At 52.2% G+C, this 66,386-nt stretch overlaps 7 protein-coding genes across 8 annotated transcripts; 3 read left to right on the forward strand and 4 right to left on the reverse strand.

Annotated features, from left to right (window-relative positions):
- The first annotated feature begins 271 nt into the window (after positions 1-271).
- TNFAIP1 (TNF alpha induced protein 1) lies at positions 272-8,368 on the forward strand. Its single transcript, XM_065896925.1, has 7 exons — positions 272-395; positions 3,411-3,728; positions 4,352-4,521; positions 4,953-5,042; positions 5,125-5,177; positions 5,990-6,185; positions 7,330-8,368. The coding sequence occupies exons 2-7, from the start codon at positions 3,524-3,526 to the stop codon at positions 7,564-7,566; spliced, it is 951 nt and encodes a 316-aa protein (XP_065752997.1). The 5' UTR covers positions 272-395; positions 3,411-3,523; the 3' UTR covers positions 7,567-8,368.
- Positions 8,369-10,226: 1,858 nt separating this feature from the next.
- POLDIP2 (DNA polymerase delta interacting protein 2) lies at positions 10,227-18,897 on the reverse strand. 2 transcript variants are annotated; one of them, XM_065896800.1, is made up of 11 exons: positions 18,658-18,897; positions 17,246-17,327; positions 15,980-16,077; positions 15,217-15,313; positions 14,973-15,048; positions 14,623-14,730; positions 14,034-14,170; positions 13,192-13,218; positions 12,857-12,982; positions 11,802-11,881; positions 10,227-11,275 (listed from the first exon to the last, which is right to left on the reverse strand). In XM_065896800.1, the coding sequence occupies exons 1-11, from the start codon at positions 18,816-18,818 to the stop codon at positions 11,161-11,163; spliced, it is 1,107 nt and encodes a 368-aa protein (XP_065752872.1). In that variant the 5' UTR covers positions 18,819-18,897; the 3' UTR covers positions 10,227-11,160. The 2 variants fall into 2 exon arrangements, with proteins under 2 accessions (XP_065752872.1, XP_065752873.1); XM_065896801.1 differs by having other exon boundaries at positions 15,980-16,023; positions 18,658-18,818.
- A 119-nt stretch (positions 18,898-19,016) lies between these two features.
- On the forward strand, positions 19,017-24,060 carry TMEM199 (transmembrane protein 199). Its single transcript, XM_065896820.1, has 6 exons — positions 19,017-19,235; positions 21,007-21,080; positions 21,404-21,493; positions 22,006-22,048; positions 22,261-22,373; positions 22,672-24,060. Exons 1-6 carry the CDS (start codon positions 19,025-19,027, stop codon positions 22,765-22,767), a joined length of 627 nt encoding a protein of 208 aa, XP_065752892.1. The 5' UTR covers positions 19,017-19,024; the 3' UTR covers positions 22,768-24,060.
- Positions 24,061-29,461: 5,401 nt separating this feature from the next.
- On the reverse strand, positions 29,462-30,369 carry SEBOX (SEBOX homeobox). Its single transcript, XM_065898031.1, has 3 exons — positions 30,339-30,369; positions 30,015-30,175; positions 29,462-29,842 (listed from the first exon to the last, which is right to left on the reverse strand). The coding sequence occupies exons 1-3, from the start codon at positions 30,367-30,369 to the stop codon at positions 29,462-29,464; spliced, it is 573 nt and encodes a 190-aa protein (XP_065754103.1).
- Positions 30,370-31,646: 1,277 nt separating this feature from the next.
- Positions 31,647-34,587, reverse strand: VTN (vitronectin). Its single transcript, XM_065896982.1, has 8 exons — positions 34,425-34,587; positions 34,212-34,331; positions 33,788-34,135; positions 33,571-33,710; positions 33,155-33,311; positions 32,836-32,988; positions 32,073-32,423; positions 31,647-31,841 (listed from the first exon to the last, which is right to left on the reverse strand). Exons 1-8 carry the CDS (start codon positions 34,486-34,488, stop codon positions 31,729-31,731), a joined length of 1,446 nt encoding a protein of 481 aa, XP_065753054.1. The 5' UTR covers positions 34,489-34,587; the 3' UTR covers positions 31,647-31,728.
- A 1,664-nt stretch (positions 34,588-36,251) lies between these two features.
- On the forward strand, positions 36,252-52,461 carry SARM1 (sterile alpha and TIR motif containing 1). The gene is made up of 9 exons (XM_065898032.1): positions 36,252-36,721; positions 41,108-41,723; positions 44,136-44,348; positions 44,655-44,746; positions 44,864-45,099; positions 47,008-47,110; positions 47,187-47,376; positions 52,121-52,242; positions 52,332-52,461. The coding sequence occupies exons 1-9, from the start codon at positions 36,252-36,254 to the stop codon at positions 52,459-52,461; spliced, it is 2,172 nt and encodes a 723-aa protein (XP_065754104.1).
- Positions 52,462-56,535: 4,074 nt separating this feature from the next.
- SLC46A1 (solute carrier family 46 member 1) lies at positions 56,536-63,115 on the reverse strand. The gene is made up of 5 exons (XM_065897560.1): positions 62,888-63,115; positions 60,636-61,488; positions 59,435-59,518; positions 57,128-57,284; positions 56,536-56,593 (listed from the first exon to the last, which is right to left on the reverse strand). The coding sequence occupies exons 1-5, from the start codon at positions 63,113-63,115 to the stop codon at positions 56,536-56,538; spliced, it is 1,380 nt and encodes a 459-aa protein (XP_065753632.1).
- Between the last annotated feature and the right edge of the window lie 3,271 nt (positions 63,116-66,386).

Below are 66,386 nucleotides of genomic sequence, written 5' to 3' on the forward strand. Positions count from 1 at the left end.
CAGCCTCAGCAGCGGCCACGGCTACAGGACCTGTTTACGCCTAACATCACTTCCCGACATCGTAAGCCCGTGCACCCGCAAAGCCTGCTGGGAAACAGAGGCCTGAGAGGAGAGATGGCTGCCTACAAGACCCAGAGGCCTTTGCGCCGGAAAGGCTGCCGGAAGTAGCTGTGCGCTCACCGCGGGATTCTCTCAGGGGCTCCTCCCTCCGCCCTGATTGGGTACTGGGCCTGCCCCGCCTTATAGTCTCAGGCTCCCGCTGGCTTGGGGCGGAGTCCGCGGGTAGAGGACGGGAGTTTAAGGCCCGGGATTGCTGGAGGGCAGGCGGCCACAGTCTAGGGGCGGCACGGTGTCGACTTGCAGCCCAGCTGAGAGGAGAGGCGCCACCTGGGAGGGTGAGAGCCGAGCCGGCCCATGCCCTAGGGGAAGGGATGGACGGGTCCTGGGCTGAGCAAAGAGAGTCCCTCCCAGTCCTGGGGAAAAGGCGTGGGACGGCGAAGGGAGGTGGAGAGCTGAAATCCTGCCCTGGGGGTGGGTGTCAGAACCGGTCTCGGTTTCTCGATAGTAGGGAGGGGTACGGGCTGGGGAAGACTCTACAAAGGCCACGGAGAGGTTGGGTCTCGATGAATTTCCCCAGACCCTTCGGATAAAGCATATGATTTACACCTTGGGTTTCTGCTAGATCCGCCCTTTCTAACCAAGATCGGCTCCTCCCCTCGCCATCCCCAGTATGACGAATTTCTGGGACCTTCTTTCCTTAGGACCCCACCTTGTAACACCGCCGTGGTTGTTTGTCCTTTATTCGTCTTGGGTTGCCATTCGCTTCACCGAGTGTGACACGGATACGCCCCTAGCATCCCCAAATATCCACACACAAAGTCCGGAAGGAAGAGCATTGAGGCTCTCAGTGGAAACTTCATTCTCACCGGAGTTACTTTCTGGGGCGTCACCTGCCACAGGATTCCTGGAACCCATTGGCCTGGGCGGAATCTGAGCCGGTGGAATCTGAGCTGACGTCATCCACGGGCTCAAAGCAATTGCTTTGTTGGAAAAGAATAGATTAGCTTGGATTTGTCTTCCTCTGTTGGCAGCTGCCTAGCCTTTAGTGAGCTCCTTTTCTCTGATCCTGGGGAAATTGGGCTAGACACAAAATACATAGGGAATTTGTTAAAACCTGTTAAGGAGTGGACTTATTCCTTTGGGGTGGGCAGAGGAAGGTTAGGTGACCTCACACTATTCAAGTTTACTTACTGATTGAGCAATCTGCCGGTGGGGGCTCATCTCATCCGTACATGACAAGCCACCAAAGGAATTCAATATTTCATACAGCACCTGCCCTGGGCCTTCCTCGGACATTCCTCCCAGGGACCTACCTAAATCTTTTCGGGGACAATTTCAGTCTAACAAACTGACAAATACTTTTAAATGTGCATAGCACTGTGCTAAACACTGTTTGGAGAGTGGGGCAGTAAACGTGGGAAAACCAGTGCACTTCTGGGTTACACTTAAAAGAGATAATGAGGTAAACTTCTGCAAGCTCTGATGATGAAATGAGGTCATTTCACTTTTTTTTTTATTTCATTACCAGCACTGCAGTCCAAGCCTTTATCATCTCTTACCTAGACTACTGCTTCCTCCAGTCTTCCCACTTGGTCTCTTGCACCCTTGCGGTCCATTCTCTACACAGTAGCCAGAGTGATCTCAGATCATATCACTCCCCTGCTCTAAACCCTACAATCGATTCCCATTGCAATTAGTATAAAGTCCAAACTCTTCAATGTGATCCGGCCCCTGCCTTCCCTGAGTTTACATCCAGCCAACTTGCGCCTTCTTTCTATGCACCAGCCATCTTGGCCTTATTTCTGTTCCTAAAATTTGTGTCTGACTGAGGAACTTTGCACTTACTCTTCCATCTGTCTGGAATGCTCTTAGAGCTCAGCTGGAAAGTCACCTTCCCAAAGAGGCTTCCCCTGGCTCCCCATCTAAAATAGTACCTCTTCCTAGTCACTCTCTGTTTTGTTATCTTTATTATTACATTTCTCACCTTCTGGAATTGCCTGCTTATTTATTCATTTTCTTGTTTGTTGTCTTCCCACTAGAATGTAAGCTCCACGAGGCTGACTTGTTTGTTCTCTTCTGTATCCCCAGTACCTGGCACAAAGCAGGGGCATGATAAATGCTAACGCTTATTGTTTTTTTTCTTGTTAACTGACATTATCATGCTTCTTTGAACTCCTTGAAGTCAAGGACAATATCTTTTCATCTCTTTATCCCTCCTGCTTAACTTGGTAGGTACTCAATATTGTTTTATTGCCAAATGAATTAAATGAGCTGATATATATTAAATGCCTAGAATAGTACCTGGAACACAATAAACATGCAAAGAATGTTTGCTTTTTGTTTTCGTTCAGTGAATGAATTTTAGTGATTCTTTAGAAGGCCAAAACACATACAGAATTAGATCATAAGGGGTGATCTGGCTTTGCCCTCCTCTGCTTTGCTTGCTTCTCCCTCCTGTGAACTCCCGTCAGTGTTTCAGTTTCCAAATCACCTAATTGTTTTTAAATTTATCATCTGGTCTTTTTTGGCCCTTTCTCCCCATTCTTGTTGGGCAGGAAGAGAGAAGGAGATAAGGCTGGACCTGTTCTCAGGAAAAAGAAGCAAAAATAGCCATCCTGTAGTTGTTCTATCCTGAAAAATGGTGACAATTTCAGGAACTTGGGACAGGGCTGATGCCAAAAAAGGTGAAGGTCAGGAAACCTTGGCTGGAGCTAGGGTAACCTCTGCCAGGAATACTGGCTGGCCTACTCCAGCCTGGCTCGATCCATGTTCTCCTGAAGCTGCTGTTACTTGCCTTTCTGAAACCAGACTCTGGGTGGTGCTCAAAGGAAGCACTGGTGCAGGCTGCTCCTGAGCCTAGAATCGTTAGAAAGGAAGTGCATCCTGTCCCTCAGACTCCTGGGAAACTCCTAGGCTGGCTGGATTCCCAGTAGGTTTGGCCGGAAATCTTGGATCCTGGGAACACTGAGAAGAAAACAACTGGAATCTGACTGGTGGATCCCCAGGGTGAGGACTTCTGCTCTGCCCAGTCTGTTCCTGGAGCTGTCTTTGATTAGCTCCAAGAGTTTACTTGGCCTCCTTGCCACCCAGAGCTGGGCCAAGTCTCAGGGAGACTGATGAGGTGACCAGCATCGGGTTCTGGGAGACTGTGCTCCCAGACCTGGTTCCTGGTACCATGAAGAACAGCAGGAATGTCTTTTTTGCCATTGCCTAGGGCTTTAGCCTCGCCAGGGAGACTTGGGCTCATAAGGAGAGAATGACTGGATGGTCAGTGTTTCTCTTCCTGTTGCCTCCTGGCTGAGGGCTCTCCTCTGCTGACTCCTGTCTTCTCTCCCATCTCCTGCTCACAGTGCTGAGAGTATGAGGCTCTGGCCTCCCCTGGCCACTCACTCGTGACCCTTCCACCACGGCGGGGCCTTCCAAGCCAACCTCCTGCCGTGTGGTGATCTACCTGCAGCGGGAGATGTCGGGGGATACCTGTCTGTGCCCAGCGTCAGGGGCCAAGCCCAAGCTAAGCAGCTTCAAGGGAGGAGGCTTGGGCAACAAATACGTCCAGCTCAATGTGGGTGGTTCCCTGTACTACACCACCGTGCGGGCGCTAACCCGGCATGACACCATGCTCAAGGCCATGTTCAGTGGGCGCATGGAGGTGCTGACCGACAAAGAAGGTGAGGTGCTGGGGCTTGTTGGGTGGGGTGGGGAAGGAAGGAGAAGTTCCTGAGGAAGTGATTTCAGGGCTTGGCTCAAGCCTGGCAGACCTGGAATCTAGATTCATTTTTCCTGTTCACCTAGTGCAGGACTCCTTCACCTGGAGTTCTTAGTAGAGCTTCAGAATTCTTTGAAGTTATACATAGAATGTTGTGTATTTACATATTTTCCAGGGAGAAGATCCATACTTTTAAAAATATTCACATAGGACTAGATTCTCAAAAGAGCCATTGCCATAGTGCCTGGGCAGCGGGCCAAAGGCAAGCAGGGCCAGGTGTTTCTGTGTTGCCGGGAGGTGGGCCCGAGCACTCCTGAGCTTAGACAAACTCTGTGGGCCTCCGCAGAGCCTGGAGGGCCTGTGTCTCCCACGGTATGTGCCAGTTCTTGGCTTCAGGGAGGAGGGGTGAAAAGCAACCATGGACTTAACAGCTGGAGGTTCTGTTCCCACTCCCGTTACCCAGTGCTGTGGGCTCTGTGCCCCTTATCAGCTGCCACCAGGCTCGTCAGGTGGCCTTTGCCTGCTACCTGCTCTGAGGTACCTGGAGGCAAACAGTAACCCTCTGGGGCCTGTCTGAATCCCTAGGCTGGATCCTCATAGACCGATGTGGAAAGCACTTTGGCACCATTTTGAATTACCTCCGAGATGACACCATCATCCTCCCTCAAAACCGTCAAGAAATCAAGGAACTGATGGCTGAAGCAAAATATTACCTTATTCAGGGGCTGGTGAACATGTGCCAGACTGCCCTGCAGGTACGGAGGCAGAGTCGGCCGGGTTGATGAGGTCGGGATGGGCCCCCTCCTTCAGGGAGGTAGAGTCCAGTTCCTGGAAGGCCACGTGTCAGTACGATTGATGAGTCCAAACCTAGTTAGACACACCAGCTGTTGCCCAGGCCAAGCAAGCTGGCAGCCGGTCGTTTTTTAAGGTGACGGACTCGGGCGGTGTGAGTAGACCGTGCTTCTAGTTTATCTGCCTGGATATCTGGATTTTAGGCTTCTGGGAATGGGGGTCTGCTTGCCAGCTGGCAGTTCTATTGCCAGGGGCCTCCTGTCTCTATCTGATGCCTCCTCAACAAGTAGGGGGTGGCCATGGCAGAGGGGCTCTGACGGCTCCTGGGGAAAGCCTGGCTAAGCCTGGCAAACAGAAGATCTCAAAAAAAGATTCTTGGCTGTGTGTCACCCAGGACAAGAAGGACTCCTACCAGCCTGTGTGCAACGTCCCCGTCATCACATCCCTGAAGGAAGAGGAGAGGCTCATCGAATCCTCCACCAAGGTACTGGGACCTCCGAGGGATCGCCAAGGGCCGCGGGCTGGGGGTGTCGGGCCGTTGGCCTTCATGCTCTCTTCCCTCACAGCCCGTGGTGAAGCTGCTATACAACAGAAGCAACAACAAGTATTCCTACACCAGGTAGGGGGGGCACCTGATGGGGGGGGGGTGCACTGCCCAGGGAAGGGCCACAGAAGCAGCGGGGAGGGCCGAGCAGACAGAAATCGGGCAGCAGACCCAAGGGAGGCCACCTGCACGCCTGGCACAGTTGGCATGAGTCTGGGTCTCGGGAAGAGAACATAGTAGGAGGGAAATCAGAGCCAAGGCATTTGGAACTCAATGCGGGGCCCTGGCTGGGATGTAGATGGGACTGAACATGTAACAGCCTCTTAATGTGTGTCATGTCAGGCAGCGGGCCAGGTGTTTTCCCTGCATTCTCTATGGGCTGGAGGAAGGCTGGGAAGCCAAGGGGCTGGGACTCCTCCTCAGGCAGCCCTCGCTCTTCATAGCTGGGCCAGTGTCCCCCTTGTCCCCCAGTGGCCTCTCAACAGGCCATAGTTAAGTATATGCAGGAGGCTGCAGGCTCGGAGACCCAAACCCTCTCAGGGACTCCCCGTGGGCAGACATATTGCCAGCGTCACACCCCACAGCCAGGGAAGGGGTCCTCCTGCTGAGATGGCAGCGAGCCTCCTTCCTTCCAGCCTGGTAAGAGGAGACCTCCCTCCCTCAGTCCTCTCTGCTTTAACTTAAAACCAACTCACCTCCTTTTCCTCACAGGCCCCCAAACCCGAAGGGGGCCCCATGACCCTTTCTCTCGCTGTCCCTCTGGCATCTTGACTCTTCCTCCTTTCATGAGCACGACAGCGGAGGGGAGGAGAGATCCCGGCCAGCACCCGCCCCTGTGCTGGGACCTCCCTCACTCCCAGTCCCCCGGGCCCTCACTGGTTTTTCAGCAACTCCGATGACCACCTGCTGAAAAACATCGAGCTGTTCGACAAGCTCTCCCTGCGCTTCAACGGCCGTGTGCTCTTCATCAAGGATGTCATCGGCGACGAGATCTGCTGCTGGTCCTTCTACGGGCAGGGTCGGAAGCTGGCAGAGGTGTGCTGCACGTCCATCGTGTACGCCACCGAGAAGAAGCAGACCAAGGTATGGGGCTTCTGCCGCGTGAGTGGGGCTGAACCTGTTGCCACCGGGCATAACATTTTGCTGTCTTTTCCAAACTTTTCGTGATGGTCCTGCTCAAGGACAAAAGCCAATGCGTGGGGTTTAGGGAATGGTATAGAACTCTGCTTTGGTCAGCTGAGAGGCAGGGCTGTTGACCAGCAGGGAACAGCCTGGTGCCATGGGAAGGACCGGGTCTTTGGAGTTGGCCCAAGTCAGATCTGAATTCTGGTCCCACCATTTATCAGTTTTCTGACTTTGGATAAGCCATGTAAACCTTCTGGGCCTCAGTTTCCTCATTAGAAATCTGAGAATGAGAGTGTGAGTTTAACAGAGCTGTTATGAAAATGAGAGTTCTTTGGAGAAGCGGTGCAGGGCAGTAGAAATAGCTGTTCAGATCTCCTCTGGCCCCCGCTGGTTGGGTGCTTCTGGTCAGTCAGCTTAGCCTCTGCAGTGACAACGCAATGCCAGGCACATGGAAGGGATCTGATAGGAGATAGCTAACTCTCTTTGCCCCGGCTGCAAGCGGATGGTGCCTCCCTGGAGAACAGCTGTGCACCCGCACCCCGCCGCCAGTGTGTTTTGGAGACAGCAGAGCATTGCTGGGGTGGAAGGGCAGCTCATCTCGGGGAGAGCTGTGTGCACGTGAAGGCCTCAGAGCAGCCAAGCTTTTATTTTTCATTTACTGTGTGTCAGGCTCTCTGCTAAGCATTTTGCATCTTTCATGTAATGTTCACAAGAACTCACTGAGGTAGATGTTAACATGTGGAAACTGAGGCACAGCAAGGTTAAGTCCAAGGCTCCACAGCTAATAAGTGGGGGAGCTGTATTTGTACCTAGGCCTGACCACAGAGCCAAGGCCATAACCTCTACACACACTAGTCCATTGGTCTAGGATTGGGTGAGGCAGGGGAAGGGTGCTAGCATTCCACGTCTCTGTGTCCGTGGAGTCCGTCTCCTCACGCCTCCTTCAGAAGAATACCCCCGCCCTCCCTCTTGAGATAGAAAGTCATGTCTCTTGAGTGAGTTCTGGAGGCCTTATGGAGTCAGCACAGGGCCAGGGGCCCTGACATGCTGCTCCCTCTTTGGGGTAAAACCTCATTCGGTCCTCTCGTCCCCCTTGCCCCAGGTGGAATTCCCAGAGGCCCGAATCTATGAGGAGACACTCAACGTTCTACTCTACGAGACCCCCCGAGTCCCTGACAACTCCCTATTGGAGGCCACAAGCCGGAACCGCAGCCAGGCGTCCCCCAGTGAAGACGAGGAAACCTTTGAACTGCGGGACCGTGTCCGCCGCATCCACGTCAAGCGCTATAGCACTTATGATGACCGGCAGCTCGGCCACCAGTCTGCTCATCGTGACTGACAAGACCCTCCCGGAGTCAGGGCACGAGATACCCTGTCTCCTCTCTTGTGGAACCCCGCCCCATTGGCCACCCCACGCTGCTGCTGGCTTGGGTCTCTGCTCCAGCACCCAGAGGCATGACAGGCCCTGCCTGGGAGGTCAGAGGGCCTGAGCAGGGGAGGGACTGCGTTTCTTTTCCTAGCTCCCTGAGCACTTCAGGATGACTGAGTCCCAGCCCCTTTGCTCAGCATCTCCCTTTCTGCCACAGGGAGCCGCTGCTGCCCCTGGGCTGAATGAACTGACCTGCCCACCCCCCTGCCAAGAGCATTCCCCTTGGCCCTTAGCTGAGCACCCCTTTGCTCAGCTAAGGGGAGGCCTCAGGGGAGGCCCATGGGGAATGGGTTCACTCTGTGGGGAAGGTGGCTTCTGGTGCTGTGGAGGCCCAATTTCTTACCGAAGGTGGGGCTTCTTTTTTCCTAAGGTGTTTAAGCACAGGCTTAATGAGTTTGGTTTTTAAAAAATAATCTAGGAAATGACTAGTTTTAAGTCTAATAATGAGGAGACTGGGTATTTCTGCTCCAGGGTTCCAAGACCCTGGGTAAAACAGAGCCCTCGGCCCTTTTGACGCCTTTGGGATCTGTTTCTGTAAAGCACTTTGTACTTTTATTCAGGAGATTTGTATTCTGCCCTGACCCACGTCATCCTTCTCTGATCCTAACCCCCTTTTCCCTGTAGAATCAATCTGAGGGAGGGGAAAGAAGCAATAAAAAAAAAACTGACCATCTTTGGCTTTGCCAAACTGGCCAAGCAGCTGGCCCAGAGAGCACTGAGGGGGTAAGGATGTGTGAGTTAGGACCAGTGGTCCTAATAACACCCCTGTAAGAAAGGATACTTTGCCCCTACATCTTAGGGTCACGTACTGACTTCTAGAGTCTTACATGATTGCTGTCTTTGATTCTCTTGCCCTTGGCTCCAAGGCATGCTGTCCTCACTTACTCTAAACCCAAAGAGCCATCACGGGGGCCGGGAGCTGCTTGCAGCCAGGAGCATGAGCTGCAGCAGGAAGGCTGCGGAGCCCGTGGGCATCACACCTGCCTGCCGTCAGCTGAGGACAGAAAGCGCAGAGCCCCACGTTCCTGGAGGCCCTGTGCAGAGGCAGCTGTGCTTGGCCATACATCTCCCTGCCGTGCATCCATGCTATTGGTTTTGTGTCCTGGCTGGGGAATGGTGGTTCTGCCCAGTGGTGAGTCCCTGAACACAGGATAATGTGAGTAGCCTAAGAGCCTTTAAAGGTTACTTCATTTTTCTTGTTGGGTACTTGGCTGTGGAGATGCAAGCACTGGCTCTTGGGCAAGGGTGCAAGTTCCTCTTCAGGGCTTTGGTATTCATTCCCTTCTGTTTGGCTTGGCCCTTAGGAGGCTGCTTATCCGAATTCTTTTCCAAAATGCCGCCAGTGAGGGAGCTGTTCAGCCAGCCTAACAAAGCAGCATAGCACTTAGCAGTACCCACTCAGTCAGGAAGGGACATAGCTTACCAAGTTCATGTCTCTTTACTCTTACTATAGCTAGGTGGCTCTTCACGGCTGACCCCATGAGCCTATGGGCAAATGACAGGCCAGGGTTAGCAGACACTCACAAGGACCTGAAATGACATGGTGGGGCAGGGGAAAGGTGACTTTAATTAAGCATTTTTCACTTGTCGCTGTCTTGAATGTATAAAGACTTCCAGGTGAGGCACCTTGGTGATCAGCTACAAACGGTTCTTCCAGCCTTCACTGGAGTAACAAGATGAAGACAAATCCATTTCTTTGACCGGATTCTGGCTTTGGCTTTGTGGCTTTCCCACAGCAACTAGAATGCTTCTGCTTGAGGGCCCTGGTCTGTTTCCTCAGCTGCCTTCCTGAAGCCCTTTAATACTCAAAGTCCCAGCTCCCCACTGAGGCATTTTAATGCTTGTCCTTTGACCTCCCCAGCCCCTGTAGCCTCTCTTCACTGCTTTGACATTCAGATCCTCAGCTGTCTCAGTGGTGAGTAGTCTTTCTGGGACTCTGGGCACTTATGTTGTCCAACTGAAAATATCTCTTTGGTCTTTAAATATTGAATACTAACATTGAACTCACTGAAGTAATCTTAGCTTTTAAAATCAGACTGTGGTGTAAGGGTTTGGGGTATTTTCTTTGAGTTTCCCAGCCCCACTTAGAAAGCAGCTCTTGGCTGTGTGAATTTTTCAACTCTGAGCAGCCCAGGGGAATGTAAACAAAAAGTGTGGATGAAGGTCAAACCTTCTTGTCAGTTTCTGAGAAAACTGGAAGCCTGCTGTTAACTACATGGACCAGGATTAGGTTCTAATCACTGTTACCTGACCAAGTTCTGCTTAAAGGATGGCACAGGTCCTGACATGACAGAACTCCTTTATCATGTAACTACAATTCTCTGTTGCTCAACATAGGTGATGGAAAAAAACACTGATTTCTAATAAAATTGTGTTACACTTCAGTGGTACAGAGCTGTGCTTACAGTGAGTATAGCTTGGTCAGCTCGCTGCTGTGGACATCATAATTGTATTTCTGTTCACCACCTGACCTTATGTTCTCACTGGGTCCTATGCCCCATTGCACTCAGTTGCCCTGCAACCCAGGCTCCCCCTGGTGGAGGATTAAGGACAACACTAATAAGGGTTGGAACTGAAATTTAATATTAATTCAGGAAAACAACCTCTGTAACAATCACTACAGTAGTGGGGGAGCAGGAATCCTAAGAATCAGGGCAAAAATGCAGCACATTTTATCTCTGGCTCTTGGAGGTCTGTGAGAAACTCAGAAAGTAGACTGGCTTCATTGCTGTCCATACCTAACGCTCCTTGGCTGAGTTTCTGCAGTTGTGATCTGGAGGCTTGACAGACCTGTGGTGGCAAGCCCATTGCTCCAGAAAACCTGACAGGCTTGCCTCACTTCTCCCCCAGGCCCACGGAGGCCAGAAATGCCAATAGTTGGCCAGCACAAAGAGCCGAGCCACTCTTTTGATCCTGACGCTGGCCTCCCGCTCTGCACTTGGCAGAGGGTAAAGGGAACAAGAGTCCAGTCCAGTCCAGCCCCCACCTCACTGGCTGAGTGACCTGGGAGACATCAGCCAACCCCCAGCCTCAGGAAGGAGACAGATACTCTAGCTGAAGGGGCAGCTTCCTGGAAGGGCAGTAAGGACAGCAACCAAGGGCCCCTGCCGGGTCAAAAAGGGAGCCTGAGACCCTGGGGGCAGAAATGGCAAGGGGGGCCAAGCGTGCACTGGTTTATTGACCAAACCTCACATTCTAAACAACTTGTGTGACAGGCTAGGAAACTCCTCCAGACCTATGGCAGCTGAACACAGAGTTCCTGATGGAAAGGTTTACTGGCACACAGCGTAGGCAGGGCTTACGGGGAAGGCCACCCTTGGAGGAGTCCTACATGGGTCTTCTGGAGAAAACAGTTATACTCCACCCGCCAAAATAAGAACCCCACAATCAAAAGGTGCAAACAATTAAGAGACCCACTGTGGCCCATGACAGAGTTCTGCAGCAATTGTGGGATGTGAGCTGTTCTTTGGGGTCCGAGCCTGGGTGCTTAGGGCCTCAGCTGGCCTACCAGTGAAGGCCTGAAGGTGGTGTCTTCTCATCTTTATTGCTTTCAAGGGAGAAGGGAGGGATCCGGACATCGAAGTGGGAACCATCAGGCCTCTCGAAGCGGAATGTGCCCCTGTGAGAGAAACTGGTTTAGAGGGAGTGAGAGTTGAAGCCTGTAGAGCCCTATGTCCTCAGCGCCAGAACTGAGGCAGGATAAGACAGGCCTGGGCTCTCTTCTGCCTGGCTCATGCCAGGACAACATTGATCAGAGACCCAAGAGCCTATCCTGGCCCTACGTGAGAAGAAGAAATGAAGCTCTCCTGAATCTGGCCCTTAGATACACCCTGCATAAGCTACCCAACTATACTTTCAGGTTAAGGAGTGAAACACCAGGGAAAAAAACCTGACTACATGGGCAACTCAGTGCAGCATCAAAGTCACCAGACCTCTTTGACCTAAGTCCTCGTTCTACAAAATCCCAGGGAACTGGAAAACAGTCATAAATCAGACAAGACCCACACAGCAATGAACAGCAGATAAGGCTCCACCTCAGGACTTCACTTGGTCCAGAGTTAACTGCAAGCTATAAGCTCTCACTTTTTCTGACCCGCAGTGTCCGTGGACTTGCGCTGTCCCTGCCCCAGCATATGCTTACTCACCACATGTGCCCACTGGAAGCTTGCAGGGAGACGTGGCTGCTGTACTGGAATGCGGGCTGCTCCTTGGATAACACTGGTTCCTGTGAGGGTTCAGGCAAAATAGGTCAGGCCAGACAAGCTCCCTGTACCCCGGGGCCACATGCTGACTGCCAGTCCGGGCTGGATGCCCCCTCATGCCTCCCACCATAACGGCCGACCAGCACCTTCCACAGCACAGCCATTGACCTGGGCCTTTTATTCTGACCGTGGGAAAGATAATCTCAGGCTGAATGGCTGAGGTTACAGGCAAAGATGCTAAGCCCAGGATCTACTCTGTGAATACCCTGTCCAGCATCCACTCACGAGGACCTAAGTGCCAGGAGACACACTGTGCTCAGCAAACTTCTAACTTAAGTCTGCTGGTAATCATAAGGTAATAGGTGTGATCCTAAGAAGCGGAGATTTGGGTTAACTTGCCCAAAGTTATGCAGTAAATAAACAACACAGTGGGCATTTGAAAACAGACTAACCCCACAGCCCTGTTCTTTCCACCCCACGCTGCTTCCCCAGCTCCCTGCTAACATGGACGAATGCCTGTTGAATGTGGTCCTCTCATGACTTTATTTCTCTGGAGACTGGGTAGGGTAACACAGGAATTGCAAAATCAGATCTCTTCAAGGACCAGCAGAGGATGAACATGTGTAAAGAGGCAGAGGAAGGATGACCAGGAGTGGTGGCGGGTCCATGCCCCACCCAAGGGCATCCCAGTAGATTTTTTAAAAGGCTGGCAACCACAAGCTTTGATGGCAGACTCACTTGGATTCAAACCCAGGCCCTGCCTCTACTAGCTACAGGACCATGGGCTAGTTAAACAACAGTCTCAGTCTCTTCATCTGTGAAATGCGTTATAAGAAAACCGATCTCACGGGTGAGGTTTCTCACCCCAAACAGCCCCTAAGCTTTCACACACTTAAGCCTCTGTCCCTAACCACAGAGGAGGAGGAAACCATGCACTAAGCTCCTAGGCCTGCTGGGCAGGACTAGAAACTGAGCATTACTGGCCCAAAGATGCTCACCCTGCCCACCACCCCTCGGCCCCGCACTGTCTCCAAGGTGCCGGATAGACTGAATATCCTCCAGTGTCGCTCCCGGAGCTGTACTACGTCATTGTCGAGGTTCTCCAAGCGGATGCAGTAACGCCACTGCAGGGGTAGGGGAGAGAGTTCACATCTGAGAAGGAATAGACCCTGGGCCAGCTCCCTTGGAATTCTAGGAGAGCACAGGGCAACAAAGACCGACACCGGCACTGCACTGTCTCACCTCCCGCCCCCACAGGTAAACCTGCCCACCTCCCAACCTGTGCCCACAGGTACACCTCCTGAGCTCCCCTCCTCCCGAGGGAGACACTCACCCAGTAGACGTGGGAATTCTGGGCTTCCTGGGGGAAAAAACACAAAGAATTTCAGGCCCAGAGGGCAGGAACAAGTCTATTCCAATCAACATCTCTCCAAGAGAGTGGATGTATTCCAGGTACTTGCAAAGACAGAACAAAGCCACAGGTATCTGTGGGTTGATGATGTCTCAACTATGGCCAACAAGCCCAGAGGGAGGCAGCCTCCCTTGGGTCCATCCCTGGCGCCCTTCCTCTTCATCCTATCAAGATCACGAACAGAGCTGGATGCCAACAAAAACCAGCCCTGGGGCTCTTCCCTTTCTCACCACCCTCCCTGTCTTCCCCCACATTACTGCTGGTCCAGGCTGCTGTCCTCCTCCTCGGCCTTTCCATATCCCAACCTTATTTCAATACTTGGAATGCTGTATGTTGGCCTCCCGCCACTACTATGAGCTCCTGAAAGGCAGGGGACAGGGTTTCATTTATATTTGTATCCCCAGGACCTAGCTTACGGCCAAGCAAGAAATAGCTCAATAAATGCATAAAAAGTGGGAAGATAAGCCTACACTGATTTAAACAAGTATGTGTATATTCTTCATAGACATGGCTCCCTTTGAGCCGGAAGAGAAGGAAGAGTCAGCCAGGAGGCCTCCTTCCTGGGGTCTGAGAGTTTCCTTGCTCTAGGTCTTGGTGTCAGCTGTTGCCAAGAGACTGCTCAATCCCAGTCAATACATGCAGCACTGGAAAGCAGAACCACAGGCACGTGGTTTAAATTTGGAACCCACACCAGCAGTCACTGGGGACACCACACAGAACCTGGGGGCCTCGCCCTGAGGGGAGGTCCCAGGCTGGGCACATACCCTCATGCCCATGTAGAAGGGGATGACGGTGACACGGATGTTCTCGGTTGTTTCCCGGTGGACATCGGAGAGCTCCAGCCAGGGGTGATTCTTCTCTTGCCAGGCCCGTAGCGTCTCCCGAGCTGCAAAAGGGGGTGCTGGGGCAAGAGATCGACTGGTTAGTCCAGGCCAGCATCCAGGGCGTTACACCCTGCCCAACTGCTCCTCCTAGAAAACCCTTCCCAGTGGTGGCCCAGGTAAACAAGACACCCAAACGTGAGCAAGAGCACAGGCTGGAAGAACGCACAAAACTGCCTACCAAGAATAAGCCCTGAGGAGGTATGTGACGTCAGAGGAAGAGAAATGGACTGGGAGTTAGGAGCCCTGGTTTTCAGACCTCACTCTGCCACTACCTAGCAACCTTGAGTCCCTTCTCATCATCCCTGAGTCTGTTTCCATACCTGTGAGGAGGAGATAATAGCCATCTACCTGACAGGTCTAATGGGAGATTAAACAAGATTGTAGAAATAGAGCTTTGAAATTGCTTCTGGGATATTCCCTTTGAAGAAAGGGCCCTCCCATTCCACCTTCCCTCTATGATAGAGGTTACCTTTTGTCTGGTCATATAGAAGAAATCTTTCAAAGAGCTCGTGCTGGATGGGAACCTGATCAGTGGAGGTGTAGGGGAGGATGTCTTCATGGCTGACATAATCCAGGCCTGGCAGAGAGACAGAGACAAAGAGACAGTGAAACTCACATAGGAGGCGGGGAGGAATGGGGCTGAAAAGAAACACAATTCCTGGCCTTATGGCAGGGTGGGATGACCCTGGCACCACTGCTCTCAGCATCTATACTCCCTCCCAGCAGATTAAAGGACAGCAGAAAGGCCTCAGAATCCTCTCCCTGAGACACATCAGACCCCCCTCATTGACAGGCACCACTCAGATGCTCCTAACTCACCTGGGATGGCATAGAGGGCCCGGCTGTCATCATGGTTAGCCAAGAAAGTCACAGCTTCTGTCTGAGATCTCTGAGACTAAGGCAAGAAGTGAGTCAGGGATCTTCTCGGTCACTATCCAGTCCTGAGGACTTAGGGCCCAGTGCTGATCTGGGCCTGTTTGACCCCTCTCCTTCTTAGTCCCCATCACGGTTCGGGGCTTTCCCATAGAAAGGAACCCCAGGCACAACCATCTTGCTTACTTACTATATGTGGACAGTCTCGGGCATCAATCAGCACCTGATAGTAAGTGTGAGTTTTGCCTTTCACCTCCTTCGAGCCGTGGCCGGCAGGGTTCTCTGCTCTATGGGGCAGGAGAAGAAGCCCAAGATCAACCCCAGAGAAACGGAAGCAGTGCCTGCCCCAGCTCCCTACCACCCCCTCACCTCAACAGACCAGTGCCCCAGCTGAAGGAGCTTAGCACCAGCTGGGTAGCTGGTGCAGCATTCCTCAGTCAGGGGCAAGCAACAGAGTGTGGTGTAGAGTCATTATTTGTCTTACTCTCTGGATGCCTCTTAGAGAACAAGGGCCAAGCTGAGAAAATCAAACTGCTGCCTTAGTCCCTGGAGCCCAGCGCGCCCCACTCTTCTCGCATCCCAGGGGCTGTCTGGGATCATTTAATGGAGCCAGGCCTTTTCTTTTTTAATGTACTCTAGTGATGATAAGAGACTAAGGGAAAGATTCTAACTGAACATCAAGAAATCAAGAAGCCTAGTCCCCCAGATGCCCTCTGGGGTACTTATAATGCAAATTGAGAATGCCTTGGGAGAGCATCCTGGGGAGACCTAAAGGGACCTCCTAGCTTAAGACTTTTGTCTCCATGGGTATTAGTGCCAAGGGAGTGTTCTGGGACCGCTCCTAAGGCCCAGAAGGATGCTGCCTTCAGTGCTGGGACCCCAATTATGTATGTCTGCCATGAGTCAGGCCTCCTCCTGAGGATACCGTGAGGCACAATGATAGGGAAACTTACTTTTCTGGAGCTACAGAAGCCACATCCCGGTCATACAGTCTGGCCTGCCAGGGAAACAGGACAACACCTCGGTAGCCAAAAACACTGTGAAGGAAAAGCTGGGAGAAAAGAGAGGCCTCAGTCAGTGTGCAGTCCAGCAGGTCCATCCAGGTGGGGCCCCGACCACCAAGTGGCACAAGTGGTGGCAACTCCAGCACAAGGTCTTGCTACTCTTTCCCTTGAACTCTGTGATCGACCCAGACCAACTCTGGAACATGCTTACTGCCTCTTTACCTGGCTGACTTCTACTCATCCTTTTTTTTTTTTAATTTATTTATTTTTGACTGCATTGGGTCTTTGTGTACGGGCTTTGGGAGCTACTCTTCATTGCAGTGCGTGGGCTTCTCATTGTGGTGGCTTCTCTTGTTGCGGAGCACAGGCTCTACAGCACAGGCTCAGTAGTTGTGGCTCACGGGCTCTAGAGCGCAGGATCAGTAGTTGTGGCATACGGGCTTAGTTGCTCTGCGGCATGTGGGATCTTCCCGAACGAGGGCTCAAACCCGTGTCCCCTGCATTGGCAGGCAGATTCTTAACCACTGCGCCACCAGGGAAGCCCCTACTCATCCTTTAGGCCATAGCTGAGGCCTCTAGGAAGCCTTCCCTCACCTCCTCTCCAGTTAGCACACTGTACAGCCGTTGACCATTTGCATATTGTAATTCCTTTCTAGACTGTCAACTCCATGAAGGCATTGCTTTCTGATTTAACACCAATGCATAAAGCTTAGTCCATTATAGGCATACGGAAAAAAAAAAAGTTGAATAAACAAAAAGTCCTCCTTACCTACAAGGGGCCTAAATCTATCTCAGTGGATCTGGCACAAAGCTGACACAGAAAAAGAGCCTCACACCCAGAGCTTACTTCACTGCAATCAGTTCAACTATGACAAAGCATCAGAAAGCAGGTTTGCTTTTCTGAAAGCTCCCTCCACTGGCTTCCTACCAGCCACTATGTTAGACGACTCTTCAGCAACAGGACTCTCTCCTCAATACAGTCCAAACCATCTCTGTCCACACTAACTTGGAAACAGAACCCAATGACATATGAAATGTATTCAAATCCAGGAAAACAGAAAACCCGTCTTAAAAAAAAAAAAAAAAAAACTTGATTCTGGTCTGGCACCAAACACCAAGGCAGAAAACCGTAACTTTCAGGCCTGTGACCAAATCTGACCCTTTCAGAAGCAGAGTACACAGTGAAAATGAAAGATGACACAGCCCAGCACTCACCTGCCCAGTCTCATATTTTCCGTTCTGTTTTGGCACCTCAAACACACCAACTGTCTCCAAAACTTTGCCCTCTGGTCGGTTTCTGATTAGGAAGGAAAAGAACAAGCAACTGAACAGCTAAGAAGTGATGGGTACTATTCCATCAGTAAAAGCTACTAGGATACTGAGGGGCCAGGGCAATGACAGCAGAGAAGGGCAGCAGCAGTGGGGCCAGCTGAAGCAGGTAAGGGTCCTGCCAAGCCACCACTCCACAGAGATTCTGCCTTTCCTCCTTTGAGGTCCAGCCACAGATGCCTCCATAAGATCTGACTGCTCCCAGATCACTTTCTTCTCTCTTGACTCTCAGCATTCCTCATTATCATGCCCTCAGACCCTGCTTAATTGTATCCCTTGCCTCCATTCCTTCCCTGACCCACCCTCCTGAACTCCCACAGCATTTTAACTGCCCTTTCCACCTTGCATTTCAGTTATTTGTGTCCCTGTCTTATCTCCATTAGAGACTGCAAGTTCTTTGGGAGCAATGCCTGTGTCTGATTAGCCTGTGCTCCCTCAAAATCTAGTGTATAAACGGTGCTCAAAAAATACTTATTTTGTGTTATAATTCCATGTCCATCTCCCCCTCTAAACTGCAGTCCTCACCCCTGCACTACACCTAGTATTATTCTCTCAATCTAGTTTTTGTTCAGATTTAACCAGTTTTTACAGGAGCCTTAAATTGGAAATAGCTATCATCTCTCTCCAGTGTCCGTGTCTAATCTCACCCACTAAAAGGTCAGCTCTTACAGTGGTCTCTCCGTACAGGGCTGCTCTTTCTAGGGGTCCTTCAAAGCACTGTTTTCTTACTGTTTTGGAGATGTGAACTTTATGCTTCCTGCCACTTGATTCACCCGCCCCAATTTGATCTGCCTGGCCCATCCCTAGAGACACTGCTCACACCATCCCCATGGCCTCAAACCCCATACCCCAAGTCACATAAAGAGAAAGTGTGTCCCCAAGGTCACATTGAAAACTGGGACCCACGCAGGGCGCAGATTCGGATCCTGTTTCCCACTTCTAGCATCTTTCTGTGGGAGGCCTTGGCCCAGTCACGGGCTGGGGGAAAGCCCTAGGACTTAATTAAAGGGCTGCCCACTAACAGCGGCGCTCGGATTCCCACATTCTGGGAAGTAAGATTCGCTCCGGGAGGGTTACTAGTTCCCCCTCAGAGCCAGCCCTGCACAACCCAAGGCTCTGGGCCGCGCTCCCTTGTCCGCTCCTGGCACGCGTCGCGGGCAGCGCAGTCGGCTCCCGGCCAGAACCCTCTCCCGGGTCGAACTCCAATCACCCCCAGCCGGCCGGGTTCCCTGGCCTCCCCTCTGGCCCGGGACACGCTCCCTGGGCTCCGGGCTCGGCCTCCGTGCTTCGTCCCTCACCGGGACGAGAGGTGCCTCCGCGTCGTCGTGGTCGCCACTGGTGGGAAGGTCCCAGCTCCACCCGCCGCACAGAGCGGCCTCGGCCCTCGGGCCCCGGTCAGCGACCGGGACCACCAGCGACTGCCCACGGTCAGGGCCCGCCGGGCCACACAGCCCGCCATGTCCCGCCCGAGTACCCGCTGGGCTGCTGACACAGGGCTCGACCCGCCGCCGGGCGGCGTTCCGCCTCCGCCCCCGCCCCACACTGCCCCGCGCCGCTTCCACGCCCCCTTAGCCCTCTGCCCCGCCCCGCGAGCTTCGTGCTCCTTCCGGCACAGGCGGCCGGAAGTCCCGGCCCGGGGTCACCTGACCTTAAAGTCGGCTAGTCATGGCGTCTTCCTTGTTAGTTGGCGAGCGATTTGTACGCGCTTTGAGTCCCGGCGGGGAGCTGGAGCCAGAGCAGCTGCCCGGGAAGCTGCGGGAAGAACTTGAGGCCGTGCTAGGGAAGAAGCACAAGGGCGGCGATCGTCCGGCTGGCCCCGCTCGCCTGGTTTCTTTCCGCCTGATCCGGGACCTGCATCAGTACCTGAGAGAAAGGGGTGAGCCCCAGTCTCCAGTCCAGAGTCGCCTCCTTTTTTCCAGAGTTTAGTCTCTCCTGAGGTCTTTTTTCCTACCTCTAGCATTTTTATGAGGGATGTATCTGTTGTGGATCCAAACTCGCGGCTTGCATTACTCCCAGCAAAGCCAGTCTACTGAGGCAAGGTTGTGGTGAAGGAAAGTACAGTGTTCAATGCAGGGTGCCAAGCAAGGGAGTGGGAGACAAGCCTCATCCATTTCAGCTTGGTCTTTGAGTTAAGGGGTTTTCGTTTAAGGGAGAAGAACAAAGAGACCGGGAATAATCACTGTCATGTGACATTCCCTAATTGTCGTTTTGCGAGTCAGGATGTCTCTGATTAAGGATTCTCAGGCCAGGTGGTCCATGGCTCCGGCGTCTGTTAGCTTACCTTGCCCTGGAGAAACAACCTGAGTTTGCAGGTTTATGATGATATCTATAACAGCACTTTTAGTACATTAAAGATGTTATCAGCAATAGCAGTTTTAGTCATCTGACTCTGGTTCATTAGTATTGCTAGCAAAGGACTGAGGTTAGAGGGGACAAGAAAGGGAATAAAGTTTTGGATAGAGAGATTAATTATAAACTCATTAAGGGAACTCAGTTTTAGGGGGACTGGGTTTCAAATCCATCACTCTCCTTCACCCATGGAATGATCATCTGGCCAGCCCAAGAATCACCTCATAAACCCTGGGGAGCCCACTCCGTGCATAATTTCCATGGGAATTCTTCGTGGATGACAAAATTTACTTGTGCAGTTTCTGTTCTCTTGAGTCTCCTCTTTACTTCCAGGCCCACTTAGGCCCACCTGACCCTTGAGGAAGTCCAAGTTCTAACCCAATACCACTGCACAGGTTCAGTTTCTTTCTTTTAAGCCACACTAAAAAACAACTTAGCATAGTGAGCTTGCCCTGTTTGGGAATCTGGATTTCTTAGCAAGAGTGCCAAATCTGATGGTTTTTTTTGTTTGTTTGTTTTGTTTTGTTTTGTTTTGTTTTGGCTGCGCCGCTCAGCTTGTGGGATCTTAGCTCCCCAACCAGAGATTGAACCCGGGCCCTCAGCAGTGAAAGTGCGGAGTCCTAACCACTGGACCACCAGGGAATTCCCTAATGGGATTTTTTTGTTTGTTTTTGTTTTTAGATATAGGATGATGGAAAAGTGTGTTGAAAGATCTGAACGGGGAGTAGCATCTGGGTTCTAGTCCTAACTCTGCTATTAACTCTTCTTGGAGAAGTCATTTCTCTTCCTTGGGCCTCAGTTCCCTGAACATTGTAAAGGGGGGCAGTAGGACTAACTGACATGTAAGGTCTTTTGCCGGAATTAACAGCCTACCCAGAAGTGTGAAGGGTAGATTCTTCAATTATTGGAACTAAAAAGGACCTTAGAGATCATCTAGTACAGTGTCCTGTGAGTATTTGCCACCACTACGCCTTAAACCTATTTAGGGCAAGTTGTGTCGTGGCCACAGAAATTACCTAACTTAAAGGCAAATATAAATGGCTTACATGTTATTGGCTGTGACATTGGTAGGGTAATTGAGAGCCAACAGTTAAAGTCAGTGTGTAGCACTAGGAGATACTTATGTGGGATTGTCCTAGTTTCTTCCCAGTTGAAAATGATCCTGGAGATGAATTGGTATAGGCATGGCCATGTTTTATTTTGGTAGAAAGAACTGAAGAGCTAGACCCTTCTCTGATGTTAATCCTTCAACCTCAGCTCTATGCATCATTATGTTTGTGGAAATCTTTTCTTCCTAGGTTCCACACTGTACCTTCATGAGCTCCTAGAAGGCAGTGAAATCTATCTCCCAGAGGTTGTGAAGCCTCCTCGGGTGTGTAAGGGATATATTTGTGAGAGTGGGTGTTGGTTGAGTTGGGTTTACTCATGATACATCCAAATTTATGAATCAACATTTGGGCTCAAAAATTTGTCTTTTAAATCCTTGAATGCTGGGGTTGGGGAACCAGATATTGTCCTCCTAGTCTGACAGCTTGGAGAACTGAAATTTAAAAAAAAAAAAAAAGTTTCCAAAGCACTGGAGGCAGAACTGGTACGTGGGTCTTCTTAGTACTTAGTCCCCTGAAACTAGTGATTCTGACATGCTTTCTAGCAAGCTGGGAGTATCATTCTTCTCATTTGATTTTTCTGCCTCAGAACCCAGAGCTAGTTGCCCGTCTGGAGAAGATTAAGATACGTCTGGCCAATGAGGAATATAAGCGGATCACCCGCAATGTCACCTGTCAGGTAAGGGCCCGCTCTTCAATACATGGACTGTGTAGCCCCTGAAAGCAGGGCCCTGCTCTGGGAAGAGGTACAAATGAAAGAAGCAACATGGAAACTTGGTTTGTATACTATTAAGGGACCGTAGAAGCTCTGTGCTGCGTACAAGCCAAATACAATTCCCAACTCATTTACTGAGACTCTGGGCTCAGATGGTGACTGAGTCTTAAAGGTTATAGAGGGTGGGGATGAGCCTGGAGCCATTCTTCTGACATGGCTCCGTCCTATTCTCTGTATGCTCCTGCCCCGGAGCAGGAGAGGGGTACATGGGTACTGGGAACCTATGTCTCTTCTCTGAAATGCTTGACCTGTGGTCCAGAGAAGAATCCAACTGGTCCCAGACAAAATCCATGGAGAAGGCAGAACTAATGTGTTGGGTAATAAAGAGGGCTGAGCCCAGACTGACAAATGAATACTTGCTGGGCTGCCTCTGAGCTGCTTCCATTCTGAAATCCTTTGCTTTTTCTTTTTCCCAGGATTCAAGGCATGGTGGAACCCTCAGTGACCTGGGAAAGCAAGGTGAGGTACTAGGAAATCAGGTTGCTAAAGCCTGTCCCTGGGACTGGTCAGTCATGGCCCTGCTTCCCACTCCAGTGCTCTGGGTTTAAGCCTGAGCTATTCAGGCTTGCTGTTGGAGGGAAACCCAGCTGAGTGGGGAGGCAGCCATGAGATAAAAGGGCCTCTTGGAGGATACTGACCTAACGGTTTCTTCCCTGGGCTCCTCCCCAAAGTGAGGTCAGTGAAGGCTCTGGTCATCACCATCTTTAACTTCATTGTCACGGTGGCAGCTGCCTTCGTCTGCACTTACCTTGGAAGCCAGTATATCTTCACAGAAATGACCTCGGTGAGTAGGTACTGGTCAGGGCAGGGTGCCCCAGGTGGGAGTGTTAGTGGGAAAGGGAGGACATATGTGAAAACGCCTTGAACAGGTTAGGTATTTATGTGATAAACAAGGGGGACATTAGATCCAGCCAACAGTCATAGAGGTAGGTAATAACCTCAAGAGAATCCAGATTCTCTTTTCTTTCCTTCCCCCCAACTTATGGGCTGGGTTGAGGTCCTCTCCATCCTTATTAGGTGCTAGAGGCTGCAGAGCTGGAAGCTGGCCTGCATCCCCTAAGCCTGGTTCTCTCACTTCCCAGCAGGTACTGGCAGCATTGATCGTGGCCTCTGTGGTGGGTCTGGCTGAGCTGTACATCATGGTGCGGGTGATGGAAGGTGAGCTGGGAGAGCTGTAACCGTGCTTCATCAAGTCTGGAGACTCCAGGCTCCCAGCTGCCAATCACTGATTCTCAGTCAACCCATCAGGCTCTTTGTACTCGGCTCCGGTTAGTCAGAGGGCAGAGCCAAGACCACCTGCTGTTCCTGCAGGGAGCCCCATCCTCTGTCAATTTACAGAGTGGGCAGTAGAGGAGACTCAGACAACGACTGGAAAGAACTGGTCGATCTGTACATTCTCCTGAACCCGGTGCCCATCTGCCTTCTACAGTCCATTCTGGGCATTGCTGGGGCTGGGTTTTTTTCTTCCATTGGAAGTAAAGAGAATCCAGGCCTTTCCAGAAGTAGACCATACTGCCTTGAACTTGCCCAGGTGCAGAAACCAGTGGTCATCCTTTCTCCACACATCTTGATGCAGACCTGTAATTTAGATCAGAAGACTCCAAGAAAGCAGAAGGGATTCCCTTTCTTCAGTTTGTGCTGGAAGAGGAACCAATTAGAGGACATCAAATAAGAGAAAGCCGGGTGGTACAGGACGGTGGAATCAGAAGCAAGGCAGCTACGTTTTTGGAATCTCAGTTTCTGTCTTCATCTTCTTCCTTCTGCTTGCCTTGCTCAGATTTTCTATATGCTTCTGCCCGTCTCCACCACTCACCAGCCCTCCTTAAACCTCCCACCTTCCTATCACCCTTTGCTCTGCTTCCAAAAATGAAACAGTTCAGATGGCAAAACAGTATGTTTGCTTTTAATTGCAAAACCCCTTGTGCTTGTTTGTATTTGTGGGGAGAGTATGCCTACTGTGAATTGTCTCAGCTAATAAAGGGAGACATTCTTGGTAGACAGGGGACAATTTTCAGATTTAACTACATGTATAATTATATAAATATGAGTATACACTTCATAATATACATGGTATGTGTACATACTGTTATATATAAGCCTAATGTAGGTTATTTTATGTGGATTCTTAAACATGTTTGGATAGGTGCAAAACAATAGTATGTAAAAGTTCACAGTTGACTAATTGTTTTACATGATTGCCTTTTGTCTTCACAACAATCCTGGAGGTTGGAAAAAGGAAGTGGTTTTAGGCCCCTTTTCCAGAAGCAAAACTGAGGCTGAGAGAGGTCAAATGATCTACTTCGGTCCTTCCTCTGTTAAATGGAGCCAAAGACTCCTAGGTTGTCCTGAAGTCTCTATGTAATGTTAAACTTCTAAGAACTTAGATTAGTGGTGTATTGATAGAATCTGTATAAGACATTTAGAAATTATAGCAGCATTATTATTTATCCAATAAATATTTATTGTATCCAGTGTATTCTTATTTCAAATCTCACAACAACACAAAAGCCCACAGATTTCCATAGTTGTGAGAATTGGTCAGGGTCTGCTCCTAATGGTGGATTCTGTCTTTCCGTTTGTTCGGTGTATGAGCTCCCATGGTCTTCTTTTTTCCCAGGACACTGTTCTTAGAAATTATACACTCATTGGCTCAGTAGATGTTTCCTCTACAATATTGCCAATTTCTTGAATTAATAGCAAGTCAGCCTCTCAGGGCAATATTCTGCATGAGAGAGAGGGAGGGCTTAGGCCCTTCTGTTACACCTCAGATAACTTTGTTGAGAAATCTTAGGATTTCTGTTGTTGATTGGAAGAAATGTCAACTGTGAGAAAAAATGCAGGTGGCGTTTTACAGTGTTTCTAGCAACCCAGACTGTTTAAGATTGAGTTAAAAAGCTACACCGAGTCACTCATTGCTCCTGATAAGCAAAGCCAAGCCAGATTTTTAGAAATCTTATAGACATCATCCCTTCTCAAGTGACTGGGTCTTGCAAATGGAAAGAGCTTTAACCTTCAGACCAATATCTATGCTATGTGCTTTAAAAAATCTATTTGAATTATTTGCTTTGGTCTGTATTCCATTCTCCACCTTTGACAATATCTCTGGGGTATTGGGGCCGAGAACAGTAAGAAAAATGGAGGAAAAAACACACAGATTTTATCCTGAAACATATAAATCAGAACAGAGAACCAGGGACTTCCCTGATGCCGCAGTGGTTAGGAATCTGCCTGCCCTGCCAGTGCAGGGGACACGGGTTCGAGCCCTGGTCTGGGAAGATCCCGCATGCCACAGAGCAACTAAGCCTGTGTACCACAACTATTGAGCCCACGTGCTGCAACTACTGAAGCCCATGTGCTTAGAGCCCATGCTCCGCAACAAGAGGAGCCACCGCAATGAGAAGCCTGCACACCACAACGAAGAGTAATCCCTGCTCACCGCATCTAGAGAAAGCCAGCACGTAGCAACAAAGACCCGACACAGCCAAAAATATAAATAAATAAACAACAGAGAACCACGGAATTTTTAAATGCCACAAAAACTTAGATTAATTTTCCCAACTAAGCAATTCACAAAGACACTAATATTCAGAAGGGTCACCTGGTCTGTCCAAGGCCACAGAGCTTATTAGAGCCTAGACTAGAACCCCTGGCTCTTGGCTGTCATGTCACCATTCTCCACACTTAACGCTATTCAGTCTCTTCCTAAAGTTAGAAAATTGGTCAAATGAAAGTACATATGAAGTACTAACATGGAGTGGGAACTCATTCTCACCATGTGCTTAATAATTGTTAGCCCTTTTTTTCTCTTCCTGACCTTCAGGAATCTGAGGTTGAAGTATTCATTGTGTCTGATGCAGTTCCTAATTTTCTATATTTTCTTTTACTTCATACTTAGGGTGCTCGAGGGAAGAGTGGAGAATACTGCCTACACTTTTGTGGGGTCACCATTAAGCGTTGGTATTAGGGAGCCTGACAACTCATGTGCCATAAGACAGACTTGGGGATTAAACTGATCATCACTTTGTCCTTTGGCTTTAGTAATATAGAACCATCCTCCATTTCAACTCTTCTTAGAGAAAACATTTCACACACTGACCTAAAGATATCTGGACAGTTCTGATGATCTACATCAGGGATCAGCAAAAAGAGGTATTTAAAAAATATGTAAGGGGCTTCCCTGGTGGCGCAGTGGTTGGGAGTCCGCCTGCCGATGCAGGGGACACGGGTTCGTGCCCCGGTCCGGGAAGATCCCACACGCCGCGGAGTGGCTGGGCCCGTGAGCCATGGCCACTGAACCTGCGCGTCCGGAGCCTGTGCTCCGCAACGGGAAAGGCCACAACAGTGAGAGGGCCGCGTACAGCAAAAAAAAAAAAAAAAAAAAAAGTAGGGACTTCCTGCTGTCACAGTGGTTGGGAGTCTGCCTGCCAGTGCGGGGGACATGGGTTCGGGGCCTGGTCCCGGGAGATCCCACGTGCCGCGGAGCGGCTACGCCCATGCGCCACAGCTACTGAGCCCGCATGCCTGGAGCCCGTGCTCGGCAACAGGACACCGCAGTGAGAGGCCCGCGCACCGCGGCGAGGAGTGGCCCCCGCTTGCCGCTGCTAGAGAGGGCCCGCGCGGAGCAACGAAGACCCAAGGCAGCCAAAAATAAATAAATAATAAATAAATCAATTTATTAAAAAATAAGTATCTAAAAAAAGCATACCAACAACCCTTTTAGAAAGCAATTTATCTCAGCCATAAAAAAGAATGAAATAATGCCATTTGCAGCAACATGGATGGTCCTAGAGATTATCATACTGAGTGAAGTAAGTTAGAGAAAGATATCATATAATATCACTTATGTGTGGAATCTAAAAAAATGATACAAATGAATTTATTTACAAAACAGAAACAGGTTCCCAGACTTAGAAAACAAACTTACAGTTACCAAAGGGGAAAGAGTTGGGGGAGGGATAAATTAGGAGGTTGGGATTAACATATACACACTTCTATATATAAAATAGATAAATCAACAAGGACTTACTGTGTACCACAGGGAACTATACTCAATATCTTGTAATAACCTATAATGGAAAATAGTCTGAAAAAGAATAGATATATCTATATGTATAACTGAATCACTTTGCTGTACACCTGAAACTAACACAACATTGTAAATCAACTATATTCCAGTATAAAATTTTAAAAAAATTTTAAAGCACCAAAACCAAATAAATAAAGTTCAATAGGATCCCCCTAAAAAATAAATAAAAATAAAAGCTACCCCCACAAAAACGTGATTTATCAGTATCTGTAAGTGATGTTTGTAATACATGCCAGTGTTCATCTCAGAGTTATGTCTAATAATAAAATTCTATATTGGAGGGAATTCCCTGGCACTCCAGTGGTTAGGACTCTGCATTTCCATTGCAGGGAGCATGGGTTTGATCCTTGGTTGGGGAACTAAGATCTTGCAAGCCACGTGGTGCAGCCCCAAAAAAAGGGAAAGATGAAATTTGGTAATTTATCAACTCCAGGGTGAGAAGGGTGAGAGGCATTGAACTGGGCAGACATGAGCCCTCACTTCACAGGCAACATGGAGACATCATGGTTAGGACTTGGTGCTCCGTGGGACTGGGTTCAATCCCTGGTTGGGGAAGTAATATCTTGCAAGCTGAGCGGCAAGGCCAAAAAAAATAAAATTCTATATTGGATTCAACTTAAAAATCAGCAGTAAGATGATTAAGTAGATTATAGTAATAAATACATTTTAAAATAACAATTATTATACAAAGATATTATTGTGCAAAATAAGTTGTTATACAACCCTGAAACATGAGAGAAAAAAAAAAGCTTACACTGAAGCTTTGTGGAGAGTCATGGCTGTACTTACCTGTGCTAAACTCCGTGGGCCGGGGTGCCCACATATCCTCAAGTTTTCACAGCCTCCATGTACCTGGATTCAGGTTGAAAGACTTCCAAATTTTAGATAAAGAGCAGACCTTTTTTTTTTTTCTTTTGCCAAGCAGTTTGTAGGACCTTAGTTCCCCGACCAGGGATCGACCCTGGGCCCACAGCAGTGAAAGGGCCAAGTCCTAACCACTGGACTGCCAGGGAATTCCCGTGGAGCAGGGCTTCTTAAATAGCTTCTGACCCAGGGCACCTTCTCAGGATGCCATTGGAGTAAATTCCCCACACACTCCTCTTTCTTGGGATGGCATCCTTACCTGATCCCAGCCCCCTACTCACAAGCCAATAGGTTTCCGTGGCATTAATATAGAGCTCCTCTATGGGCTGGCTTCTGAGACTAGAGCAGTCAAAGCCTTAGTGCCTGCTGAGGAAATGGCCATGGTGCAGGTGGCGTCCATCTGCAAGGGCAGAATGAGAAATAGGAATCAGGTGACCTGTCCTCTAGTTCTCATCCCAGAGAAGGGAACTCTGCTCTCAGCCCCAGCCACTCCCTCTGTTTCACTATACCATGCTTTCTCCAGTGCAGTCTGGGTCCAGGGCTTCCCAGGAAGAAAGGGGAGTCCTTGGCAGGAGGCCAGAGGAGCAAGAAGTTTGGGACCTTCCCAGTTTCTCATGGCCCGCCGTAGGGGGAGTGAGTGGGAACTAGCGTGCGTTGAGAGCTTTTACAACGTGTCACGCACCACGTGAAGCCCTTCGCCTACATTATTGCTTCTCGTTCCCAACACGGAGAGGAGATGAGTATTATCATCCCCATTTTTCGGGTTCATAGACTTTTGCAGAGTTCCAAGACTACATAGCAGCCAGGATTTGAATCCGGCACAGACCAGCTGCAGATCCCAAGATTTTCTTTCTGACGCAGAGCAGCTCCAGGAGTGGAGGCAGCTGGAGTGTCCTGGAACAAGTGGGACCGGGAGCAGGCGATGCAGCTGAGGCTCCCATCTCTCCAGGGTCTGTCAGCCAGAGCCCTAAGCCCTTCGGTTAACTCTCCCTCTAACCAATCCCAGCAGAAGCCTGGGTAATACCTCCCACCCAGAATCTGCAGGGAACCTGGCCCTGTTTAGGGATTAGGTGATGGAGATAAATTTCAAAAGCAAACGGCCCCCATCGTCCCAATTCATTTGCAGCACACAACAATCCAGATTAAGGTACAGAGCTTGGGTTTTATTTGGAGATTAGTTGGTATTACAGACGACAGTGATATCAAAACCCAATACTGCCACATGCACCACACCCACCCCATCCCGAAATCTGTCAGGTCGTCTCCGCAGCCCCAGGTCAGAGGGCAGCCAATCTGATATTTGTGAAAATTAAATAAACGTAAGCCCTGCGTTCCTATTTCTACTTTATTACTTTAATATCACTCCCTCTTCAGATCCATGGTTGTGATTAATTCATCCAGGTGGCAGGAGGACAGGAGAGGGGGCCCTGAACTGTAAAAGGATTGATCCCTGCAGTCTAAAATTAGGATCGGCACTCTCCTAGCTCACTTGACAGTCAGTTAGGTAATGGCCCGAAGGGCCCTTGGGTGAGGGGCAGCTGCCCATTCTCCTTTAGAGGGAGGACGTGTTGTCAGCTGGCATGAGAAGAATTGGGGACCAGGCCTGGCAGGAGAAGTGGGAAACATGGGCTCCCACCTCATCCCTCTGTAGGTACCTCCTGCCAAGATGATGGGCAGGTGTCCCTGGAGGGGCAGGGTGCTGGGTAGCAGAAGCCAGGCCCTTGTCACTCCATAGCACCCGCATCTAGGCTGGCCTGGAGGACAGCGGAAGAGAGGGATCCCTGAGCTAAACTTTCTTCCCATAAGAGAACTCCCTCGTGTAAAAGGAGAGGGCAGGGGATCCACTTCTGGTGTGTTCAGTCTTAAGGGGCAGGATGGGCTACAGGAGCCAGAGGAAGGGACTTGCAAGTTCTAGATCTAGATTAGGAGTGGTCCAGGTTGGTGACAATTGCCGAGGCATAGATGAGGTCAGACAGGCTGCCCAGTGAGGTCTGGGGAGCAGCTCGCTCTGAAGAGACGTACACCCCTGAAGCCCCAGCCGGTCCCCATGGGGCCGTAGCTTTAGCCCCTACCCAACCCTGCCCTGAACCCAAGCCAGGAGCTGGACAGGAGGCATGTCGACACACAGAGGCACACTGAGCTGTGCTGTTGGAGGGTGGAGGCTGGCCAAGGGTGCGGGGCTCCCAGGACTGCTGGTTGGTGTCCGGAAGAGAAAGGGATCTCTGGGGAGGCTCAGGCCTGGGACTTAGGCCTCCTGGCTTCCTATTCTTGATTCTCTTGGCTCTGCGGTTCTGGAACCACACCTGGTAAGGAAAGAAGGAGTCTCTTCTGGTGCCAGCATCCCCTCCCCCCAGGTACAGGGAAAGCAGAACCTGGAGGCAGGATATCCAGAGAGAAGGGACTGTGACTCAAGCTTAGAAATCTGCTGTGTGAGGGCACCCCGAGCCTGAGGTCAGGGGGAGGGGCACAGCTCACCTGTATCTTGGCCTCAGGAAGGCAGGTGACCCGGGCCAGGTGCTCACGGGTGCCGATGTCGGGGTAAGGCCGTGCTGCAAACACCCGCTCCAACTCAAGCAGCTGCCCTCTGCTGAAGGTAGTCCTCTTTCTCCGGTGGGGACCCAACCCACTGGCATGGCCTGCAGGCCAGGATGGGGGTCAAGTCAGGTCTCCTTGCAAGAGCCTCCACTGCAGCATCAAAGCCAACAGACCCTGAAGCCCCTACTCCCCACCCCTCTTCAACCTTCCCCATCATACCTTCCCCACATCCTCGCCCTGCCCACCCTTTCCCCACCAGATTACCTGCAGGGGATGCATCCACTGGACTGGCCATGGGGCCGGCACAGTTAGGAGCCCGATGGCCATGCCAAGGCTGTGCCCACACCGCTCCCCTCCGTGTGGAGTTTTATCCTGCTCAGAAGGCTGGCCCCGCCTCCAGGAGGCGGGAGGTTTAGCATCCAGCTCGAGGAGGGCTGAGAAGCCCCGGAGGAAAAGGGGGCTTGCAGGGGTATGGGTGGGGCAACCCTGTTCCTCTGGGACTTCACAAAAGAAGCTGGCCCCAGCCCCCCTCCTCAAAGCTCAAACTCTGGCAGTCTGTGTCTGAAATCCTGTACTTTGTGAAAATCCTCCCAGGGCTCCGTCCAGGAAGCCAGCGAGATCCCTCTCTAGATGCTCCTCCTGGGGCTCTGGTGCTGGCTGCCTTGGGAGAGAGTGGGTGGAGTCCTATCCCACAACTGAGGATGGGGCTGGGGAAGCTGGACAGGATGAGAAGCTGGACAGCAGATGAGCGGCAGCCACCCTCCCCTCAGCAGGGCTGGGAGCAGATGTCGCCACCAGATCACCCTCAGTTCTGCTTTAGAGTTTTGCCTGCACCTAGCCCTTTGTCCCTGGCCCTTCAAGAGCCCAGATGGACTTCCTACAGTCCGGGAACTTGGAACCGGAGGAGGTTCCACAATTACATTTGAGGGGTTTTGAGAAAGATGTTTGTTTTTACAGTGTACTCATCGTTTGGAAGTCTTCTGGGCCACTTTTCTAAGAGAAATAGGTGCATTTGAATTTCCTTTCAGTTCCTGCCCTTCCTGTCTCTCCTGCCTCAGTGCTCTGCACCCCAGACCCAAGACAGAGACCTCAAAGGCTCATTATCATAGGGATAGGTTTGGGGGAGCACAGTGACCACTTCCCCAGGGACCCAAGGGTCTGAGCTAACAGCATTTCAGGTCCAGGATGGACAGAAAAGCTGAGCTGGAACCCACCACCTCCTGCCCCCCTGCCCCTTCCAAGACCATAGTCAATGACAAGGGGCAAAACAAACCCAGGGCTGGGTAGGGTAGCTTGGTGACTCCTGTCATCCTCAGAGGGGTCCAAGCTCCTGCTTAGCTGCTGGTGGGTTGCTGGGGGCTGCTCCGTGTGCGAGGAAGGCTTTCTCTCACGGGGCTCTCCCAACCCACAGCTTTTCTGGCTCGTGGAGAGCCCAACACAGGATGGACACAAAGAAGGATCTTCTCTGTCCCCTCCCCCAAGTCACTCTGACTGCCCAAGGTCCCCTCTTTTACCCAGGCAGATCCCTGCCTCCTGCCTGTCCACCCCAGTCAGGACAGTAGTCTTAAACTCGGGGCCAAGGGATCTTTATTGAGCTGGGAGGAGGATGTTGGAGGAGGGAGCAGCAGAGGCCCAGCTGTTTGGACTCGGACTCCTACTCGTGGGCAGGGACTGGGCAGCCCAGCCAGTACTTGGCAATGGAGCGTGGGTAAGGAGGGATCACAGCATCCACTCGCCGTGTGCGAAGGTTCACTCGGTAGTACTTGTCTGGAAGAGAGGTTGGGAGAGGGTGCATGAGACCCTGCCTGGCCCTGCCCATCCTGCCCTAAGAAGACCTGGGTCTCTCCTGGAAGGGTAAGTGAACATCGGCAATGCACCAGAGGACTCCCGGCCTGGCATTTTGGAGTCACCACTCAAGGGCTGTGTTCAGCCCATGGGGACCAGGGACAGCAGGGATGACCCAGCTAGACCAGCTACAGGGCTGGCGAGGGCTCCCACCTCCTGAGAAGAAGTAGACGCTCTGGGTGGGCTCACAGTTGGCAGGCACAAGCCAGTCCATCTCGTAGTTATCATAGTTATAGTCTCCCAGGCCCAACTCCTCACTGGAGAACCAGGACAGCCAGGTGGAGCGAGACTGCCGGTAGGGGTTCTGGCTGCGTCTGCGGCCGCGGCCACGGCCACGGCGCGAGCGGTAGCGTTTACGATTGCGACGCACAGACTTGGTCATCTTGGTCCAAGAGGAGCGGGGAGCTGAGCCTGAGATGTAGATGTGGCCAGCCATGGCCGCATCCACTTGTCCAGGCAAACCATGCCAGTCCCGGCTGATGAACCTGGGCTTTCCAGCACCACCTGTGGCAAGGAAGGGGTTAATGGGGAGCCCTGGAGGTCAAGGACGGGCTATGCCTTGTCCAAGGACACACAGCAAGTTAATGGCAGAGCCCAGCATCCCAGCCTTCCGACTACCTGTTCAATACGCTTTCCCCTGGCCTCCCTCCACCATATCCCTCCCCAGTTGCCTCAGCTACAGCTCCTCCTTCTGCTGGCTGTGCTCTTGGCTGTGCTAGGCAAAGTCCAAGGTGTGGGGTCCGGGTGGAGGCAAGCCTCCCCTACAAATGTCAACAGAAGCAAAGTCTGGCCTGAGCAAACAGCTTTTGACTGATAGATGCACAGTCACAGCCCCTCAGGCCAGCTCAGCCCTACCTCTACCCTGGGGGATCCCAGCCCTCTGGATGGGGAAGCAAGACTCGCCCTCCCTCTGTACCAGAGGAACTGCCCCAGAAGAGAAGTCTGAAGATGTCCTCCCAGCTGTCCCGCTGCATCAGAGCAAAGTGTTCAAACACGGCCGACTGGGAGCTGCCTTCGCACTCCTCTTGGCTGGGCTGCTGCTGGAACTCGTACTCCCAGTACTGTCTCCCTGGGGAAGGGTGGCCATGAGCAAGGCTGGAAAGCCCAGAGGCTGCGGAAGTTAGGAGCTCCTGGCAAGGGGGGTGGGGATAATCTGAGGCCTGTCGCCAGTGAAGTTTAAAGAAGACCAAGAGTCCTGCAGCGCATGCGCACCCTGCCTCCCACCTCCCGAGTACCCTTGAAGAAGTAGACCCGCTCCCGGCCACTGTAGCTATGAGCGGGGAGGGCCAAGGCTGCGTCCACGTTGTCCGGAATGCCCCTGAAGCCTTCAGAGATGTTGCGGGGGAAATCGGGGTCCAGGACACCATCCTCAAAGCGCCAGTACTGACTACCCTGAGGGGTCGGGAAGGAGAAGAGGGTGAGGAGGCAGTTGGCTGTGCACAGAGGCAGAGTCCCCGCCCAAGGCGGCAGCCCTAGTTCCAGGCTTGTCACCCAGGACCTGGAGCCTCGGGCTTCTGTGTCCTCACAGAGCCCCAGCCAGGGACCACAGGCCAGAATCCAGCCTTCTTGCCTACTTTGATCCTGGGCACAGCAGCCCTCAACCTCTGCCTAGATACGCTCGGCCCTGACCCACAGCCCCTGGGCCTGGCACCTTGAAGAGGTAGGTCTTCCCCTGACAGTTGATGCGGGTGAAGGCAGCATCAATGGGACCCTCGATGCCCCAGACATCACGGATGAGCTTGGGGTACCCAGGCCTCACCGCCTTTTCATCCAGCTCATAGCAGTAGAGCCCTAGAGGGAGGGAGGCTGTGTGAGGGAGGATGCTCCTGGGGCAGACCCCTACCCCCATAACCTGCCCCTCGAGTCACCTCGGAAGGCAAAGAGGGAACCATTCTTGAGGTCGGTGAAGGCATCGAAGGGCTTCCCACTGCACTGCTCTTCCTCTGCTGGGGACTCGGAGGTCCCTAGATTACCAGTCTCGGGCACGACGGGCCCCACTTCAGGCTCTGAGTTCCCCCACCCAGGTCCTGGGGCATCTTCCTCAGGGTTCAGAACAGGTGCCTGCTCAGTAGTCTCTTCAGGCTGGGCCTGCCCGACAAAGGTCAGGGTGGGGCTCTCTGGCTGTGCCTGGACGCTGGCATTGGATCTGGTCTCCTCGCGGTAGTCGTGGAAGGTGTACTCGTCTTCTGGCAGAGTGAATACATCCCCACGAGTCACTGCAGGCAGGGAAGGTGGTAGTGAGTCTCCAGCTGCAGAGGGGACCCCAGGCCCGCCCAGCCACTCTGAACGCACCTTGGGGCTTGCACTCGACCACGTAGTCGGAGCAGCAGCTCTGGTAGTAAGAGCAGAGCTCGTCACACTGACACTTCCTGTCGGAGTTGAAGCCCTCAGCGCAGCGGCCCTTGCACGACTCTGTGGGGAGGGGATATCAGTTGGCACGGCCAGGCCCAGACCACCCTTGCCCACCCTACATTGACCCAAATGGCCACCAACACCCTCCGGCACCTTGGTCGGCCAGAACAACCCACGCCAGCAGGGCCAGCATCAGAAGGGGCCTTGGGGATGCCATGGCAGGGCCTCCGGCCTCGAGCCTGGTGAAGTAGGTTCCCTGCGGTCTCTACTCTGATGCCTGAGGAAGGGAGGGAGTGGCAAGACAAGGAGGAGGGGAACCAGAGAAGAGGAGCTGCCTTTTCTACTGCTCTGTTTGCTCAACCCCCAGCCCAGCCCCCAGTGACCCGACCCCAGAGGCTGTTGCAGCAGAGGGTCATGTTCCTGGAACTCTGGGCCCGGGAGAGCTGTGAATAGGATCCTTACCAAGCTCAGGGGCATCTCTGAAGTGCACTAGCACAGTGAATCTGGAGGGCAGAAAGAAGTCCCACTCTGCCGCTCACGGGCTGTGGGACCTTGGGGCAAACTGCTTTACCTGCCTTAGTTCTTTTTTTTTTGGCAAAATGAGACTAATCATACTCGCCTCACAGGGTGTTGGGAGCTAAAGCAGACAAAATGCCCAACTGCTGGAGTAGCTCCAACTTCATTCTCCATTAGTGGTTATTGACCTGTGACCTGTTTCATCAGGCACATCCCCGGCTGGGTGGTTCACCCACCCCTTGTGTATTTAGGGCGGTGAAAGAGGGGGTAGGAGCTGGGGACATTTTTTTTTATCATAAAAGAACAAAGTTTCATTTCTGGGTTCATCTCCAGGGTGCATTGATGTCCCCAAGCTGGTCTTCACAGCACGGTAAATTGGGTGAATATTAACCCTTTGGACTGGATGTGATTCCTGAGTCTTCCACTAATTTACTGCTTCTCAGCAGGCCACTCCCTGTCCCCACCCTCATCCTCCCCCATCGGTAACAAGTGGCCCAGTTCCCCACACTTTTAGGCTCCAGTGAGAAACAGGATCCCTCTACCTAGAAAATGCTCACTGGCACACAACACCTGATTTTGTGCCCACTTTCAGGGGTTCACATACCTCTGGAAGTCCTCCCACCACCTGGAGGGAGTGATCCTCAGAGATTCCGATGCTTTTTTTCTGTTCTATAATCAGAGGGGAGTGTGACTTTGGAGAATCTTCTCCATGGACCTCAGTCGGTTCAGCTGTTAAATGGGAGCAGTAATTGCTACCTCGTAGGCACGATGTAAGACTTACTTGAGAAACAGGCATAAAGTGTCTCAAGAGTTGCTATTATGATTGCATTAACCACTAGTAGGGCAAAGGCACACTCAACCGTGTTGCCCTCACATTCCAGTGTCATCCCGGTGTCTCCAACGCAAAACCAAAGCAGTCCTTCCGCCTCCCACCTCCTTCCCCTGCAACCAGTAGAGGGGGCAGGGAACGTGACTAGGGGGAGAGGCCTGGCCAGCGTGTGGGCGTAGCTGGAGAAGACTTGGGAGTGGGGCTACGCAGGCGGCAAGGGAGGAGCCCCGCGAGACCGAGAGGCGGGGCGTCGGCTCCTAGACCACAGCTTCTCAGGGGCGGGGTTCCTGCAGAGCGTCCCTGCGAACCTAGGCGAAACTGGAACCGCTCTTTGTTCTGGTTGCTGCTTTCTAGACCCTCTGGCCCCTGGGTCCATTCCTCGCCTTCCCGCTCTCTCCTCCCGCTTGTCCCCTGCATCGGGGCCTGCATCCCCTTCCCCAACTTCTTCGTCCTATATCCTGCCCTCACCCCTCCCCCAAACTTCTGGTCGGTGCCCTTGCCTGTTACCCTTCTCTCCACCCTCCCTCTTGCATTATCTTCCCCCTGGTCCCCTCTTGGTTCCTCCTTTTCCCAAGGTCTGGGTCGCTCCGCCCGGCCCCGCCTCTCCAGGGATGAACCCCTGAAACCCCGTGCCCATGGTCCTGACGCTGCTTCTCTCCGCCTACAATCTGTGCCGCTTCTTCGCCATGTCGGGCCCACGGTCGGGCGCCGAGCGGCTAGCGGTGCCGGGGCCGGACGGGAGCAGCTGCGCTGGGCCGTGGTGGGCGGCGGGCAGACGCGGGCCCCGCGAGGTGTCGCCAGGGGCGAGCACCGAGGTGCAGGGCGCCCTGGAGCGCGCGCTGCCCGAGCTGCAGCAGGCGCTGTCGGCTCTGAAGCAGGCGGGCGGCGTGCGGGCCATGGGAGCCAGCCTAGCCGAGGTCTTCCAGCTGGTGGAGGAGGCCTGGCTGCTACCAGCCATGGGCCGCGAGGTAGCCCAGGGTCTGTGCGACGCCATCCGCCTGGACGGTGGTCTGGACCTGCTGCTGCGTCTGCTCCAGGCGCCGGAGCTGGAGACGCGTGTGCAGGCTGCCCGCCTGCTGGAGCAGATCCTGGTGGCAGAGAATCGGTGAGGGGGCCGGGCTGGGGCGGAGAGCGCCGCGTGGTGTAGGGTCGCAAGGGCGGTCGAGTGCCTCGGTCTCCCGTGAGCCTCGCACTGTGCCTTTCCTGCCTCACCTCACAAACCCCTGCATTATTTCCCTGTTGGGGACCAGCGTGTCCATTTTACAGATGAGGAAACTGAGCCCTGGGAAAGTTTAGTGACTTGCCCAGCGTCACACAGTGAACTAATGGTGCAGCCAGGATTCACTCCCAGAGCTGGTGGGGTGAGAAATGAGAGAGGGGAGGAATGGAGTAGCAGGACAGGAATCTGTCCCTGGTTCTGAGGATGGAGCTGGGATCCCATTGCCGAAGCCCTCTAAACCCACAGCCCTCCTCCCGATGGGCGTGGATATCCTTCCGTGCTACCTTCTCTCTGCCATACCGTCCCACTCCCACTAAAAGAGAAAGAGAACACATTGCTCAGAAAATAGGAGGGGGGACCCCTTCCTCTTCCCCCAGGCTGAAATGAGTGCTTACCTAAGGTTACCTGCTGCCTTCATGCCACCCCCAGCAGTCCACTTCCTGCTTCCTCCTTTTTCATTTTGCTTCATGTAACAGGACAGACATGATCTCATGCTGTGCCTGCTCATGGGAAACACGATGGGTGTTTTCAGTTGGGATGGATGATGGGGGAGGAGAAAACTGAGGTGTGGAGCTAGGCAGGGGCCAGAGTATGTGTTCCCTACATCTTCCCCACACGTGCCAAGATACAGTAGGTGGGGTCCAACTGAAGCCTGGTTGCTATGCTTCCGTGCCTCTTGGGATCTCCCCTGGAATATGAGGACCACTGACCCACTTCCTTGCCCCTCTAATGCCAGAGGAGACCAGGCTGTCACACTCCAGTCTCATGCTGAATTCTCGGGCCCTTCAGGTTTAGAAGGGTTTTGGAAGGGCCACTTTCCATTTATGAAGCTCTCAAAGGTGTGATGGGCATGGATTAGGGGCGTTTTCCTTGCCCTTTTCAAAAAGTAAAGATAAGCTTGTGGATGGTGGAAATGATACAACTTTCAAAAGTGCATGAATGAAGCAATTTAAGTTGGGAGGCCAAGTTAGGATTCTGCTTGTTCAGTAAGTCATTAATCTTCTATCTAACAACAGGTGTCCTGTTGGGGATGGGCTGTGAATGTGGAGGGCTAGCAAATGGAGTGGGTGCTCACCGGATGTGGTGGGCTAGCATTGAAGGGTGTGTCCTGTAGGCCTGGTGTGTGGGATAGGGCAGCTATAACTAGAACTGCTGGAGAATGGGTGCAGCCAGCACCCTAAGAAGAGGAGGGCTGCAAGATGCAAATAGAACTGATACTTTTCAAGGTTGAAAATAACAATCCTCACCTGGTTCAGAATTACTGAGAAAGGAGGCACACTAACCGGTGTCTCCGGTCCCAAGAAACAACGTGCGGGTGTTGGCATCACTTCAGGACCAAGGACAGAACCCAGCGAGCCAGGTTCCGATCAAAATCCTCCGGGAGAAAGGCATAATCTCCCCACACCTCTGCACTGCTCCGAGAGGAGGCTGGGAGGGCAAGAAGGGAAGAGGGTGATGACACACTGAGAATTTGTGTCTATGAAATTTTTTCCTTCCTCCACCGACCAACTTCCTCATAAAGAAGGTTCTTCTATCAGCGCACCCACTCCTTTTGCCATTCCCTTTCCTGCAGCTCTCTTCTTCCCTGGGTGCTGCCACACTCACTGCCCGGGAGCCTAGGTCACAGCTCCACTGACCCTCGAATACCAGGAGAAGCCCAACAGGGTAGGGCGCTCTGAGCCTGGTCCCACCACACTCTTACTACTAGCCCTCTAAAATCACAGCCTGCCCCCTTCAGGAGACCATAATGAGGTTAAATGGCTTTCCCAAGAATACACAGTGAATAAGTGGAGGCGAAAGGTTTTTAAAGAAAGGAAAAGGGAAAAAAAAAACAACCATTGCACATAAATTCAAGTGCAAAGTACAAAAATGATACACACTTAAACGTTCTTTCTGTTCACTGGAGGCAAACCGGTGAAACAAGTTTCTTGTACGTCTTTCCAAGAGAGAGTCTCTGCATATACAAACACTTGCATATATATGTATATTACATATACAGGCTTATATATGTGTATATATGGACAATTTACCCCTCTTTCGGAGCTGTGATTTGATCCCAGACCCACAGCCTCTCAGACTGTAGAAGAATTGGGAATTGAGTGAATAAATGTCACAACTAGCACAGAGTTCAACTCTATAAAGGTGCCAAGTGCATAGGGAAAGGTGAGGGCTGGGGTTCAAGAAATGCACAATTGCACAGTTCCCTGGTGGTCTAGTGGTTAGGATTCCGGGCTTTCACCGCCGTGGCCTGGGTTTGATCCCTGGTCGGGGAACTGAGATCCCGCAAGCCTCGCAGTCCTCTTTCTGAATTGATGTTCCTGAACATGGCCTTCCCTTCATTGAGCCTCAGCGCGGGTGTTGTTGGATTAGATGACTTCTTAAGCACTTCCTGGTTCTGATATTCTTGGAGTATATATAGTCAGATTGTTCTGGAAGCACAAAGTGCAGACGAAGGATCTTGAGCCCTGGAGACAGACAGATGTGAGTTCAAATCCCAGCTATGCCTCTCACCAGCTGTGTAACCTGGGCATGCCATGTAACCTCTCTGAGCCTTGGCTTTCTCCTTGGTTAAAGGAACAATTGCAGTGCCGTCTGCCCGAGTGGATGATTAGAACCCATCTGTTCCTTTGGGCTACAGAGAAGTTCAGTGATCAGCTCAGCAAAGCTGTCCTGGCCTCAGGCCATGTTCTGGGCTCAGCTGGGCCCTGCAGTGGACACAAAGTCATAAGCACTGTGGTCACTGTGGTGCTCACTGGGCAAGGACTCCATAGCTGGCTGGGCCTATAAGTCTTTGAGGGACATCATTGGTGGAGGTCAGGAAGACAGGACACTTTCACCTCTGCCTGGAGTGTGGCAACTCTCCTGTCTCCTCTCTTGGCCTCCAAGCTCTCTCCCTTTGACCTGTCCTCCCCACAGCAGCCAGAGCGAGTTTCCTAAAACCTATGTGTTAACCAGGTCACTCCCCTTCCTGAAGCCCTTCAGTGACTCCCCATTTGCCATCAAGATGAAGTCCAAATGCTTTGAGATGGCTCAAACGGCCCCCAGGAACTCTTTCCTCGCTCTTCCCTTGAAACTTCCACCTCAACCACTTGAAGTAGCTTCTGCTTTTTGCCCATTTAATGGGTATAAAGTGATAGCTGGTTTAATTTTTATTTCTCTGATTACTAATGAATTAGAGTATCTCTATTTGCTTGTTAACGTTTTGAATTTCCTTTGGTAAATTGCCCATTTGTGTCCTTCGCCCCTTTTCTGTTGGATTTACTGCCTTTTGCTTGTTCATTTGAATATGTATTTATATATTCTATATACGAGTCCCTCGTTGATTTTACACTTTTCCTTGTTTGTTTTAGACATTGCAAACATCTCTGGCTTTCTTTCTCTTCCTGGAACGTGCCAAGCTCATCAGCCCTCGGGGCTTTTGTCCTTGCTGTTCTCTCTGCCTATTAAGCTCTCCTTCCAGATACTGGCAAGCAGGGGTCTCTGGACATTTAACTCGCAGATGTCACTTCCTCAGACATATCCCTCCACCCAGGCACTCTCCATCACAGCACCTGGTTTTGCTGTCGTTTTGGTCAGATAACTATGATCCTGTTCATTCGCCGTTTACTTGCTTACTGTTTGTCTCTATATTAGCTGTTATTAGCTCCAGTCTCTCTTAGGCACTGTTTAACTTCAGCCCCTATTGCGGTGCCTGGTACACAGTAAGTCCTCAATAAATGGTGTTTTGAATGAATGAATAAATACACCCCAGTCACACAGCATACAGTGCAGAGAATTTTGATGAAATGAACATTTATTGAGTCTTTCCTATGTGCCAGGAACTGTGCCAAGCATTTTACATGCATTCTTACATTAGTTCTCGTAATAACTCTATGGGGTGGGTATTCACTTTATCCTATTTATGAGATGAGGAAACCAATAAAGATAAAGGAAGGTACCCAAGGTCCCACAGCTAGAAAATGGTAGAGAAGAAACCAGGACCCAGGAGATCTGCTCTAGAGCTTGAATTCTTAACCACTACACATGCTGCTTCTCCAGGGAAGGGTGTCTGGGAAGAAATGGGTGTGGCCAGAATGGAGCACCCTTATAATCAGAGAAGTCTGGTTGTCCCAGGGCAGGAGATGAGGGAGGTGGAGGAGGCAGGGAGGACCAGACTCATGTACTATTTGACGCTAGCGAGGCCCAGAAAGCATAAGTAACGAGGCCCTGGGTTAAGATAAGCACCCCGGGCTGCGGCACCTCCACTTCCTCCCTCCCGCTTTCCTTCGGCAGGGACCGAGTGGCGCGCATCGGGCTGGGCGTGATCCTGAACCTGGCAAAAGAGCGGGAGCCGGTGGAGCTGGCGCGGAGCGTGGCCGGCATTTTGGAGCACATGTTCAAGCACTCGGAGGAGACGTGCCAGCGGCTGGTGGCGGCCGGCGGCCTGGACGCGGTGCTGTACTGGTGCCGCCGCACCGACCCGCCGCTGCTCCGCCACTGCGCGCTGGCGCTGGCCAACTGCGCGCTGCACGGGGGCCAGGCGGCGCAGAGGCGCATGGTGGAGAAGCGCGCCGCCGAGTGGCTCTTCCCGCTCGCCTTCTCCGAGGACGAGATGCTCCGACTGCACGCCTGCCTCGCCGTGGCGGTGCTGGCCACCAACAAGGAGGTGGAGCGCGAGGTGGAGCGCTCGGGCACGCTGGCCCTCGTGGAGCCGCTAGTGGCCTCACTGGACCCCGGCTGCTTCGCCCGCTGCCTGGTGGACGCCAGTGACACCAGCCAGGGCCGCGGGCCTGACGACCTGCAGCGCCTTGTGCCACTGCTTGACTCGTCGCGCTTGGAGGCGCAGTGCATCGGGGCTTTCTATCTCTGTGCCGAGGCTGCCATCAAGAGTCTGCAGGGCAAGACCAAGGTGGGTGCGGGTGTGGGGTTGGGTGGGGAGGGGGTTAAAGAGAAACTGGGAAGGCGCCCCAGAGGAAATGACATTCAGCTGGGACTTGAGGAACTTCCCTGGTGGTCCATTCGTTAAGACTCCACGCTTCCACTGTAGGGGACACGGGTTTGATCTCGGGTCAGGGAACTAAGATCCCGCATGCCGGTGGCACAGCCAAAAACAAAACAAAACAACAAACAAAACAAAAACAAACAAAAAACTAGGACTTGAAATACACATGAGAGGTGAAATAAGGAGAAAGATGAGGGACCCATCATTCTGGCCTTGAAGGCAAGACCAAGGTTTTATGTAGGGGACATACATCTCTGTATGATCTCTGTGTTCTACAAAGATCACCCTGACTGCTGCATGGAGATGGGGTAGGCAAGGATGAGGCTGCAGGCAGGGGGGTCAGATAGAAGGCCATGGCAGGGGGCAGCTGGGATGGTGGAGGTGAGGACCAGGGCATGACAGCAGAGGCAGAGAGAAGCAGATTCCAGAGGTTACTGAAGAGACAGAGTTAGAACTTGGTGGGTGGCTGGGTGAAGGAAGATGAGCAGCTGAGGATACTCCTGGCTTTGGACAACCCAGTGGATGGTGGCACCTGCTACTGAGATAAGGTGAACTGGGTGAGATAGTTTGAGGGTGGAGAGAAAGTGAGTTCAATGGGACAGATGGAGTTTGAAGTGCCTGAGGGATGACAGCCTGGGGTGCTCCAGTGGGCCATTCTGTCATTTGGGTCTGGAGTCCAAAAAGGAGATGGAGTAAACAGAGGCAGGACATCCATGTGTCAGCTAGATAACTCCCACCCAGGTCCCAAAGGGTCCCCAATCTCAGGACCTGATATGCAGCCTTTGCCCTCTGCTTTAAATTGCTGTGTGACTCTGGGTCCCTGGCTTCCCCTCTCTGGGCCTTTATGTGCCTCACTTTTTTTTTTTTTTTTTTTTTTTACTATTTATTTATTTGGTTGCACTGGGTGTTAGTTGCAGCAGGCAGGCTCCTTAGTTGCGGCTTGTGAGCTCCTTAGTTGTGGCATGCAAACTCTCAATTGCGGCATGCATGTGGGTTCTAGTTCACTGACCAGGGATCAAACCCTGGCCCCCTGCATTGGGAATGCGGAGTCTTATCCTCTGTGCCACCAGGGAAGTCCCTATATGCCTCACTTTTGACCTCTGGAAAATTGAAGGAGTGGACCACAGCAGCAGTTCTTACCCTGGATGTGAGACTAGTAATAGTTAAATTATCGAAAGTTTCTGGTGTTAGTTTTTTAAATATTACAGAATTAAGATTATCCAATAATGTCACACTCCCTCCTTTGTATTCCTCTGGAGGTTTGGGGGGTTAGTGACCGCTGGTGCACAGGGAGCGGTGCACACTGCATGGACCACCCTGTCTGTGCGACAGGGGTCATCTGGGGCTGGACAGGGGTCATCAGAGGAGCGTGTCTCACAGGTGATTGTCACCCATCACGTGTGTTCCCAAAGATGCAGAAGAGACTGTTGTGTTAGGGGGTCTCTGAGGCCTCTTCCAAGGTCCAGTGTTCTAGGAGCTTTTGATTCTCCTCTCTGCACCGCAGAGTTGGGCCATGGGAGGACTGGCTTTACGAAACAGGCCATTCTGTTTTGGGAGGAGGGATTCAAAGGGAAGTAGGGAGTGAGGACCCCAAGGAGTGGGTCTTGGCAGCAGCCATGTCCACCAGCCCTGGCACCTCTTTCCCAGCAAGGCCAAGTGAGCGCAGTTCAATAGAGACATAGTGAGCCCTCACTCTGTGCCCTGCAGTGTGCCAGTTATGGGACTCCAGGGGTGGCTAAGACATGACCTCAGCTTACAGTCCAGTAGAAATTGCACTATCAGTTAACAACAGTAGCATCCAGAGTGTAGCACAAGGCCTAACTGGAGGTATGGGCCAAGCTGTGGGGCAATCAAAGCAGGCTGCATGTTGGAGGTGCCAATCAATTTGGATCCAATGGATGAGTAGGATTCCCACAAGCAGGCTAGAAGAACTAAGCGTCTGGAAACACCACAGGTTGAGTGAGGCCCAGAGGTGGGAGAGCCTCCATGGGTGGGTGGCTTGGTGAAGGGGGAGTAGAGTGGGGATTGGTGGGCAGGGGCTGCACTGTGCCAGGCCTGGCAGCCATACTGAGAACTCGACTTGATTTCAGGGCAGATGGAAGCTGTAGAGGGGAGGCATGAGAGGGACTTACCTGGTCAAGAGCTGAAGGAGCTTCTGGAGGGGGAATCCACAGGACCTGGTGATTTATTGGATGAAGGAAGGGCAAGGGCAGACGGTGGGGTTTTCAGCGGTGAGAAGAGGCGAGGGAAGGGACCAGGCACGTTTGGGGGCGGCTGGTGAATTGGTGGGTCCAAGACATCCTCTCTGCACTTCCCCAGGTATTCAGCGACATAGGTGCCATCCAGAGCCTGAAACGCCTCGTCTCTTACTCCACTAATGGTACCACGTCGGCGCTGGCGAAGCGCGCGCTGCGCCTGCTGGGCGAAGAGGTGCCGCGGCCCATCCTGCCCAGCGTGGCCAGCTGGAAGGAAGCCGAGGTCCAGACGTGGCTGCAGCAGATCGGCTTCTCCCAGTACTGCGAGAGCTTCCGGGTAGAGCCGCACGGGGTCGCCGGCCGGCGGTCGGAGCAGGCGCATCCCCTAGGGCCGCGTGGCCGCTAGGGGCGCCCTGCACACAGGCGACCGCGCCCCATCCCGGCGCAGCACGCCAGCGGCACCAGGGTGGACTTTTGGGGGTGGGGAGCCTGTACTCAGTGTTTTTCGGGGTCATTCGGTTCTCATCTGGGTCCCATCCGCCTCCCCTACCGCCATCTCCAGGTCCCTGCTCTTGATCTTGTGCTGGGTGGGGTGCAAATGCTGAGGATGGGAGCCTTTCCTTACATCTGACCCCTCCTCCAGGAGCAGCAGGTGGATGGAGACCTGCTTCTGCGGCTCACGGATGAGGAACTCCAGACCGACCTGCGCATGAAGTCAGGCCTCACCCGCAAGAGGTACGGAGCCTCCAGCCCGCATACTCCCCCGCCCCGGGCAGGTCTAACTAAACGCCCCCTCCGCCTCTAGCCAGTGCCCAGTCAAGATCTCAGCATCCTCTCCTCCCTTGGGTGCAGATTCTTTAGGGAGCTCACGGAGCTCAAGACCTTCGCCAACTATGCTACATGCGACCGCAGCAACCTGGCCGACTGGCTGGGCAGCCTGGACCCGCGCTTCCGTCAATACACGTATGGCCTGGTCAGCTGCGGCCTGGACCGCTCCCTGCTGCACCGAGTGTCGGAGCAGCACCTCCTGGAGGACTGCGGCATCCACCTGGGCGTGCACCGCGCCCGCATCCTCACGGCCGCCAGAGGTCAGCCTGCCCACCTGGGCCCCTAGCCCTGCCCCTGCCCCTGCCCTGGAGGGGTGAGGGGAGACACATGGGGGGGCGCTCAGAGCCTCCCTGCGGGTTGATTGAGCGCGTAGGCTGTGCTGCACTGGGCTCTGAGGATAAAGATGAATATGTTGCACTTTGCCCTCAAGAAGTTCCCAGTCTGAGGTGGGTAGGAGGGTGGGAGGAAGGCAGACGTATAAACAGGCACGTGGCTGCAGGAGCTGGCATGCCCAGGACTCCAGTGGGAACCTAGAGGAAGCACCACCTACCCTGTCCACCCAGGCCTAGGCTTTGGAGAGGGGAGGATGCCTGACCAGGTCTTGAAGGACGTGTTGGGGGTGGGGAAGAGTGGTGGCAGCAGGAAGAGCAGCCCAGGCAGAGGGAGCCGTACATGCAAGTGTGGAGGTGAGACAGCATGGGGGCTGGGTACAGGGGATGTGGGCGGGAAGACAGAGGGCTTATCCTGTTAGTCCACAGCTGACAAAGTATGGGTGCTTTAGGGAGGTCGTGAGAGCAGAGTGGATCCTAGGGCTCTAGCAGCCCTCTTGACTTATTGATTTAATTTACTAATTTACTATTTGGCTGACATTTATTGTCAATTACTAGAGGCCAGGCCCTGATTAAGTTTTTAACAGATATTATCTCATTAATCTCTACATCCGTTCTGTGCAGTGGGTGTTTGTTTTTTTAAAGTCAGCTCTTAAAACTTTTTAAAGAATAAAAGTGGTATAATTTAACTTAAAAGTGTCCAGTTTGAACAGTTTTGAATGTATACCCCTGTGTAACCATCATCATAATCAAAGATAAAGGACAGTTCCATCGTGGGTGTTAATTTTACAGATGATGAAACTGAGATTTAAATTCATTTTGTAAGGTTATAAGTCATTAAATGACAGAACTGGGATCTCAACCTCTGCCTTTATACCTCGTAAAGAGACAAACGTTGTCTGAATATTATAAGATGGGTTCTTTTCATGCGTAAGTATGTACTAAGCTCCCACAGGGGACAAGGGACTGGGCTTTGGCCCCATTCTTTTGCTTCAACCAAAGCAGATTAACTTCTATCATTTTTACATTGCAGCTCCCAATAAATCCCCAAGATTTAATTTTTTAAAAACAAGAGGGTGCTACAGCAAAAATAGCTTACAAACATCTCCTGTAGGGAGTAGGGAGCCATGCACAGTTTTGAAGTGGGGGCAATGACACACTCAGATTTGGATTTTAAGCAGAGCTCTCTGGTGCCTGCGGCAAAAAGATTAGACTGGGCAGGTGTGGATCTGGAGAGACCACTGAGGACGCTGGAGTTGGGGGCCTGGACACAGGGACGGCCCTGAGGCTGGAGTCCAGGATGTTGGTAGGCAGAATCCACAGAGCACGGTGCCTGACCCTGAGCATTGAATGTCAGCTCCATGAGGGCAGGGTTTGTTTTGTTCATTGCTGTATCCCAAGCACTAAGAATACTGCCTGGCACACAGAAAGCACTTAGTAAATATTTGTTGAATGAATGAATGAGAGGCAGGAGTTGAGGCTGATACCCAGGTTTCTGGCTTTGGTGGGAGACTAGGAAGAAGTGGGGTCTGGGGAGGATTTGGGATGGGTTGGGTTTGGAGTACCCGTGGGCAGCTGGCTGTGCAGGTCTGGAGCTCTAGAGAGAGGGCAGTGCTGGAGGTGTCCCCAGAACACAATGCCTGCCTCCTGAGAGGGCCTCACTGATAGTTTGCAGCCTGCCTTCCTGTAGGCCCCATCTCTCCACCTCTCTGACCCTTTTTGGAGCAAGCCACCCTGCCTGGGCTGGGCTGAGAGGGCTGGGTATGCAGGAGATTATGTACCTCGTGGTGAATGATGGGGAAGGCCCACCCTCACCAAGCCGTCTCTTGTCTGCTTCAGAAATGCTACATTCCCCTCTGCCCTGCACCGGCTGCAAGCCCTGCGGGGACACTCCAGACGTCTTCATCAGCTACCGCCGAAACTCAGGCTCCCAGCTCGCCAGGTGAGGAGGGGCGGACAGGCAGGCTGCCTGGGGCCTTGCGGGGAGGCCACGGCAGTGACACAGGACCTCTCTGCAGCCTCCTGAAGGTGCACCTGCAGCTGCACGGCTTCAGTGTCTTCATTGATGTGGAGAAGCTGGAAGCGGGCAAGTTCGAGGACAAGCTCATTCAGAGTATCATGGGTGCCCGCAATTTTGTGCTGGTTTTGTCGGCTGGGGCTCTGGACAAGTGCATGCAGGACCACGACTGCAAGGACTGGGTGCACAAGGTAAGTGCTGGCCTCTGTGGTCCCAGCATTGGCCTGTGGCCCAGGGCACAAGGTCCCCGTTTCATTCTTTCTCACCTGCATATACTCCAGCAACCTCCATAGCCCAGCTGGAAGTCAGGAGCCATGGCTCTGACTGTAATGGGACTTGAGCAACTCACTTAGGTTCTCCGAGCCCCAGTTTTCTCATCTTCAAAATGGGGGTAACTTACCTGTCCTGTCCACCTCGTAGAATTGTTGTGAGGGTCAGAGAAGGATGAACACGCTTTGAAAAATAACCTCTGTGAGGGAAGGGGGGCAGGAGAGCATAGTGACAGGCACAGTGGAATGGTTAAGAGCTGTGAGTTTAAATCCTGGCTCTGGCTTTGGGCAAGTTACTTAACCCTAATGAGCTTCGTGTTTATCACTGGAAAGCGGGATAGTTAGAGTACCTAACTCCCTAGGGTATTGTTAGGAAGATTAAAAGAGGTAAAATTTGTGAAGGGCTTAGCAGAATGCCTGGCACATAAGAACTGCTGTATGATAGCAGCAATGACTATTATTAATATAATTTTTGTGAGTACTACCACTGTTTAATTCCCCATTGTATCCCGAGTGCCTAACGCATAGTAAAAACTTATTGGGAACTTGTAGAATGGATGGATGGATCTGTATCACATCTGTAGGTTATTAATCATTACTCGTTAGTCAGCAGGAATTGGGGCCAGGGCAAAGGGAAGCAGTTGTCATATGGATAGGGCCCTTGTCCTAAAGCAGCTAAGGAGACAAGGATATGCCCAGAATGACTAGATCATACATAAATTGGTGTCAACGTAAAGCCAGGTAGGCGAACCTCTTACTTGCTATAAGAATACGGAGAAAGGAAAAAAACATCAAGGGCTGGAATAATCCGGGGAGGCTTCGTGAAGGAAGCGGAACTTGAGAAGAGTCTTAAGAATTTAGGCCAGTGGAAGAGAAGGCATCTCAGGCAGGGCAACAGCAGGAGCAAAGAAGAAAAGTAGGCATGAGGGGCTTCCCTGGTGGCGCAGCGGTTGAGAGTCCACCTGCCAATGCGGGGGACGCGGGTTCGTGCCCCGGTCTGGGAAGATCCCACATGCCGCGGAGCGGCTGGGCCCGTGAGCCATGGCCGCTGAGCCTGCGCGTCCGGAGCCTGTGCTCCGCAACGGGAGAGGCCACAGCAGTGAGAGGCCCGCGTACCGCAAAAAAAAAAAAAAAGTAGGCATGAGAAGGGTGCCAGAAACCTGCATTATCACTGGTATTGCCTTCTCCATTTTACGGATGAAGAAACCAAGGCTCGGAGAAGTAGAATAATTTTTCCCATGGCCACACTGCCTGGGCAGAAATCAGAACTGGGCTTTGAACTCCCCCTGTCTATCTGACTCCAAAGCCCATGCACTTTCTTAAGATCCAGCTTTGTCCTATGACTCAGATCTGAAGGGTGGGAGGGGAGGTGGTGAGATAGGATTGGAATCAGCTGACACCAGAGTGACTGCATCTTTTCCCAACTCCGAGTTCAGTGATGTCACGCCAGTAGCTTGAAATCAGCCATGGTGGGAGTAGTTACACTAAAGAAATTGGTAAAAACTACAAATCAGGATTTTATTTGTTTGGTTGTTTTTTTTCCCCCTCTGGAGAGCTAGTTGTTAAACATGTACCAGCACACCACTGGCTGGGTAAGAACTAAGAAACCAGGTTATGGGGTTCCTAAAGGCAGGGAGAAGACCTGTGCTGAAAGCACTGGCAAAAGGGATCCCGTGAGGGCAGTGACGCCATACCAGTGGGTTTTAGGGAGAAGGTTCCGCGCTAGGGTGCAGCCCACATTGACAGCGGGGAAGAGGGTCAGGCCCCAGAGGCCATGTAGGAGGGTCTGAATACTGGGTTTGGTTTGGGGAGGGGATGCTGGGTCAGAGAGACACCCTGGAGGATCATGGCTTAGAGCAGGTGGCAGGCGGCCTTCTGAGAGAAAGAGAGGAGTGTCTGTGAGCTCCGTTGAGAGCTCAGACCTTGCCTGGTTCATGCTGCATCCCTGATGCCTAAAACCGTGCATGGTACAAAGTAGGCTCTTTTTGAAGAGTTTTTAGAATAATTGAATCAATGATTAAATAGATGAGTGATTCTGATGAAGCTGAGATGACTGGGAGAAGCATACGTTATCTACTAGGTTTACTGGGTCAGACTGGCCAGGCTCTGAATCGGTACAGTGAGCAGTGTGCTGTCTTTGCTTCTGTGTAATTCTGGATGAAACAAATGTCTAAAGGTTCCCACATAAGTTGCTGCAGGGCCAGAATTCATCCAAGTGCTCAGCAGAGAGGCAGAGGGCTTGGTTGAAATAGCCTTGGACTTGGAATCTGAATGCTTGAGTCGGAGACCTGGCCCTCTCCTGGGCTGGGCATGTATGTGACTTGGGAGCAAGTCCCTCCCCTTCGCTGGCCTTCCTTCTTCTCAGCTGTAAAATGGAGAGGTGCCCCAGAAGCCAATCAGGGTTGAAGTTATGCAGATTCCTTCCCCAGGAAGGCTCTGCTCCACGAGGGTGCCTGGCGTCCATCACTGTCCCAGCCAACTGCAAGGAGGGAGGAGCGGGCAGGTGGTGGAAGCCTTTGCCTTGGACCAGTCCCAAAGGCTCCATCATCCCTCCTTGGTTGTTTTTAGTACTGAATTGCCTCTGGTTTTAAAACTGCTTTCCTCAAAGCCACATTTAGTGGGTAATCAATATGGAAAACCACAAGTAAACTGCATTCAAAAAGTCCAATCCTTGTGGTACTCCCTTGAAAGGAAAAAAACATTCAATAAGCACTTACCAGAGCACCCATTAATAGCAATATCCTCAGAACAACCTAGTGAGGTAAGTTTTATTATCCCCACTTTACAGAGGAGGAAGTAATAACACTTGTTATTTATTTAAAACATACACTGCATGCTAGTCGCTAGTCTAACCACTTGCCATGGGATAGCACAGTTATTTCTCCCAGCAATCCTGCAAGATAGGGACTATCATTAACTCTGTTTTAGAAATTAGAAAACAGAGGCTTGGAGAGCCTGTTGTTTTTGCCTCAAATGACAGAGCCTGTGTCAGAGACTTGATGTGAACCCAGATCTGATGATTCCAGAGCGTAACCCCTAAATGCTATGCTGTCTCATTCATTCATTCAGCCAGTCCGCTGTTAAGTATTTAGCAAAGGCAGACTACGGGCAAGGCTTTGTGAAAGATCCTGAGATACAAGGTGAGTGAAACCTGGACATGGTTCCCACCTTTATGTCTGGTGGGGAAGCAGATATTAAGTAAATTACTCATTAGTGAATTTAAATTCGTAAGTGTAGCATGTGATGCGGAGCCTATGAGAACCTGTAACAGGGGATCTGACCTGGTCAGGAAGTGAGGGAAGACTTCCCTAGGAAAGTTGATTGAGCTCAGATCAGAAAAATGAGTTGGTATTAGCTAGGTGAAACAGCAGGGAAGAGTGTTCTAGTCAGAGGAGGCGGCATGTGCAAAGGCCCTGTGGAGGGAGGGAGGCGGCAGATCTAAGGGACTGCAAGGTCTGTGTGGCTGGGAGGACAGCGCAGGGATAGAGTTTGAGAAGTGAGCTGTGGCCAACCGCACAGAGCCTTGAACTTTATTCAAAGAACCATGTAGAGTCGTGAAGTTTTAAGTAGGGGGGTGGGGTGACATGATCAGATTTGCATTTTGCAAAGAGTAGCTAGGTGAAGGGGCAACATGGAGAATGAATTAGAGGAGGCAAGAATGGATGAGAAGAGACCCGGTAGGGGCTAATGGTAATACGGGGTTGGCTGGTGGGGGTGGAAGTGGAGAAAAATGAGAGGATTTGAGAAATAAATAAGGACTACAACTGGCAGGGCTCAGGGTGGATCAGTTTGGATGCAGGGGGTGTGATGTACTTCTTGACACCAAATTTGTGTGGGCTTTTTCCCATACCAACAACCAGTTCTCCATTTCACCAGCACCAGCTGGCTGTCCCACAATTCAATTCAGTTCTGACACTAACTACCCACCGGGAGCCAGTGTCAGACTCCATGGTTTAAGGGATCAGTCTCACAAGTCGGCCCTCACTTCAGACCCAGTCGCAAGGCCCAGGCCACCTGCACTGCTGTCTGACTCAGCTACAAATGCAGGGGTTCCTATGACCACCCCCCTCAGGTTCAATAATTTGCTAGAATGACATGCAGAATTCAGGAAAGCACTTTACTTAACTATTACTGGTTCGTTTTAAAAGATACAACTCAGGAACATCCAAATGGAAGAGATGCACAGGGCAAAGGAAGCGGGGGTGGGAGCGCGGGCAGGGCTTCCATGCCCTCTCCGGGCCACCCTCTCCACACCTAGATGTGTTCACCAACCTACCAGTCCTTAGGGGTCTTATGGAGGTCTCATTATGTAGGTGTGATTAAGTCATTGGTGAGTGAACTCAGTCTCCAGCCCTTCTCCCCTCCCTGGAGGTGAGGGGGGCACTGAAAGTTCCAACCCTCTAATCACAGCTTAGTCTCCCTGGCCACCAGCCCCCATCCTGAAGCTATTCGGCACAGCCCCACCCCCCAGGTCATGCGAGAGGGCTTTAGGAGCTCTGTACCGAGAACCTGGAACAAAGGGCAAATGGAGATTTATCATACCACAGGGGATGAGGGAGAAGTCAACGTGGACTTCACGGCCAACATCCCCCCTTGGGCTCAGCCTGGCCCCGAGGTCCCTGGATAGGGCCCCACGTGTCCTCCTCTTCCCCTCGTCTTCCTCTAGGAGATTGTGACTGCTTTGAACTGTGGCAAGAACATCGTGCCCGTCATTGATGGATTCCAGTGGCCAGAGCCCCGGGCCCTGCCCGAGGACATGCAGGCTGTGCTCACCTTCAATGGCATCAAGTGAGGAGGGGGCGGGGTGGGTGACACAGGCCCCCAGCCAGCAGCTCCCTCTGCCCAGCCCTCTGACCCACCAGCCTCTGCACCCACAGGTGGTCCCACGAGTACCAGGAGGCCACCATCGAGAAGATCATCCGCTTCCTGCAGGGCCGCACCTCCCGGGACTCATCTGCGGGCTCTGACACCAGTTTGGAGGGTGCTGCACCCCTGGGCCCCGTTTAACCAGTCCCTAATTCCCAAGCCCTGCCGTGACCCCCCATTTCCATCATCCCCCCAATGGAACAGCTCCTCAATCCGGCTTCCCTGGGCTGAGACAGCCTGGGCTCTTCTCAGGAAATGGCTCTCTGCCTCCCCCGACCCTCACCGTCCACCTCAAACCCGGCTTCCTCAATATCTGGAAAGGGAAGGAAAGCCAGGCATTGGGGGTGCTAAGACCTCCCCTAGCCCCTGCCCCCAGGTCCTGTCTCGGGCGTGGGAGGGTCACTGCTCAGCTCTGGAGACTGGAGAATGAGGGTGTGCTGCATGCTAACCCCTCTCCTGCCCTGCCAGCAGCCAGCCTGAGTAGAGTGAAGGCAGGCAGCCTCGGGCAGGGCTCAGTGCAATGGCCAACCCTCCCCACCAAGCAAGGGCTTGGGCCCGGGAGCCAGCTAGGGATGAGAGGCTAGCCATGGCTCTCCACCGAGACTGCGCCTGGCCCCTGGGCTCACCACTTCCTGCCATCCTGTGGCCTTGCACTGTAACCACTCAGTGCCCTTAGCTGGCCTGGTCTGGTCCCAGGTCCACTCCCAGCCTTCCTGATGTGCATCCTCCTTTACCACATCTGGGGTCAGGGTGAGACTGAGCCGGCCCTCGCTCTGGCTGGTCTGCAGCCGTGGCCTGCGCTCACCGGTGCACGGGAGCCCCCTGCTTGAGGCTGAGCAGGGGACGCTGCCTCTCGAAGAGCAGCTAGCCACCCTACCTGGCCTTGGTGCTGTGCGCCACGCCTCTGCCCAGCATGGCCCAGCTCCCTTCCTCAGCCCCTCACCCGTCCAAGGCTGCCCCCGCACTGGCTCAGGGGGAGCTGGGGCGAGGCAGCCCCCCTGTGGCAGCAGCAGTAGCCCGGGCAGAACCTGTAGCTCCCTGGGAAGAGGCAAGATCCTGAAGAAGGGCATGGGGTGCATTCGAATCACCTGGGAATTTTGTTAAAATCCCATTCAGGACACGGGGGTGGGGCCCGAGTTCCTGCATTTCTCACAAACTCCCACCTGGGCTGAAGCTGGTGATCAAGGAATGATACCTTAGGAAGCAAGACTGAAACACAAATGCCTCACAAATGTTTGCCATTTCCCTGACACTTCACTCCATGGTCTCTAATCATCAGAGCAGCCTTACCTGGTATTATCTCCATCTTACAGAGAAGGAACTGAATGTCGTGCCCAGTTTCCCAAGTCACCAGTGGCAGCCCCAGGATGCAGACCTGGCCTCCTGGCGCTCAGTCCACCGTCGGGGGGACTGAGAATCATCCTGGAGGCTGCGCCCTGGGCAGGGCTGTTGCTCCACAGACGGCTGGCTTCCCTCTTGCCCCAAAGAATCTAGCCGTGGGGGGACAGGCTTTCACAACAGAAGGCTGACTCGGGGGCTGTAAAGAAATAACCGAGCAGGAGTGTCCCTCGGCCCCTTCCTCCACCAGGGTAGGAGAGCAAGAAAGCATCCTCCTTCCAGTAAATGCAGGCTCCAGCTAATGGGCTCAGCGGGCACCTGCCCTGCCCCTCCCCTCCCCTCCTGAGGGCAGTGGGTTCACACCTGAAGGCTGGCTCAGCTCCCAGAGCCACCTCCTGCAGGTGCTGGCCAGGGCCCTCGGAGCTCTTGGGCCACATCGTCAGAAAGTCAAAGGTCTCGCTCCAGGCTTGGAACTCCTTCCTTCCACTCGCCTCCCTGTCAAAGATACTGCCTCTAGCCGGTCCTCTGACTGCACTTGACCCTCTTCCTTCTTGCCGCATGAATGCCCACCGGTGCCCTGGATACGACGGTGACTGAGGCAGACTGGATGTTGCCTTCAAGAGCAGAGACAATAACAATACAGTGTGATGAGTCTCCTCCAGGGGAAGCCTTCTGTCTTTTTGTCCCCAATCAGTCCCACTCCCTCCTGAGGTCCCTCATGGACAGTACTCAGAGAGGTGGCCCAGCGCTCTTTGTTTTTCTGTCTGGCACACTCTCTACTGCTGCCTCCCTCCTGTCTCTCTGAGGAATCACAGCCCAGCCTCCGGGCCCCACCGGAGCAGCTGAAGTGACGAGCCTCCCCTGGCCAGGCCAGTGTGTTCAGGGGTCAGCCTCCCCGGCCGTAACAAACACTGCCCAGATTGCAGCCAGGGCAGGCACCCTGGCCCACACCTTCCACCTAGGCGTGGTCTCACAGGGCCGGTCCTGAGACAAAGGGCTGAGAAACAGCCTTTCACCACCCGCCCCCCAGCCTGCTCTGACATTGCAGCCTGGTCTGCGGGGTCAGGGTTTTCTGCTTGGCTGGGCTGTAGCTGCTGCTCCCAGGTCGGGGCTGAGTCAGCCTCACCCCACCCCTCTCCAAGACCAAGAATTGCTCATGACCGACCAAGAAACACTCAAAAGTCAAAAGTCCAGCTCCAACTCATTTATCCTTCCCCTAGGTCCATGAATAGAGGCATTCATTCCATTCTAGAATGTATGAGACAGGAAGGATCTTAAAACAGTATTTAATCTAGTGTTTCCTAACTTGTCCAACCATGATCAGACAATTAGAGGCATTGCTGATCTAACCCTTCATAGAGGGCCTTGCTCAAGGCCACACACGAACCAGAGGCAATGCCCGGAGTAGAGCCTGGGCCTGAGGCCAGCCCAGAGCCTTTTTCCTACCACCCTCACTGCTGGGACAGTCAGTGGAGGGGGCCTCTCCTTGCTTGATCTCCCAATGACAGGGGACAGTGAGATGGTAATCTGGAAACAGGCCCAGGCTACAGAGGGCCACAGCTGACCCTAGTTTGCCCTGGGCCACGTTTTACCTGCGTGATTTCTAGCCAGAAAACTGGCTAGCAGGGCAGGTGAGAGAGAATGAGGGTAGAAATACCAGCAGGGGGCCATGCCCTGTGGCCAATTCCGTTTTGAAGAGTCAAGTGTCATCTGATTTGTTTGGGGGCCTATGGCCCTCATCAAAGCCAGTGCCTTAATACCAAGTCCCATTCTGCCTTTCAACTTCAGGTCCAGGCTTTCCTAACGCCCTAGAAATGGGCCCCTCATTCTCTGGGGAGTCGGGCCCATCTCCAGGTTCCTGTTGAGCTACAGATGCTCGAGGGATGGTGTCAGCACGTGGCCCTGCTGAAATGCCCAGCAATGGGAGGTGTTAGAGGGCTGAGTGGTAACAAAAACTGATTCTGCTTGGTTTGGTGTAGCCAGGAAGACCAGAGCAAGGTGTCTTCAGGGAGTAGATCTCTGACCCTGAGGAATGAGCGGCCAGGGCTCTGCCCGGAGCTTCTCTGCTGACCTGATGCAAGCGCGGCAGCCCTTCACCTCCCAGCAGCTCCGGAGAAGAGAATGGGCAGTCAGATGAGGACTGAGCTGGCCACGCCCAGTACCAATCCCATGGCAACTCAGAGGCCCCTGTCCCTTCCAGCAGCCACTGCTGTCCGACCTACAGTGGGCAAACTAGGAACAGGAAAACAGAAGGCCCCACAGCCCAATGCCTTGGGGGCCGGAAGGTTCATTCCAGGGTGATTATACAGACTTATTATGATTGGCACTGCTAAGCCCAGGGGACTGATTCCCACGCAGAGATAGCAGCACGCTCCCTCCAGGTGGCACCAAGTCCCTCCCACAACCCTCCCTTCCCCCAGAGCTGGCACTGACCAGTGGTACCGTATTCATCACTAAGGAGTGACTGGTAGCTGCTTGGCCGTGAACTGAGCATGGTGAGCTGCAGTTTGGGTTGGAAGCAGAGGTGCTGCCCTCATGCTTCAACCGGTCCCTCCATCAGGACCTCTCCTCTCCCCTGGAGGGTTCTATGTGATTGATGGACTAAAGGGTTTAACAGATCCCTGTTCCAAATGGCTCCCACACCGCCTGCCCTGAGTGGGACTGTCTGGGTTACAATTCCAGATCCTAGAATCACAGGCAGGCACGGCGTGGATGAGGTGGGGGCCTTGGTCTAGCTTGACCACCTGGTCCAAGGTGAACACTGCCCTTTGAGGGGAGCTGCCGCTGCTGCTGAGGACTGGGACCCAGAGGCATATACTTCCAGCTGGTTGGCATTCACGTTGCTCCTCTCGCCCCCTGCCCTCTGGTCCAGGCAGATCAGGGGCTCTGGGAAAACTGCTGGAATTCAGGGCAATGATTAGCCCTTTCCAGTATCCTGTGAGAGACCAGAGAGAGAGAGTTCAGATTTAACACGGGGGGACCCTCAACTCCTGGAGAAGTGACACAGGCTTTATCGGATGGGCTGGTCCAGGTATTCCCCCTCCCCAAGCTGAGAGGTGGAAGACAATGTCCAGAGACAGAGGGCTCTGGGGGAAGAAACAAGTGGGTCAGGTTAGCGTGTGGCCTGGTCACAACTAGCCGAGGAAGCTCTCCAGGCTTCCCTTTAGCACATTTCTGCCACCGTAGTTCCATCTGTAAAATGGGAATGGAGGGGGATGAGGGGAACTGGGTGCGAGAACATAGCCTTGCCAAGAAGTACTGTGAGCCTGACCCTTCCCCTACCGCCTCTGCCTTGCTACCGGGGAATCGCTCCCAGACGATTAGGCAACCATCTGCAAGGGGAGAGGCAGGCTGGGACTTCCCGCAGGGGAAGAGCTCCAGGACTGAGGAGGTTGGAAGGAGGAGGAAGCAGAGGATACCTTTAGGGTGAAGGGGTCCATTTTGAGCCTGGGTCAGGGCCCTGCATTACCCAATCAGGACGGCCGGGATGAAGAGGAGGCCAGCTCCCAGAAGGAAAGGGAAGCCCTTCATGAAGTTCAGGGTGGCTGGGTAGAGCGAGTTGAAGATGCCGGAGGCTGTCAGCATGGCCAAGCCATTCACACAGGCCACAGCAGAAAAGAGAGCGCCTGTGAAGAAATAAATAGCACACTCAGGAATTTGAAAGACCTAAATGCAAATCCTGACACCACTACCTCATAGCTGTGTGACCTGGAGCAAGTCATTTAACCTCTCTGAGTGTCACCTTCCTCAGCTACGACTCCTACATCATGTGTTGTGATAAGGCTTCGATGAGGTCATGCATGGAAAGCACCTGTGCTACAAAACAAATGGCTGTTATTAAATCTCTATATTACAAGTACATTTGATATCTCCTAGCAAAAGCCTGATAAAGTCTGATAAAATGGTTTTAGGTTTATCCCCTTTGGAATCATCTCCTGTTTAGGATAAATTTCTGGGCTATTTCTCAGTTTCAACACTTATCAGCTGTGTGATCCCCGAATAAGACACTTATCTTTCTGGGTTTCTGTCCCCCTTCTGTTAAATAAGGATAATACCTTTCATAGATTGTTGGTAACACTATAATCGCATGTAATGCACCTATCACAGGGCCTGGCCCCCTGAAGGCAGTCAGTTAGTAAGAGCTGTTCTTTTCTCCTGTTCCCCTTGGCATCTCTGGGCACAGTGAAGGTGCTAGAAAAATGCTTATTGAGTGAATGAATGAAGGCACATGGGTTCTGAGGATAACAGAACCCATGGTGGGCTATACATGGCACCAGAGTCTCTGCCATCACCAGATCCTACTTCCAGGGCAGATGGGAAAAAGTGGATGAGCTACATGTTTCTGGATTGGGATCTAAAGACCAAGAGGCCTGATAAGCTATTCTTTATAGATATGACAGCATGGAACTTCCCTGCTGTCACAATGGTTAAGAATCCACCTGCCAATGCAGGAGACACGGGTTCGAACCCTGGTCCGGAATATCCCACATGCCACAGAGCAACTAAGCCCACGAGCCACAACTACTGAGCCCGTGCTCCTAGAGCCCGTGCTCCGCAACAAGAGAAGCCACTGCAATGAGAAGCCCACGCACGGCAACGAAGAGTAGACCCCGCTCACCGCAACTAGAGAAAAGCCTGCGCGCAGCAAGGAAGACCCAACGCAGCCAAAAATTTTAAAATAAATAGAATCGATATGCCAGCAGAACACAAATTTTGCAAAATAATCAACAGCCCAACAGAAGTTGAGATTAAACTATCAGACTGTCAGAGCTCAAAGGGCCTACAGATGTCATCAAGAGCTATTCACGGGACTTCCCTGGTGGCACAGTGGTTAAGAATCCACCTGCCAATGCAGGGGACATGGGTTCAAGCCGTGGTCCGGGAAGATCCCACATGCCGTGGAGCAACTAAGCCTGTGCACCACAACTACTGAGCCTGCACTCAAGAGCCTGCGAGCCACAACTACTGAGCCCTCGTGCCACAACTACTGAAGCCTGTGCACCTACAGTCTGTGCTCCGTAACAAGAGAAGCCACCACAATGAGAAGCCTGAACACCGCAATGAAGAGTAGCCTCCACTCGCCACAACTAGAGAAAGCCCACGTGCAGCAACGAAGATCCAATGCAGCCAAAAATAAATAAATTAATTAATTAAATTTTAAAAACTAGAAAAGAACCCCTCCCCGCCCCACACACAAAAAAAGAGCAATTCACATGTGTTACAGATGAGGAAACAGGCCCAGATCACAAAGCCGCTGTGACAGAGCCAGGACTAAAACCCAGATTCCCAGACCTGCTGCTCTTAGAAAGAGACCTGGGTGTGCATCCTAGTTCCACCACTTACTGAGTGACCTCAGGTGAATCAATTTAACCCTCTGGGCCTCTGCTTCATCTGCCATGTGGAGACAGTGAAACCTACATCACAAAGTTGGACACTCTGACCCCAAGGAAGCAGGGAACTCTGGCATCGTCACATCCATTTTACAGATGGAAAAGGTGAAGTCTGGAAAGAGTAAATCCTCTGCTTGGCTTATGCAAAAGAACATAATCGTATGCTGCTGACTGCAAATTCCAACGCTGTGGTCTGAAAATCCAAATCGCTGTGGTTCTCTGCCAGCCCTGGGCACTGTGACAGCAACGCAGTTGTCTTGGCTACTTATTTCTCCAGGGTGGGAGGGAGGAAGGTAAGCTGCCTCCTGGCCCGTGGCTCCCCTCTGCACAGTTCAGGAAACACTGGGCATGAGGAGCCAGACACAGGCTCACACCCTGATACTCACCCTGCTCTGACTCTCTCACCAGCCTGGAGAGTTTGGCCCGGATGACAGGCGTGACGACCAACGACAGGAAGAGGAGCCCGTACCCTGTGAGGAAAGAAACAATCATCAAGGAAATGGGCTTGGGGAGAGGGGTGCCCAAGTGAGATGTAGCAGAGGTCCTGTACCTACCCCATGAGGAACTCGGATTGGACACAGGAAGAACTTCCCTGATGGGGAAGGAGACAACGATGGGGCACAGCAAGCACACAGTAAATGCAAGTTCCTTTTCCCTTGACATTTAGTTACTCGCAGGCTTACACTGTGTCCTTCGTAACCATTTCTCTCCCTTGTGCAACTGTTACCTCCTCAACAAAAACTGCAAACTGCTAAAAAACAGTGGTGCCTGTGAAGTGCATTCACGATGAGGTCCCCCGGGGCCCCTTCAGGGGAAAGGCCCCCAAATCCCAGAGCAATGACAGTGTCTTCATCATCTCTGCACCCCCGAAGGCGTTGAGCCCAGCACCGAGTCCATGGAAGATGCTGTGGGCAGGAGAAAAAGGTACCTGGTCCCCGTCAGCACTGTCCAGGCGAGCGGCCACATCAGGAAATCTGTGATTACAGAATGGCTGACTGTACACATTTTAGGGCTCTATTAAAATAAATCTGTCCATTCAGGAAAGTTAACTTCCTCATTCGCAGCTGCCCCCTCCCACCAAAAAAAAAAAAGAAAGAAAAGAAGAACTAACAGAAGCAGGAATTTGATAGCTGCGGTCTGAGAAGACTGGCTTTTTTAAAAACCCAAAGAAGCTGACCAAGGAGATTTGAGATAGGTCCTGTGATTCTTATCAGAGAAGTGAGTATTAAGGCATTAATGGCTTGGACTTTGCCTAAGAGCACCAGGAATATAGGCTGTGGGAGGCCAAGGAGTGGAGCAATTAGTGTAAGAGCAATATTTTTGTCTTTGGCTCTATCTTACTAACAATATTTATGGTTGGTAATGTAAATGAATTACTTTGGCTATTGAAGGTCTATATTTTCTGTATAACAAAGATGGCATTTTTATGAGGTTTCTTAGTTGTCTGTCCTCCAGTGCAGGCTAGGGGCACAGTGATGTTTCCAAAGACATGGGCATGAACTACATTTGGCGGCAGCAGGTGGCCAGTCCCCAGTTTTCACCCAGCAATTCTGCGACAAACTGTCCCTGAACCCATACCCACTTTACCTGTGAACATGAGGGGTGTAATGGTAGCAAATGCAAAGACCACCATCCCCATGATGTTGAAGGCCAGACCGATCTCAGCCACCCAGGTGTCGGCCAGGCAGTACTGCAGAAGCCTCAGGCCCAGCAGGCTGGTGAGGTATGGGAGGTGCTGAGCCGCAGAACCGTAGCCAATCAGCCTAGAGTCCCAGCAGAGGGGTGTACTGAGCTCATAGAGGGTCAGGATGTCCTGGGCCCCAAGGTGCACAGTGATCACCACAAAGATGGCCAACGAGTACAGGGCTAAGTGCTTCCTGGACTTCTCCGGGGCCTGGGTCACATAGAGCTGGACGATGGATCGGTGGTGACGGAGTGTGAAGAGCCGGGCGGATGTCGCCTCTTTCACTGTCTCACCAAAGCAGAATGCTGCATAGAGAGTCATGGCAATCAGCAAGGCCAAGGCCAACCAGAAGGGGTTGGCATAACCCTGCTCCTGGAGCCAGTTGCCACCAATGAGACTCGCCAGCATCCCTGCCACCCCGATGCACGCTTCCAGCAGGGCCATTCGGATGGTACGGGTGCGGCTGGAGCTGACATCTGCCACGGAGGCAAAGCCAGCAGCCAGGAGGCCGCTGAAATCGCCGAGGAGGGCACAAAGGATGCGGCCCAGCACGAAGTAGCCAACGTGGAGCTGCAGCTGTACCACAAAGATGGACAGCACGGTCTGGAGCAGCAGGCCGAGGGAGGCCAGCACCAGCAGCGGGCGGCGGCCCACACAGTCACTCCAGGCACCCAGCAGGGTGGACGAGAAGAGTCCCACCAGGAAGCCGCCCATGTTCATGTAGAGGGTCCAGTGGGAGGTAAGCGTCTCCACTTTCTGCGGAGGCAAGGGTCTTATTACCAGGGTGCCGTTCCTCACTCTGGGCTGCCCATCGCCCACACCATCACCAACCTGGGAGATACAGGGATGAGGACTTTCTTTGGAGCCCTAAACCTCAGAGAATTTTAGTACAACTCTTAAAAACTGACACTGGAGGGGTATGGGAAATGGGCAAGATCCGTTCTCTTACTTTTAGCACTGTGAATGAAAACTGTCGCCTGCCGCATCGGCAAACAAAGGATGCTGCGGCCATCAAGCCCTCAGCCACTACTGCCGCCCCTGATGCTGAGCCCTGATGTAACTCAGGATGGAGACAAACAGGCTGCCGACAGCCAAGCCCTCAGCCACTGCAGCCAGCCCCAAGTACAGACCCAGGATGGGACAGAACAGGATACTGGCTCTAGAGAGCTAAGGTGCATATCAGAGGAGTGATTTCAATAAGCCCAGGCTCCTGCATCTTCCCTTACTTAGAAAAGTGCTAAATTCATTGACTTGTGGGAATTCCCTGGTGGTCCAATTTTTAGGACTTGGTGCTTTCACTGCTGGGGCTGGGTTCAATCCCTGGTTAAAAAACTAAGAGCCCACAAGCCAGGTGGCGCAGCCAAAAAAAAAAAAAAAAAAAAAAAGTCCAGTAACTTGAGATGTCTGGTTTTCCTCAATTAACAGTAATCTTTTGATGTTCCAACTACCTGGTTTTTATTGCAAAACTCCTATATATCCTGGCGCCTCCCTTACCTCTTGGGAACAGTCCCTCAGAGCTATCTCAGAGACTGCCTCCTGGGCCTGAGTCCTCAGAAAGTCTGCCAAATAAAACATAATTCTCAACTTTCAGTTTGTGCTTTTTTTTTTTTTTTTTTTAATTTATTTTTGGTTGTGTTGGGTCTTCGTTGCACGGCGCGGTCTTCTCACTGTGGTGGCTTCTCTTGTTGCAGAGCACGGGCTCTAGGTGCGCGGCCTTTAGTAGTTGTGGCACGTGGGCTCAGTAGTTGTGGCTCGCAGGCTTCGCGGGCTCTAGAGCGCAGGCTCAGTAGTTGTGGCGCACGGGCTTAGCTGCTCCGCGGCATGTGGGATCTTTCCGGGCCAGGGCTCGAACCCGTGTCCCCTGCATTGGCAGGCAGATTCCCAACCACTGCGCCACCAGGGAAGTCCCTCAGTTTATGCATTTTTTTTCAGTGGACACCCTCTTTTGTTAACCCTCAAACTCGCTTTACCTAGATCAACTTTAAGCATCCCCGCAACGCATTTCTCAGTCAAGCCCCAACTTTGCTCCGGCCCCGCCCACCACCTAATATCCTTACCCACTGGGCTGCCCCCAACCTTTACGCAGGCCCCGCCCACTCCGCTGCCCCCAGGGCGCGCCCCTGGCACGCTCTTCGCTTCTCCCCGCCGCCCCTACCTGCGCGGTGGGGTCCACGCTATGGTTGGTGCAGCTGCCCCTGTCACGAGTGCCGTTGTAGCCAAGGTCGGCACTGAAGCGGTGCCACAGGTACTGCGTGGTGACCGGGCCCTGCAGGACCAAGGCGAAGTTGGCAAGGAAGATGAGAGGCTCCACGCAGCCGCGGCACAGCACGGGCCCGGCGGGCCAGGCGCGGGTCTCGCCCCGGGAGTTCGCGCGTTCTTCCATGCTGAGCTGCCGCTAGGCTTACAGCTCGGCTTTCTGCGCCTGCGCCCAGCGTCTTTTTTTTTTCTTTTCTTTTTTTAAGCCTGGTGGGGCGGGGCCAGGAGTGGTGGGCCCCCTTCCTCTCGGCCCCTCCCTCTCTGGGCTGGGGAGGGGAGGCGAGGGACCCCGTACCCCTGGTTTACAGAGTGACCTCAACTGCAGACCGTGCCAGGATACAGGCCTGCACTCCTCAGGCGCAGAACACCCATAACAGTAACAAGAATATCAATAATTAACATTCATTGATCGCTTATTATGTGCTGGGCACGGTACTAAACACGGTACAAGTGCATTAATGTCCCAACAACTCTACTGGCTAGATGTTATCAAGGATCTCAATTGACTCATGAAGAAACAAGGACATCGGACACTCAAGGCTGAGCTAGAAGAACACACGACTTTTTTTTTTAATTAAAAAAAAATTTTTTTTTTGTTTATTTTCGGCTGCGTTGGGTCTTCGCTGCTGCACGAGGGCTTTCTCTAGTTGTGGAGAGCGGGGGGCTTCTCTTGTTGCGGAGCACGGGCTCTAAGCGCGGGGGCTTCAGTAGTTGTGGCACTTGGGCTCTAAAGCGCAGGCTCAGTAGTTGTGGCACACAGACCTAGCTGCTCTGCAGCATGTGGGATCTTCCTGGACCAGGGAACCCGTGTCCCCTTCATTGGCAAGCAGACTCTTATACACTGTGCCACCAGGGAAGCCCAAGAACACGTGACTTCCGATGTCTATGCTGATGTTCTGCGCTGTGACAGGGGCGACTCAGTGGATAAGAGTGCAGCCTCCAGCTCTACTGCCTCAGTTCCATCACCTAGGCCCCGCTACTATCTCGGACATGCCACTTAGCTCTTTGTGCCTCCACTTCTTCACCTTTAAAATGGTGGTGCTAATAGAACCTGCCTCAAAGAGTTGCTGTGGAAGAACAGTGTCTGATACATTGTAAGTGCTATTGTTGTTATAAATAGGCTGTCACTTGCTCCCCTCCTGCCGTAGGATCTTTCCCTGGGAAGCTTATCTTGTTTCTGGGGCTGGGGCCTGGCTTTGCAGTGCCCTTGGAGGAGCAGAGGAGGAGGAGAAGAAGGTGGAGGACCTGGGAGGCCCTTAGGTGTGGGCTTGTGCTCCCTGGTCCTCCTACTATAAAAATAGGGGCATAAAGCAGTTGGATCTCCTGTCTGGGCCAGTTTCATTGCCTGTAAAAGGGAATGGTATTACTTGGCTTTCTCCCTTATCAGTGCATTTGTTGAGTGCTCCTTGTATGTCAGGGACAATGCCTAGGGGAGGCTCTGGAAATCAGCCATTAGCCGCTGAGGTCCCCCACCATCCATCTACCCACAGTACACCTGAGGGAAATTCTGTGCTTTGGACACCGCCCCTAGGTAGTCAAGAGACACATCTAAAGAAAAAATTCAATGACCCCAGATTGCTGTGTCTTCCCAAACATAGAAAAGTACTCAATCATTAACTTAAGACGCCTGTTCTTTGTGGTTAGCAGTAATCTTGTTATGTTCGACTAGGTGTTCTTCTTTCCATTGGGTGGGCGACTGCAGTGGCTAACGGCTTGATCCTTGTAGAACTGGAATGACAGGCAACATTTTTTTTCTTTACACTGTTGTGTTTCCAGAGCCCCTCCCACCCCCCCAGCATGATCCCAGACATACAAAAAAATTTTATATATATATCCCGGCTCCTCCGTTATCTCTTTGGAACAGTTTCTCAGAGCTCAGTGAGAAACTGAATAAACTCAACTCACAGCTCTTATGTTGTGCATTTTTTTCAAGTCGACTGCAGTGAGGAAACAAAGCCCTCAACCAGGCCCTGAAATTTCTAGAATGGTCGGGGAGAGACATCAAAGAATCCTATTAGGGCTTCCCTTGTGGCGCAGTGGTTGAGGGTCCGCCTGCCGATGGAGGGGACACGGGTTCGTGCCCCTGTCCGGGAGGATCCCACATGCCGCGGAGCGGCTGGGCCCGTGAACCATGGCCACTGAGCCTGCATGTCCGGAGCCTGTGCTCCGCAACGGGAGAGGCCACAGTGAGAGGCCCGTGTACAGCAAAAAAAAAAAAAAGAATCCTACTAAGATTTCAATTGCGGAAAGACATTTAAAGGAGAAGAGCGTGGGACTCTGAGGGTACTAATTCAGAAGCCTGGCCTGGTCTGGAAGGAGCGGAGCCAGGAAAGGCTGCCTTCCCTGACAAGGGGGCAGCTGAGTGGATTTCTGGAGGCAAGCCTTGTGCCATGACCCACAGGCCTGATTCTTGGGGTGGTGAGAGCTCCGTTTCTGGCCATCATGGCTGTGCATGGGCTTGTTGCTGGCTTATTGACTCTCCCCCCTCCCCTGAGCCAAAAGGAGTCCGAGCCTCAAACTAGGTAGATGCTGGCTAGATACCAGTGGACTGAAGGATGCCCAAGCTCCCCACAGCCATCGCCACCCTGTGGTCTTCCTAGAGACAGGAAATTGCACATTAAACATACAAGCCCCTGGGTTGGCTCCCTCCCCTCCCTCCCCCCTACCTGTACAAAAGCTTGGCCCAGTTAGGTCAGCTACAGTGAGGAAGGGGTGCCCAGCTGAAATCTTAGAATCATTTCCTAGATAAAGAACTAAGACTGAGAGATGGAAGGCCAAGGTCCATCTCTGGGAATGGGACAGGGTGTGGCTCGTCCCAGAGCTGGAGCCTGCGGTGCCCACGTGGCGAGAAGCCCCTTCTAACCAATAAAATAAGAATATTTGCAAGGCAGGACGAGAACATTTTTAACCATAAAATTCTCTCTCTGCCCATCTGAGCCACTACCCCCTCCCTTTAGTGTGCAATGAGCAGCTGTATGATACATTAACTAGATCCCTTGAGAAGACACAGCAATGCCTAGTCACCGCCCCCCCGCCCCCTGAAAAAAAAAAAGCAGTTTTCTCCTGGCACAAGCAAGGTAACTCTTTAGGAGACATTTCTTTCTCAATCCTGTAAAGAGGTCAAAATAACCCACTACTCACCTTCTTGGACTATGGAAACTGTCAATATGTCACTTTGATGTAGAACCTTTTGTCTCAAAAGCTTCTATAACAGGTAGAACAGTCCTCAGAGTTTTCTGAAAGACTGTCTCCCAGGTTACAATCCTCAGACTGTTTTTTTTTTCTTCTTTCTCTTTTTAAAATATTTTCAACTCTTCTAATATAAACATGCATTTTAGTCATGAAAAATATAACATTAAAAAAAATCTGATGTTCTTCTACTTTAAACCTAATCTGGC

This window comes from Phocoena phocoena, chromosome 19 (assembly GCF_963924675.1).
Source record: "Phocoena phocoena chromosome 19, mPhoPho1.1, whole genome shotgun sequence".
Classification (NCBI taxonomy): domain Eukaryota; kingdom Metazoa; phylum Chordata; class Mammalia; order Artiodactyla; family Phocoenidae; genus Phocoena; species Phocoena phocoena.

What these genes read in the sequence shown, in the direction of transcription:
- TMEM199 (XM_065896820.1), top strand. Translation starts at nt 19,025, where the DNA reads ATGGCGTCTTCCTTGTTAGTTGGCGAGCGATTTGTACGCGCTTTGAGT. An exon ending in TCAGTACCTGAGAGAAAGGG is followed by an intron (nt 19,236 to 21,006) that starts GTGAGCCCCAGT and finishes TTTTCTTCCTAG; the next exon opens with GTTCCACACTGTACCTTCAT. An exon ending in TCTTCACAGAAATGACCTCG is followed by an intron (nt 22,374 to 22,671) that starts GTGAGTAGGTAC and finishes CTCACTTCCCAG; the next exon opens with CAGGTACTGGCAGCATTGAT.
- SARM1 (XM_065898032.1), top strand. Translation starts at nt 36,252, where the DNA reads ATGGTCCTGACGCTGCTTCTCTCCGCCTACAATCTGTGCCGCTTCTTC. An exon ending in TCAGGCCTCACCCGCAAGAG is followed by an intron (nt 44,747 to 44,863) that starts GTACGGAGCCTC and finishes CCTTGGGTGCAG; the next exon opens with ATTCTTTAGGGAGCTCACGG. An exon ending in CATCCTCACGGCCGCCAGAG is followed by an intron (nt 45,100 to 47,007) that starts GTCAGCCTGCCC and finishes TGTCTGCTTCAG; the next exon opens with AAATGCTACATTCCCCTCTG.
- TNFAIP1 (XM_065896925.1), top strand. Translation starts at nt 3,524, where the DNA reads ATGTCGGGGGATACCTGTCTGTGCCCAGCGTCAGGGGCCAAGCCCAAG. An exon ending in TGTGCCAGACTGCCCTGCAG is followed by an intron (nt 4,522 to 4,952) that starts GTACGGAGGCAG and finishes TGTGTCACCCAG; the next exon opens with GACAAGAAGGACTCCTACCA. An exon ending in CCGAGAAGAAGCAGACCAAG is followed by an intron (nt 6,186 to 7,329) that starts GTATGGGGCTTC and finishes CCCTTGCCCCAG; the next exon opens with GTGGAATTCCCAGAGGCCCG.
- VTN (XM_065896982.1), bottom strand. Translation starts at nt 34,488, where the DNA reads ATGGCATCCCCAAGGCCCCTTCTGATGCTGGCCCTGCTGGCGTGGGTT. An exon ending in TTCCCTCTTTGCCTTCCGAG is followed by an intron (nt 33,711 to 33,787) that starts GTGACTCGAGGG and finishes CCCTCCCTCTAG; the next exon opens with GGCTCTACTGCTATGAGCTG. An exon ending in GGAAGACCTACCTCTTCAAG is followed by an intron (nt 33,312 to 33,570) that starts GTGCCAGGCCCA and finishes CCGACCCCTCAG; the next exon opens with GGTAGTCAGTACTGGCGCTT.
- SEBOX (XM_065898031.1), bottom strand. Translation starts at nt 30,369, where the DNA reads ATGGCCAGTCCAGTGGATGCATCCCCTGCAG. An exon ending in AGTGGATGCATCCCCTGCAG is followed by an intron (nt 30,176 to 30,338) that starts GTAATCTGGTGG and finishes CCTGGCCTGCAG; the next exon opens with GCCATGCCAGTGGGTTGGGT. An exon ending in TTCCTGAGGCCAAGATACAG is followed by an intron (nt 29,843 to 30,014) that starts GTGAGCTGTGCC and finishes TTTCCTTACCAG; the next exon opens with GTGTGGTTCCAGAACCGCAG.
- SLC46A1 (XM_065897560.1), bottom strand. Translation starts at nt 63,115, where the DNA reads ATGGAAGAACGCGCGAACTCCCGGGGCGAGACCCGCGCCTGGCCCGCC. An exon ending in GCGTGGACCCCACCGCGCAG is followed by an intron (nt 61,489 to 62,887) that starts GTAGGGGCGGCG and finishes TTGCCTCCGCAG; the next exon opens with AAAGTGGAGACGCTTACCTC. An exon ending in GGTGAGAGAGTCAGAGCAGG is followed by an intron (nt 57,285 to 59,434) that starts GTGAGTATCAGG and finishes ATTTCTTCACAG; the next exon opens with GCGCTCTCTTTTCTGCTGTG.
- POLDIP2 (XM_065896800.1), bottom strand. Translation starts at nt 18,818, where the DNA reads ATGGCGGGCTGTGTGGCCCGGCGGGCCCTGACCGTGGGCAGTCGCTGG. An exon ending in GCCGAGGGGTGGTGGGCAGG is followed by an intron (nt 11,882 to 12,856) that starts GTGAGCATCTTT and finishes GAACCCTCACAG; the next exon opens with GAACCAGTGTTATCCAAGGA. An exon ending in GCTTCCAGTGGGCACATGTG is followed by an intron (nt 11,276 to 11,801) that starts GTGAGTAAGCAT and finishes TTTCTCTCACAG; the next exon opens with GGGCACATTCCGCTTCGAGA.